Source organism: Pinus tabuliformis, chromosome 8, assembly GCF_031772625.1.
Source record: "Pinus tabuliformis cultivar Carrire ecotype Pingquan chromosome 8, CPIR1, whole genome shotgun sequence".
NCBI lineage: Eukaryota > Viridiplantae > Streptophyta > Pinopsida > Pinales > Pinaceae > Pinus > Pinus tabuliformis.
Genome location: NC_142294.1, coordinates 1,624,905,487 through 1,624,977,575, shown reverse-complemented (window position 1 = coordinate 1,624,977,575; position 72,089 = coordinate 1,624,905,487).

Genomic DNA, 72,089 nt, shown 5'->3' with positions numbered 1-72,089 from the left:
AACTGAGGATGGATATTGGTGGCGCACAATCAGGGATGTTTTCCAAGGATGGTCTACGTCAAATGAAGTACATGTTCCATTATAACTACTAGCTGAAAGGCTTGAATAAGAAAATGATTGTAATTAGTGGAATACGGCTAAGGCCGAAAGGATGTATAAAATATAGATTGTAGGTAAAACTAGCTAGTGATCCTTAGACTGTAATTTCATTTTCTATGTAATTTGCTATTGCCCTTGGCTCTTGGCTGGACTCACACTACTATGAAGATTTGTTGATCAAGTAATACAAGGAATCCACCATGTTATTCATGCACTATGTTTAATTTATCTTTGATGCGTACTTGAGTTTTGAATCTTTTCATTTCTTAAATGAGAAATGAGCTGGTTGGCTAGGGCCCAACCAACCCAACTTGTTTACCCTTATGCTTTCATTATTTGGAAAGATTGTGTGGATATTTCCCTTTGCAGTTGCATGGTGTGAACAATTTTATATTTGTTTCTGAAGTTTTTATTTAAATCTATTTTAGAGTTAAGTGTGAAACGGATCCATGGCTTGGGAGTTAATTGAGTTATTTATTTTCTGTAATTCCTTTCTCACATTTCTTTACTCACAGTTCTTGTCTCGATTTACTTCTGCTCGGATCATGCAGCAAGCCCTTTTCCTGTACCAATGCATGTGATTTCCTGCACTCCAGTCCAGTCATTTATTTTACAACGAACATTGCATTTCTTTCCCTAATTATCATTTCAGTTGTTCTTGCAAGAAAATGGTTTACTAATTTTAGTAATTGCCTTTAGCATTAAAAGTATATTTTTGAAGGATCTGAGCATAATTGCATGAATTTAACATAGACACGTTATACTTTCATTTTATGCTTTATGAGCAAGGAACATAAACACTTTAAGTGGATTGTCGAAGTTAGATGATACATGCAGATCACTTAGACTACTGCTTTGATTACTTCAAGTTGATTTCATATCATGAAGTTTACTTCCTTTGCAAGATTTAATTAATTAAAGAATTTCTTTTCCATAGATAATTTATCTCAGAATTTTGTTTGCAATTGCAATTGTTTCTCAACACTTCTTTCAATATTTTCGAAAGTAAATTAGAAATTTGGTGAAGGAAACTCTGCCTCGGTGAAAGAGTTGGTCTCTTGTCATAGAAACAGAGTGCTCTAAGCCCTGAGTCTTAGAGCACCTCCACAAAGACATAAATCTTCAGTAAGGGAGGTAAAATATACTTTTACACAGAGGCACTATACCTGCACTAGTGCAAGCATATTGCAATAGTACAACAAGTTGTTTGTGTAGAAGGAAGATCAAGAGGAAAACAGATCTTTGCAAGGGCCCACTTGTCAGAATGTTAGCCATCTATCTAAAGATAAACATAGCATTTCCTTCCAGCATTTAAGATTGTTTCAGTTGTGTGAAAGCTCCTTTACTTGATTTACCTGCAAACTTTTCTTTTATATTCCAACACTAGAGTTTCTTTGGTGTCAATTTCCTTTAAGATTGTTTTCTGTTTGATTCTACAAACGTTTCCTTCAATAAGTAGGATTAAGGATAGGAAAAGTTCGTACCACTTCTCGCATTGCCTGTGCTTCATCTCTAAGTTTACAAAATCCCCAGGTTGATAATTAAGTGTTGAGGAGTTTGCTTAAGTGTAATTCCTACACCCAACATTTTGGCGTTGTTGCCAGGGAGGCAATTTGAATTGGTAAGAATTTTCCATTTTTGCAATAGGGGTATGTCTGCTACTATTTTTTTCCTGCAGTGTGCTTTTATTATTTGTAGGAATTTATAAGTGCTGAGTTATTTTTTGAAGATTGCAACTTTTTGTGTGAATTTCATTTTGTCATTTTTGAAATGAATGCCTAAAATAGGTAGGGGTCCAAAGCCCACTAGGGGCCAACAAAATACTGACAAATATGAAACCAAATCTCGTATTGGACCTTCTTTTGTAGGAGAAAAATCCAAACAAACTCAGACTCATCATGGAAGAATAGTCCACTTGGGCTCTAGTAGCAGTGGTCCAAGTGTGACACAGCCCATAAAGGGGAAGAAGGGGACTATTGGAATCCATAGTCAACCTTCTCAGCCTATTGAGAGCAGTTCGTGTGGAAGAACAACAATGGGAGATGAGGAAGACCATGCAGAAGGATGTGGTGAAAATCAGGTAAATGAGGAACAATCCACTTTTGGATTCTTGATTATGAATCCTAATACACAAGTACAAATGAAAATATTCCACCATCAGATCTTCCTCATTTCTATTGTAAGGAACATGAAGATCCAAAATCTTTCTTATTTGAGTTTGATATTTCATGTAGAAGTTATGATTATTCATTTGATGCCTAGAAGTTAAAATTGTTTCTTGCAACTCTCAAGGATGCAGCACTCTGCTGTTTCATGGAACTAGGAGGAAACACTATAACTTCTTGGGAGCAAATGAAGAAAGTGTTCTTATCGAAATTTCAAGAATATTATCAAACTAGAACTCAATATGAAATCTTTACTATTGTGCAAAATGATGATGAGATGCTAGAGGACTACTTAGAGAGATTCCTTGCAAATCCTCCAAAGGTCAAAGTACAAATTTGGTCTAAGTACGATTAGAACCTTGTTCTTACGTGGACTTACTGATGATGCTAGGAATAATCTAAATCTATTAGGACAAGGGGATATTGTTCAAAAAATATTTTGATCAGATCTGTGACATGCGTAGGAAATTCTTGATGAACCAATATAGATCTAGTAATGGAATTCAGAAAAGAAACAGGAAAACCGAATCTACTTATGCTATGATTAGTGGATTAGAAAACAAAATAGACGATATTGAAAATTGAAATAATGAATACTGTTAGTAAACAAATCGACTCTCTGAAGTTTCAACAAAAACTTGTAGAAGAGAAAGAGTCATTGTCTATTTTATGTCCAAGATGTAGAAGAAAGCATCCTTTAAGAGAATGTCCTCTAGATATTAAAGAAACTAATAAATATGCAATTTGTGCAGAGAACCATGCTACAGAAAAATGTCCCTCCATACCTAGGATGAAAGTTGTACTTGAAGGAGGACAACCTAAAGTCGAATCACTGCATGCTATGGGAGCACAAAGAAATTGGCCTCAGGTAAGTGTAGGTATGGTTCCTAAACCTCCACCACGTTTTTTTGGTTATAATGCACACTCATATTCCTACCCTAACACTGGTCACTCTCAACATTGGCAGCATGGGAACAAATATCAGTATGGACAACCCTCCCAATCTTAACAACAATGATGGAGAGGGCCAAACCATTCACATCATTCACATCATTGTTTAGCACTAGAGAAGGTATGTTATTATCATTTATTTTTTCATCTTTTCTTTAAAATTCATAACCTCTTTACATTATGAACTAGGTATATGACGAGATATTATGATAAAATCTAGAAGATTTATGTGCAACGTAAGATGACTAATAATTACCCTTTTCTATGCAGAAAAAGGGGAAAATGGAAAATTACCAATCTGAAGGAAACGACAAGAAACCATTAACTATTGTCCCTTTGACAGGGAACCGCATCCAAACAAGAAGATCCAGACTAGAGCGTACAAATTAGGAAAAGGAAGAGGAGATACCAAATCAACGCAAGAGAATGAGAGCTAACAGTATGGCGAATCCCTTAGGATCCTCTGATCCTGAGGGATTGCTACCTTAACAGTTCTCTGTATCATTGATATCTCTGCTCGGTTGTTATAAGAAGGGGTAGCACTGCTAGCCCAAAAGAAGGAGGACTATTGTTGTTTTTATGAAATTCTCTTTTGTCCTTGAAACTTTGATCATCGATTCTCTCTAAAAGAGTGATTCGTTGTAACTCTATTTGGATGCTTAATGTATAAATCCTGTTGTCGTTCCATCTTTGATTCTAGAGTAATTATAAGCAGTGCGTCCCTAGAGGCTAAGGACCCAGCCCTAGTGGATCACTTCTTTGTGTACTATTAATTCTCGATTTCGAGCCATGTGTGGTTTGCTTTCTCTCATCTATTTTGTTCAGTAATCTGCTATTCCTTATTTCATGTATTAGCTCTGTTATATTTTGATTCACATTCAAATAGTAAGGTTATTCTCTGCATAAGAATGTTATGTTACTTGTTTTGAAGTTATATCGTATTGTTGTTCCTTTGACAAACTGATATTATTACATAACATTGTTGTTTCTTAACAGATTGTCATTGCTATTTGATTACAGAGTAATAGTGCTATATATACATCAATCGATATAACTGTCTAGTTATCTACATTTTACTTTCAAATGTGATTGCTATTCATTTGAACTGTTGTTCGACCGTGATCGTAGTTGTTGTTTCTTTATAACCAGGATTATTTATTATTATGTCGAAACTCAGATTACTCTTCCTTTAACAAACAAGTGTTGTGTATAGCATTTGGTTTAGTTTGCTGTGTATTTACATTTGGTTTAAGTTGTTGTTCAATATTTCATAGCTTCCTTTAATTTGTTGTCCCATTCATGTTTGCTATTTAAATCATTTCTGAGTGAAGGTTGCAAGTACTGTCCCATTTCGTAGGTTCAAAGCATTGTTGTTCAATTGAGTTAAATATATTAGTTGTTGTTCTATTTCCTGGCATTTGAATTATCATTGCTTTAGTGTGCACAAACGATCTAAAGTTGTAGTGAATACTAACAATTGCTGTCTAGTTCCCAGGTTGATGATCTTTTCCTTAATTTTCTTCTCAATTACATCTGTTTACAAAGGGATGATTTATCACTATTGCACCCTTGACCGATAAGTTGCTGTAGTGAATGATTTAGATCTTAGAGTGCTAAAAGTTTCTTTTTTGAAAATAGATTTCATTTCAAGCATCCATTTACTCTTGTATTCAAAATCACTATACTACTAACATTACTCTGACAAATGACCGCCTCAGACTGAGTACACTCTTTGAGATAACAAATTGTGTCTGGATTGACAATTAATGTAGAGTAAATAGAAGTGAAAAAGACCCCTTTTACTGCTCGACATTTTGGCACCGTTGCCGAGGAAGAGTGTAGCCATTTTTTCTTTTGAGAGTTGTGTAAGTACCTACTAGGAGAGAATCGGGTTTTAAAAACGGAAGTTAAGAACCTGCGTACGAAGCATGTAACAACCCTGCTCCCCTGCCCACTTTCCTACAGATTTATTGCTTTTTCTTGGTATAAATTAGCATTTGATTTGTGTGCATGACTAATTAGAAAAAGCCTAGAAAGAATCCTAAACCACTACCCAAACGTGAAAAGGCTAAGGGGCCGGTGACCCTTGGCCGATCAACCTTTATAGACGAAATCCTTAAGAAAGAAGAATCTTAGCGTAGGACCTAGAAAATTTGCTTCTAGACAACCTATTAGTTCCATTCAAGCCATAGGATCACCATCTGTAGCCTTGGCTAAGGCACATAGCTAAACTGAAGAGAAATATTTTCAAGAAATTGAGAATTCTAGCCCAAAATCATTACAAGAAGGGAACCTTAGCAACCTCTACAAAGGAAGAGGAGAAACAGGGGAAACTGAAGAACCAAGATCTCCTCTTGGGATAATTCAGACATTAAGCAGCCCAGATAAGGGAAGTGCTGTAAATATAATCCAAAATGAAGAATCCCCTAAAACATTAAATTAGCAAGGAACTCTCATTATCCCAGATCAAGGAAGTGTTGTTAAGGCCATTCCTGCTCCTTCTCGTCAGCATAGGAATACCCTCCTAGACATCCTAGAAGGTTATTGGCATATATTTGACCAAATGGCCCTGAACCAGCCAAACACCCAAACATCCACACTGCAATATCCCATTGTAGATACTGCAGCCAATGCACCCATGAAGTCCATTCCACTCCAGCACATCCCTACATTCCATGGCCTTACATTAGAAGATCTAGATGAGTTTTTATTTGAATTTGATGTGCTGTGCAGAGGATATGACTATACCACTGATCCCAAAAACTGGCATTATTTCCCTCTACATTAAAAGGGGCTACTTTAAGATGGTTTATTGGGTTGGGTGGAGGTGCTATAAATAATTAGGATCAAATGAAAAGTTCTTTTCTAAAAAAATATCAGGACTATTGTAGGTCTAGAGAGTTAAAATATGAAATATTTTAGATTATAGCTAGACCTAATAAAACATTAGAGGAGTATGTTGAATGTTTTCAATATAATCTTCAAAGATCTACTTATGCATCATTACCCTTACCTGATAATGTATTAAAAACAACATTAATTAAAGGAATGAAGGAACAATGGATTGAAACACTAAATATTATGGGAAAAGTAGATATTTATCAAGAGAATTTTGCTGACATTATTGATTTATGTATCAGGAGTTCGAGAGGTAACACAAGATTAAAACCAGTAGAACATGACAGGTTTACAGGGGACAACAAGATCTCTGTAGAAGGAGTAACTTGTGCAGAAATTGGAAATTTATTAGAGAATTTCAAAACTGATATATTGGGGACTCTAACAACACAACTCGATATTATGCAAGAAACGCAGAAACAAGCAAAGGCAGAGAAGAATCTAGCAATCTTCTGTCCCAAATGCAGAAAGAAACACAGCCACAAAGAGTGTCCATTAGATGCAGTTCAAGTTGGCGCCATTTGTACAAAAGACCACACTATAGAGAGTTGTCCCTCACTTCTTGGTTTGAAAGTAGTATACAAAGAAGCGGAAGAAGAACCAGAACTGGTCTACCTACTTAGTCAACACCGTCAATGGCAGACGCAACAATCAGGTATGTTCCCTGATCCAGCTTCTTCTTTTCAGTTGCCGCAATATCCTGCTCAGCAATATAATACAATGTGGCAAAATCAACCCCCCTTCCCAAATTGGACACAACAACCATTTCCTTCATCCTCTTCATGGCCAAATCAAACAAGCCAATATAATTGGCCAAATTTTCCCTATGCTCCACCATATTGGCAAAATAATGCGTATCCAACTCAATGGTCCCCTCCTACTTCATAGAGTTAAGCCTCGCAGACAAACTGGCAAAAACTGATGAATCAGCCAGTAGCAACCATTCCACTAGCTCAACCTACACTGCGAGAACTACAACAAGACCCCCAGTCCATTTTAAGACCGCAACACCCAGCCCAACCCAACCCAAGCCCATATAACAGACCAGTTCAATCTATTCAACTAATTGAAACACCAGAACTAGAAACCGATCTAAGGGAGTGCAATGACCTTCAATTAAGATCTGGGCACATTATAGAAAGAGAGGGAGATAAAACTGTTCAAGTTGAAAAGCCGTTACCTCTAAAACAACCATCACAAGAAGAAGATGTGATCAGACAACAGACTTATGATCAACCAACCACATCTTCTCCCCCATTCCTAGAACGACTAATTGTACCACATCTTATAGAACATCCTAATTTTGATATTTTGGGAGAACTTAAGAACTTGTACATAAAAATCCCACTCCTCCAAGCCATCCAGGACATTCCAATATATGCAAAGACCATTAAAGAGCTATGTATAAAAAAACCAAGGAGGAGAATAATAAATAACCCAACAATCTAAGTAGTTGGCACCTTATCTGACTTGTTATCAGGAAGAGAAACACCTGTCAAGTATGAAGACCCAGGAAACCCAATAGTAACAGTACAAATCAATGGAAAAACCTTTTCAAATGCCTTAGTTGATTTAGGGGCTGCAATTAATATTTTAACAACCACCACTTGTCAAAAACTGGGCATTACATCAGTAGAACCAACTTCCACTTTATTAGAACTGGCTAACTGATCGATGGTTAGGCCAAAAGGGAAACTACATGATGTCATGGTATCTATTGATTCTTGGGAATATCCTGCCAACTTTTTGATAATAAACCCCAAAAACCGACTTGATGGACATCCATTGATTTTAGGCAGACCTTAGCTTGCAACTGCTGACGCTTATATTGGCTGCCAACAAGGTAGCATGACTATAACTAGAGGGAGTAACATCAAGAATCTAGCCCTATACTCTCCTGCCCAGCCAAGTGTCACAATAATAAGAAGTATCAAACATCCTATATCATACCTCACCGAAAACATTAGATCCCCATTAACCATAGAAGATGCCCTTGATTTCAAAGATCAAACAGAGGATGATGTTATTAACAACTTTATTAACTAGGCTAAATCCAGATCCCATATACAATGTCACATGATAGAAGTAGCATTTGATAATGAATTAGAAGAAGATCCTCTCAAAGACACTCACGATCAAATAGTACCTACTACCTCTGTGTCAAATAGCAAAACTGTAGAGATTGAGCCAGGAAAAACTTTAAACATTAATAGCAACCTGACTCCCGAACAAGAAGAGAAGCTAATCCAACCACTGAGAAAATACAAGGAAGAATTTACATGGGATTATCCGGACATGAAAGGAATCGATCCCCATTTATGTACACACCACATTTACATAGAAAAGGATGCAAAACCTGTTCGCCAACCTCAGAGGAGACTTAACCCTCATCTAAAAGACATTGTGAAGGCTGCACTACAAAAAATTTTAAATGTAAATTTTATTTATCCTATCTCTGATAGCAAATGGGTCTCTTTGCTTGTAGTGGTGCCAAAGAAGAATGGAAAGTGGAGGATTTGTGTAGATTACAGAGAACTAAATAAAGCAACACAAAATGACCAATTTCCCCTTCCGTTCATTGACCAGGTATTAGATACTTTAGCAGGAAAGAAGTTCTTTTCTTTCTTGGATGGCTTTAGTGGATACAATCAGATTCAGATTGCCCCTGAAGACCAAGACAAAACTACTTTCACCTGTCCTTGGGGATTGTTTGCCTACAGAGTTTTACCCTTTGGCCTATGCAATGCCCCTGCCACATTTCAAAGCGCTATCCTCAACATCTTTTCAGATTTAATAAATGGAGGGCTCGAAGTATACATGGATGATTTCACACCATACGGAGATGATTTCGACCCATCATTAACACACTAGAAAGGGTGTTGTAGTGATGCATTGCCACCAGGCTCTACTTGAGCCATGAAAAATTCTATATGATGATGACTGAAGGACTCATCCTAGGTCATTATATCTCAGCAGCTGGAACACAGGTAGATCCAGCCAAAATTCAGATAATCTTGTTAATAGCTACTCCTACCACACAGACAAAGGTCTGCAGTTTTCTTGGATTTTCTGGTTATTATAGGAGATTTATAGAACATTTTTCTTATATTGCTGCACCTCTATATGCGCTGTCAGGAAATGTTGACTTTGTTTGGACAGATAAATGTGACCGTGCTTTTGAGGATCTGAAAAATCTGGTGTCAATGGCCCCAGTACTCAGAGGCCCAAATTGGGACCTACCATTTCAAATTTCATCAAATGCTTCAGACATAGCTATTGGAGTAGTCCTTGGGCAGGAAGAAGACAAATAACCATACGTAATTTATTATATTAGCAAGAATTTTTCCCTTGCTAAATTGAACTATACCATTACTGAAAATGAATTTTTAGCTGTGGTTCATGCTGTAAATAAATTTAGGCATTATATTACTGGATATCCTATTATTTTATATACAGATCACTCTGCCATAAAGTATTTAGCAAATAAAATAATCACAAGTGGTAGAGTAACCAGATGGCTGATTTTATTACAGGAATTCGATATCATAGTAAAAGACTGACCTGGGAAAGAAAATCTTGTTGCTGACTTTCTCTCACGAATGCCAAAACCAACGGACACAGCAATGGTCGAAGATCAATTTCCAGACGAACATTTGTTCGTTGTTACTGTCAAAACACCCTGGTATGTTGATGTTGTAAATTATTTAGCAGTAGGCAAGTTACCAAAACATCTGACTCCCAATGAACGAAAGCAGATTGTCCAACATAGCACCCGATTTTCTTGGATTGGGGGCTATCTATTCGATAGAGGGGTAGATATGCACATCAAAAGATGCGTCCGTGAAGATGAAATTTTTGACATTTTGAAAGCCTATCACGACGGACCATGTGGCAGACATTTCGGAGATCGAAGAACTGGCCACAAAGTGCTGCAAACAGGGTATTATTGGCCCACAATCTTCGAAGATGCAAAGTAGTTTGTTCAAGCTTATGACGGCTGCCAAAGGGTAGGACACCCTGGAAAATCTGATGAAATGCCCCTGAACCCACAGCTAGTCATTAAACCATTCGAATAATGGACACTTGATTTTTTTGGTCCAATCAACCCATCATCAAACTAGAAAACATATATTCTCGTAGCAACAGAATATGTCACCAAATGGGTTGAAGTAGAGGCATTGCCAAGAGCTATAGAGGATTCCGTTATTCAGTTCCTGTTCCACATATTTTTGCGATATGGCCTCCCAAGAGACATAATCACAGATGGAGGACCACAGTTTGCTGGTAATCAAATTGTTGCAACACTAAAAAACTATCACATTCAACATAAAATTACTACTCCATACCACTCACAGGCAAATGGTCATGTAGAAAGTATGAATAAGGTAATAGAAGCAATACTGACAAAAACCATTGCATCACATAGATACGATTGGGCCACAAGATTTCCAGAAGCCTTGTGGGTATATAGAAAAGCATGGAGAAGCACTACTGGATATTCACCATATCAGCTAGTATTTGGAAAGGAACCCATCTTTCCAATAGAATTCGAAATACAAACCTTGAGAACAGCACAAGGAGTCGGTCTAGATTTAAAGACCCAGATTAATAGACTACAACAAATCAACAAGTTGGATGAAATGCGACTCTCTGCTCTTCAACATATTGTAGTAATCCAACAACAGAGAGCCAGATGGCATGACTCCATCATCAAAAAGAAAGCCTTTCGCAAAGGAGACTGGGCACTCCTATACGATTCCAGGTTCCAGGATTTTCCGGGGAAACTTCAGACTCGCTGGCTGGGACCATACAAAATCCAGAAGGTACATGATAATGGCACCATTACTTTAACAACACTTCTGCATTTTTGTTGTTCCTTTCCAAAGGAACAACACTTTCATTTTCTGTTGTTCCTTTCCAAAGGAACAATGCTTTTTCACATTTTTTGTTTGTGCTTGTTTTCTTTGTTGTTCCAATTAAGGGACAGCTGTTGTTCCTTTCAATGCACAACAATTTCGAGCATATTTTTTTTCCTTTTGCTTTCATTTTTTGTACAGTAGTTGTTCTGTCTTGAGAACAACATTTTTAGAGTGCATTTTGTTCTTTGTGTATTTTATCATATCAATCATTTTTTTGAGTTATGCTCATTTAAAGCACAGCTATACATTCATGCAACAAATACAAAAACTAGAGGATATTGAAATCAACAAATTACACAAAAATCGTTATCTTTACAAGAAATTGTTTTGAATTGATAAGAGAAAAGAGGAAAGGACACAACTATTGATCACCTTGCTGTCATTATTCTACTAATACCGATTTGATTGGTTATCTTTATCATGATGATTCTTCCTAAATCCCCATAATTCTCTTTGATCATTATTAATGAATAAGAATAAAGGGCATATTTTTCTATTGAGATGTTAAGGTTTCTTCCACCATCCCTACTCTTAAGGAGTGTTGAACGACCTTTTGTATATAAATATGAAAAGTGCTATATAAAAGAAAAAAGAAGAGAATATTTACATGATTGTTAACATGGTTTGTCAAATGAAGGATAGGGGGTCTCATCAAGAGCCAACCTACCATGATCATAAGGAAGAAAGTGAAGTGGCATTCCCATTATGGGCACCACACCAGGGATATGATCCAAGAGGCACATCAGGAAAAAATAAAAAGTCCTTCGAATAGGAGGTCTCATCAAGAGCTGGCCTGCTCACCTTTCACTTCTTCATCGTCAATGGCATTATGATTTATTTGGTTACCAAGCCAGCATAATGGCCTCCATTCTGACATTACACAACACTTTCCTAAGCATACACAAAGGATTACAGTTCCATGGGTGAAATAAACAACCTTGTCAAGGTTATGGACACTTGTGGGCAATAGAGCTCTATTGATGGTATTGAATTCATATTCCTTATACACCAATAGCAATTATAAAACTCTTCTTCCTATATCTTTATAAATGGGTCAAATGAGATTATGTGTATAACCCCTCCGAACCTTTAATACATGAAAATCTATTACAATCGATTATGACGACAAAAGTCGATAATGATCGCATTGACCTTTTATGCACGTCAGCTGTCCTATCCTCCAATTCTCACATCGTATCATGACATTCACTTATTTATTAAATGATTCCATTATACACCTCAATTTCATCAATCTGCTCATTGTTGTAAGCATGGCATTCTTGTATAGGTTGTTCCTTTATGACTCTGTACTACGGCAGTTCAACACGTTGTTCCTTCATTTGACAGCCGAGGACGGCCTATCACATTGCAGGGGGGAGTAGGTGACCTCATAATTTGCTGGCATACGTGTCAGCTCATCATTCAGAGAATTATGACTCAGGAATAGAAAAGCTTAATGGTATATTGTTTTCCAATTTGCAGGGCTTGCTGTTCTGAAGCTATTTTTGTGTTATGATCTGCAACAATTAGTAGTAATCCAAAATTAGAACAAGCTTGTTGTTTCGTCATATTCTCTGTGTTTGCTAACAGTTTGAACAACTTGTTGTTCCATTGTCATCTCTATGTTTTTTTTACAGTGTGCCAAGCATGGGAGGAAGATCAATTCGTAGAGAACCATAGGTGTTAATGGTCTCTGATGCTGCACGAGAAATCCTAGTAAGGGCAGGATGGATAGTTTATCTCAATCATCTACAACAATCCAACGAGACAATGGCAATTGAATTTTTGTAGAACTTGCAAGAACATCACTCCATGGTGAGAGGGAGACAGATAGCAGTCACTGATGACATAATTGTAGAGGTCTCAGGACTGCCAGCCACTGGACCTGTGTGGACTCTAAAAAGGGTGAGACTGCGAGACACCATAAAAATATTCCAAGATGAAGGGCAAAACCTAACTGTAAGAGGAAAGGGAGTTTTACCAGCAGCCTTAGGAGAGCCGTGGGCAGAATTGGCGAGAATCATCTAGAGTTACATCACTTGTGAGGGCAGGAAAGATGTGGTAAGACCACACCACCTTAAACATTTAACTATGTTAAAGCAAAAATGCGTTGTGAATTTGCCTACATTTTTAAATTCTTTATTACATGATGTTGTCCGAAGCATGAAGAAATCTTGCCATGTAGAGTTAGGAGTAAGCCACCATGGGTTAATATGACTGATAGTTAGCTACAGTCTTTCTCAACAGTAGAGAAGTTGGGAAGAACTGATTTTCACAATAGATGGGGGATTGGCTTTGCCAACCCCAAAACCAAAACATGTTGCCAATACATCGAACATACCGCTGAAACGAAGAAAATCCATTAGATTGGCAAGGATCTGAGGAAGGCTTGGAAAACTCCTGGGAGAACACCAATCAACTGGTGGAAATAGACAATTCAGTGGACAAGAAACCCCAACAATTGGAAGGAGATGAGAACGAAAAAGAATTGGAGGAAAATGATGAAGGAGAACTAGAGGAAGAGACTGAGCAATCTGGTCAGGAGGAAGAGGAAACAAAGCAACGGGGTGGAAGTCCACTACAAAACCTGATGCAAGAAGATGAATTGAGCCAAATTCTGGCAAATATGGGTGAATATTCTCAACCTCTTAGCCCACTAAACCTCCACACCAAAGAAGGACTGGAGGAGCACTCTGCTCATGACAAAAGTGCATCTGAGGAACTATTCTATGAGGAAGAAGGATCGCAAGAGCACTCTGTTCATTATAAGAGTGCATCCGAAGAATTGTTTGACAAAGAAGAGGAAGAAGAGAATCACTCTGCCCATGATGAAAGTGTATCTGGAGAGAAGAGTGATGAAGATGAAGAAGAGGAACAATCTATTCCTATTCAGAATATACCAGAAGAATTCCATGAAGAAGCAGGGGTAGAAGAAGAAGCTATTCAGGAGACAACAGAGCAAGCTAAGGTTTCTACCCCTGAACAACTCGATCAGCAGAACAATGAAGAAGCACCCCAAGAAGAAAATCAGGAAATTGGTCAAGGCAAAGATACAACATTGGAGGTACAAAGCCCAGGCCCGAGTAAACGAATGCCTGTTCCTTCCAAGAAAATAGAGGAAATCAAAAGATTACCAAAGGAATAACAAAGACTGCTTAACGTGATAGCACGACTTCGACAACAAAAAAGGGTTTTGAAAATGGGGAAGAAAGAAAAAACAACCTCAGTGGTAAAACATGCAACCGCCGCAGTGAAACCCCTTAAGAAAAAGATTAAGAGGACTCAAGTCCACCCTGCCATTCAAAACTGAAAGGAACAACATCCAATTGTTTCCCATGTCGAAATACAAATAGAGGACGTAGCAGCCTATAATAATGCAATCCAAACAGAGGCACCTTCCTCTAAGGAAACTCAGACCATAAAACGCTGTGATAAGAAGACCCAAGTAGATCTTCCGCCTATAACTATTATGTTGGAAAAGGATCCAAGGACAACAACTCTGCGAAAAGATTTGGCATAGGCCCAACAAACAATAGAGAAACTCATAGAGCAGACTGTCCCTCGAGAAAAATATGAGAAATTACAACAGCAGTTGAAGGATATTAATGCATCGGAAACTCAGGCCTTTGAAGGATGGCGAAAAGCATAAGAGAGAGTCGCAAAGGTAACTCATAGACTAAACGTAGTCATCAAACAAATGGATACCTTATGCTCTATGTATACTGACGTGCTAGCATGTAGAGCACCTGCTAGGAACTATGCTTTGTTTTTAATGGAACAATATTTACAATTGAAAATTAAACCTGTTAAAGCAAGAGTGCCTATAGAAATAAAAACCATTGATGACTTCATAAACTGTTGTAAGCATTACGGGGTGAAGGTTCAGAGATTATTATGTGAATTTTATTTGCACAACCTTGTATTAGATGGTGAAACATAGCATAATCCCAGTGCTTTTGTGGGTGATGTCCAACTGTAGACATTCATTTCTTTTGGTGTTAATCAAATAAAGTAGCTTAAAGCCTACAATGCCTTTCAAAGACAAGAGAATGGATTAGACTTACGGGTGAGATCTGAACCTAGAGACCCACTGCAGTTATGGAATAAACATAGGAACCTAATGAGAACTCTGGGCATGATTGAGGCATTGGGACCTATTCACACAACAATCAATCGGCAAGGGATAGAATACTTCTTTACCATCAAAGATCTTGCCATTGCAGCTGCCAAATTTCGATATCAGACTTCTAATCTGAACATCCAAAATAGGGAACCATTTAATTATGAGAACTTTAAGCTAGCTGCTGATCGATTGGGTCTCTATGGTGACCTTATTTTGAGAGAAGGCCCATCTTGGTTAGGCTGTAGGTTCCGAAGCCAGGCATTTGGCATCCTACACCAGGATACCAAGCCTTATATGAAATGCTTGAAGTTCAGACAGGACATATTTTTGAGCACCTAGCTAGGCATCATGGCTATAGATCACCTCATGAGATCCCTTCTCCAGCCTATTCCCTCATCGCCTTGCATGTCAATTACAATGTTTTCATGAGGGCATGAAAAAGGGTAAGAAGGGAGGTGTGTTGAGCACTAGAGAAGGTATGTTATTATCATTTATTTTGTCATCTTTTCTTTAAAATTCATAACCTCTTTACATTATGAACTAGGTATATGACAAGAGATTATGATAAAATCTAGAAGATTTATGTGCAATGTAAGATGACTAATAATTACCCTTTTCTATGCAGAAAAGGGAAAGCGGAAAATTACCAATCTGAAGGAAACAACAAGACACCATCAACTATTGTCCCTTTGATAGGGAACTGCATCCAAACAAGAATATCCAGTTTGGAGCGTACAAACTAGGAAAAGGAAGAGGAGATACCAAATCGGCACAAGAGAATGAGAAGATGGCTGAGAGCTAATAGTATGGCGAATCCCTCAGGATCCTCTGATCTTGAGGGATCGCTACCTTAACGATTCTCTGTATCAATGATATCTCCACTTGTTTGTTATAAGAAGGGGCAGCATTGCTAGCCCAAAAGAAGGAGGATTATTGTTGTTTTTATGAAATTCTGTTTTGTACTTGAAACTTTGTTCATCGACTCTCTCTAAAAGAGCAATTCATTGTAACTCTGTTTTGATGCTTAATATATAAACCTTGTTGTCATTCCATCTTTGATTATAGAGTAATTATAAGTAGTGCGTCCCTGGAGGCTAAGGGCCTGGCCTTGGTGGATCACTTGCTTCCTGTACTATTAATTCTCGATTTCGGGTCATGTGTGGTTTGCTTTCTCTTATCTATTTTGTTCAGTAATCTGTTGTTCCTTATTTCATGTATTAGCTCTGTTATATTTTGATTCCTATTTGAATAGTAGGATTATTCTTTGCACAAGAATGTTGTGTTACTTGTTCTGAAGTTATATCGTATTGTTGTTCCTTTGACAAACTGATATTATTATATAACATTGCTGTTCTTGAACAGATTGTCGTTGTTGTTCGATTACAGAGTAACAGTGCTGTGTATACATAAATCGGTATCACTATCTAGTTACCTACAGTTTAGTTTCAAATGGGATTGTTGTTCATTTGAACTGTTGTTCCACCGTGATCGCAGTTGCTATTTCTTTATAACCGAGATTATTTATTATTATGTCGAAACTCAGATTACTCTTCCTTTAACAAACAAGTGTTGCATATAGCATTTGATTTAGTTTGTTGTGTATTTACATTTGGTTTAAGTTGTTGTTCAATATTCCATAGCTTCTTTTAATTTGTTGTCCCAATCATGTTTGTTGTTTAAATCATTTCTGAGTGAAGGTTGCAAGTACTATCCCATTTCGTAGGTTCAAAGCTTTGCTGTTCAATTGAATTAAATAGACTAGTCGATGTTCTATTTCCTGCCATTTGAATTATCATTGCTTTAGTGTGCACAAACGATCTGAAACTTTAGTGAATACTAAGAGTTGCTGTCTGGTTCCCAGGTTGATGATCTTTTCCTTAGTTTGCTTCTCAATTACATTAGTTTACAAAGGGATGAGTTATCACTACTACACCCTTGACTGATAAGTTGTTGTAGTGAATGATTTAGATCTTACAGTGCTAAAAGTTTCTTTTTTGAAAATAGATTTCATTTCAAGCATCTGTTTACTCTTGTATTCAAAATAACTATACTACTAGCATTACTCTAACAAATGACCGCCTCAGACTGAGTACACTCTTTGAGATAACAAATTGTGCCTGGATTGACAATTAATGTAGGGTAAATAGAGGTGAAAAAGACCCTTTTTACTACTTGACAATCATTCCTATCCTACACCTATGCAATAATACCCTCCTACATATGCACCTTACCCAATGCAAAAACCATCAGTACCTAAGCTGAGTCAAACTATTTCACCATTACCTTTACCTTCATCAGTTGAACCTTCTCAGTTGCCTGTGAAACCTTTACCCAACTCGAATAATAAAGTGGTACAAATGATCCATTCTATGAACCCATTTTCTTCATCCAGATATCAGACTATGCCAGTTGGAGTCAATGATCTCCAATTGAGATCAGGGAAGGTAGTAACCTCAGAAAATCGAAAGCAGCCTATGGTGATTATCAATGAGAAAGGAGAGGAGGAAACTCTTGACCATTTTGAAAAATATGACATCATTCAGCATATCACTGTACATTTTGAGCCCTTTTCATCTTCTTCCAACCAACCTCCCTAGCCAGAGAGGTTAGTTGTCGAGCAGAAATACCCCATTCCTGAGTCTAGCCTAGCTTCTGAGCATAGGAACCTTTTCATAAGGGTACCTTAGCTCCAAGCTATTAAAGAGATCCCCATATGTACAAAAATCATTAGGAAACTCTGTCTCAAGAAGCCAGGAAGGAGAAGAATGGAACCTTACACTATTCAATTTGTTGGTAGAGTAGCAGAGTTAATGATGAGGTGTATGCACATGGAAAAATATACCGACCCTGGAAACCCTATTATCTCTATTTAGATAGGTGATGTCCTTGTCTCCAATGTACTTATAGACCTAGGGGTAGCCATTAATGTTATGACCAAGAAAACCATGGATCAACTTGGATTGGTCTGTATTCATCCTACTCCCCCTATGCTTGAACTAGTGGATAGATCTAAAATCAAACCGGAAGGGGTGTTGGATGATGTGGTTGTTTCCCTAGTCTCTTGGGAATATCCCACAGATTTCATTGTGCTTCTGCCAAAGAATCCTATGGGAGGGAATCCCTTGATCTTGGGATGACCATGGTTTGCTACGGTCGATGCTTATATCAGATGTCATTATGGTGATATGTATATTTCCCATGGAGATTCTAGGAAGAAGGTCACCTTATATCCACCCGTTAAATCCATTCAGGAGCTCTGAGACACTTTATTGTTAGACCATAGTAGTGATGAGGAGACTCAACATGTTTCCTTGATACATCAGAATGTTGAGTCCTTGCAGGAGGGTGAGATTCAAGACTTCTTGATCAATCTAGACACCATGCCTAATTTTGAGTCATTGAGTTAGATTTTTAGTCTAGATTTTCAGGAAAGATATGACTCTCTACCGACATCACCACCATGTCTAGTAACACCTTTTTGTACTCTTGAGCTTGATTCTACTTTTGTTGAGATTATTCTAGGTAAATCCTTGTATATCAGTTCAGACTTGGATCCTTCTTAGCAAAAGCAGCTTGTGAATTTGTTGCGAAACCCTCTTGATGCCTTTGCATGGGGTTATGAAGATATGAAAGGCATCCCTCCTGAAACTTATACACACCATATCTATATTCAGGATGGAGCCTGACCTGTCCGACAACCCCAAAGGTGAATGAACCTATCTCTAAGAGACATTCTAAAGGAAGAATTGTAACAACTCTTAGATGATGATTTCATCTATCCCATTTCTGACAGCTAGTGGGTATCTCCATTAGTATTAGTCCCGAAGAAAGATGGGAGATGGCGCATTTGTATTGCCCACAGAGAATTGAATAAATCCACTCTCAAAGATTACTTCCCCCTTCCTTTCATCGATCAGGTACTCGATACCCTTGCTGGTAAGAAGTACTTTTCTTTTCTAGATGGCTTTAGCAGATATAACCAGATACAGATAGCACTCGAGGATCAAGAAGAAACCACTTTTAGATGTCCATGGCATACATTTTCTTACCGAGTACTTCCCTTTGCACTATGTAATGCCCTCGGCTACCTTTTAGAGGGTATTATTGGCTATTTTTGTTGACCTTGAGTGTGTAGAAATATATATGGATGACTTCTCTGTGTTTGGTGATTCGTTTTAGGAATCACTCAAGAATCTAGAAAAAGTGCTTCCTCGCTACCAAGAATCTCATATCACCTTGCGTGACAAGAAATGCAGATTAATGTGTAAGGGGGGAGTGGTTCTTGGCCATCTTATTTCCAGCAAAGGTATCCAGGTTGACCCTACAAAAATAGAAGTAATTCTGAGTCTCCCTACACGCGAAACTCAAAGGGAAGTGAGAGGTTTTCTAGGACATGCGGGCTACTATAGGAGATTCATTGAGAATTTCTCAAGGATAGCTACCCCCATTTTTTCAATTTTGGCTAAATATAGTGAGTTTTCTTGGTCCACAGCTTGCCAACAATCCTTTGAGACATTCAAGGAAAAATTAGTCCAGGCACCAGTTTTGAGAGAACCAAACTGGTCCCTGCCATTTCATATATCCTCTGATGCCTCAGATACGGCTATTGGCGTAGCTTTAGGACAAGAAGAAGACAAACAATCTTATGCTATTTATTTCATTAGTAAAAACTTGTCACCCATCAAACTCAATTATATGGTTATTAAGAAAGAGTTTTTAGCTGTAATTTTTTCTATTAATAATTTCAGACATTATATTACAAGATATGAAGTCTTTGTACATACTGACCATTCCACAATAATATATCTAATGAATAAACCATTAAGTAGTGGTAGAGTGACTAGGTGGTTACTATTGTTACAGGAATTTAATATTACTATTGTTGATAGACCAGGAAAATAAAATGTAGTAGCAGATTATCTTTCAAGGTTAAATAATCCTGGTGAAGCAATTCCTGTTGATGATGATTTTCCTGACAAACATCTTTTTGTTGTGTCAACAAAATCCCCATGGTTTGTTGACATAGCTAACTATTTAGTCACTGTAAAATTACCACCTCACTTATCTGCTTGTGAAAAGTGGAAAATCATTCAAAAAAGTGCTACATATTCCTGGATCCAAGGAGACCTCTTTTACACCGAAGCAGATCTCATTATCTATAAATGTTTAAGAGAGGAAGAAGTGTTCGATATTTTAAAATCTACTCATGATGAACCTTGCGGGGGTCACTTCCCTGATAAGCAGACTACATACAAAGTGTTATGAGGTCGCTATTTTTGGCCTTCCTTGTTTAATGATGCCAAACAATATGTTAATCAATGTGATAGCTATCAGCGAGTTGGCAAGCCTAATCAAACTAATGAAATTCCTTTATGTCCTTAGGTTATGATTGAGCCTTTTGAAAAATCGGCCATTGATTTCGTAGGAACAATGAATCCAGAATCATCAAATAAAAAGCATATTTTGGTTTGTACATATTTTGTTACGAAATGGGTAGAAGATAAAGTTGTTTCTTTTGCTATTGAAAGAGTTGTTGTTGACTTTCCTTTTACTTAATTATTTACTATATTTGGTGTGCCTAGAGAAATTGTTTTTGGCAATGGACTGCAGTTTATTTCTAATATGGTACAGGATGTGATGGAGCAGTATAAAATACAGCACAGGAAATCTACGCCATATCACCTGCAAGAAAATGGTTAGGTGGAGTCCACGAATAAGCTGATTGAGTCCATCCTCACAAAGACGGTAAATATGGATAGAAAGGATTGGGCTGACAAATTACTGAAAGCATTATGGGCCCATCAAACCACTTTGATAAACAATACAAGACACACACCATATGAACTGGTGTATGGAAAACAAGTCCTCTTGCTAATAGAATTCCAGATCAAGACTTTCATAACTGCAGTCTAATTGGGGCTAGATCTCTCTAAAGCACAACAACAATGTCTTCTATAGTTAAGCGAGTTAGATGAATTCTGAAGGGATGTTGTTCAACAGAACATCCTGGTTCAACAACAGCGTAAGAAGTGGCATGAAAATTCTATTCAGAAGAAGCAGTTCCAACCAGGTGATTGGTACTCCTTTACGATTCCAGATTCAAATATTTTAAACGAAAATTCCATACATGCTGGATGGGACCCTATGAGGTGGTCAAAGTGTTTGAGAATGGAGTGGTAGAAATCAAAACTATTGATGGACAGAGTTCTGTGTTCCTAGTAAACAGGCATAGATTGAAGGTATAATTTCAGCCCCTTACTAAAGGAGATTTTATGCAGCAAGTCCAACAGCCATTTGAAAAAGAGTTGGTAGGTGGTAACACCAACCTGTTGAAGATTTGATTCCTTCTTTTCCTTATTGAAAAAATAATAAAAGAAAAAAAATGACAAAAATAAAAAGTATAAAAGGAAAAGAAAAAATTCCTGTAATTATGGAAATCAGTTGACTAACATGATTGCAGAAGCTTTACCTTGAAAACCAGCACGCTGGTAGGAAGATCGAAAGTTTAATCAAAAGGGAATGTTACTTGATTTTTAGTTATGCTGGCTTTCACCAAGAATAAGCAGGTTCATGAAATCGAGCACTAACCCAAGTTTGGGGTAACTAGCATGGACATTTTTATGCAAGTAAATGCTTACTTCCTGCTGCAGTTATTTTTTCTACACCAGTGCAGGTAGATTTCAAGGTAAAAACTTTTCATTTCTTCTATTTCCCATTTCAAAAATTTCCACTAGTTTCTTTTCTAAAATCCCCAATGAATTACCTTCCTCTTTCTTCTAAGAAACTACCCTTGCCCGATTTCATAAAATCCCTCTTTTCCCTTGAATTTTTTCCCACATCCCATTTCATTTATCCCTCTTGGTGATATTGTTTTAGGAATCCCTACTGTAATGTTCCTTCCCATCTAAAAAAAAAATTCCCTCCTTCCCACTTCTTTATTCCCTCATAAATTGATTTCAATAATTTGATGCAGTCAATCCAGAAGGCATGCTCATGAAACACCAAAGGATGGTGAATGATTTTTTCTTGTATAATGAGGAATTTGTTTTTTAAGCCCAGCCAGAGAATCATGTTCTATCAGATTTTCTATTTTGGTAAAAGTCCCTGGTGCAAGATGCGCAATGCAAGCACAACACAGTGCAAGCAGGTTTAGTGCAGGAAGCAACTGGATATGAAAGCAAGTAAAATTCACACAGTCTAGGAGTGTTTTGTCAAGGATGTTGATGTATCTTTACTTTCTTAGACATGAGTACTGATATATCATAGCATTGCATGTTTCAGTTAATACTCTATTTCATCATTTACCAACTTAGGAAAAATCTTTAAAGTGCAAGGTGTATAGGGTTTTGAAATCTAATTTTTTTAATAAGTGCTGAAGTATGTCTTGATTAAATTACAAGTTAGACTATGGGATAATATTGTTCTCTGATAGTCTATATGCGCCTTCCTTGAAATAATTTTTCCTTGCTTGTCCATTATTACCTTACCCCATAACCCGATCATTGTAACTGTTGCACCACCGCCGCATAAACCTCCACTCCACCCAATCATTATGACTCACATGTAGTGAGTTGATATGAATATGCACCTAATACGAAGAGTTGTTTTCATCATGACTAGGTGAGTGGGACTAAAAAGACGGAAGGTGACAAACCTCTGGCATAAAGCTCTCGGCAAAGCATTGGTGTCACTAGCTGGAATTATTTTGAGGGTGTGATCGGAAAGGGTGAAGTGCAGTTCGAAATGACACCCGTAAGGAGTGAGTCGTTGTCTTTGTAGGAGATTGGGCAAACCGCAGATTACTAGAATAGTCTTGCACTATTGCAAGAATTAGAGTTCCTACCATTCTTACAGAAGTTTGATGGGTTCGACATGGTTGTGGTACTGGAGTTCACAAGGAAATTAAATGGAGGCCTAGTCAAGGTTAGATCATTGAAGTTCAAAGTTACAGAAGAGTCTATTGTGCAAGCTATAGTCTTGCCACTTACAGGAGAGCATTGGTTTAAAAAGGAGTGACTTGGGAAGAAACGATGGCACCGGATCATGGTTGACAAAAAGCTTAAGGTTGACTAGAGGAAGGGACTTCTGTAGAGCACCATGATTGGGAAGTGGTGAGACCTCCTGTTCATATTGCAAAAATTCGTGACTGGAGAGGGATGCTATACATTGGCATTCGTGTATCACCTTTGGTTGTTGCTGCACTTTCAGTCAGGAAAATTGATTAATTTCCCTTACTACCTACTCAAGAGTCTTGAGAAAATGGTGAAGGGCATGCAGCGTGGAAATGCAAGCCAAGTTCCAAACAAGTTCTACCATCATGGGATTATCACGATTCTAGTCAACAAGAAGCTAGAAGAAGAATAAGTAACTTGGGGAGCATTCTTGAAGGAGTTTCGAGCAAGGAGTGCAGAGAAGTTTGCTAGCATGAGTACAAGTAAGAAAAGGAAAGTAGAGACATTGTCTCCTACCAAGAAAAAAGATGAAAGCACACCAGTGCAAGCAGGGAAGAAGACTGTTGAAAATACTCCACCCTCAGCTAAGAAGAGAAAGACCAGAACCTCAGTGAGGAGGAAGACTATCTCCCAAGGGACGAACTAGTCGAGCTCTCTGATTATAATCGACGAATAACCCCAAGTTTCCCCTAAAGGTCATAATCTCTCAGTGGTTGTAGATGCAGCAACACACATTATGGAAGATGAAGAGAACACGGAAGATGACGTATTGTTGTCAACTTTTGTTAGAAGATTAAGGAAGAGGAAGACGACACCGAGTACCGGTGAAGTCCAAACAGAGGGTCATGAGGATGAAGAAGAGCAGAATATAGAGACCCTCGATAATTTCAGTGAACCGGACATTGAAACCCTTAGTGATTTCGACGAATGAGGTACTAAAACCCTTGCTATTTTAGAAGAACAGGGTACTAAAGCCCCTATTGTTCTAGAAAGACAGGGTACTGAGACCTCTGCTGATTTGAATGGATAGGGTACTGAGTTCCTAAGGAACTGGAAGAACAGGGAATTAAAAACCCTGAGGAGTTGAGTGCATAAGGTACCGAAACCCTTGGCATGAATATTGTGGAGGGCATCAAAACCCTCGGTGACAAGGAAACCTGGCTGTAGAAACCCTCGACGATGTCATAATACAGACATTTGATGACCTTGACCTTGACGATGATGGGAACTGTTTTGAGTTCATTCTAGAGAAGACATTTACACCTGAATATCTTAACACAACACCCTCTACTCTCTACCTCAACAACCAAATAGTAGAATTGGAGCAACAATATCATGACCTGGAGGATTTGAACTAGGTCATGAAGTAACAAAGTTGGCAGAAGTAGAGCGAGGTGGAGCTACTTGCAGAGGTAAAAAGGCAGAAGAAACAAGTAAAAGTGTGGAAGTATCGGGCTTCCAAATACTATAAACGCCTCAAGAAGGTGATGAATCATCTGAGAAGAGCCTGAGGGAAAAAGCCGAAGATAGTGAAAGTAGGAATAAGCATTAAAGTTCAGGATTGAGAGCTAGCCACTCATTTTTTGAGGATTTTTTTGTAGAATGTAAAATGTTGTGTGAGGACACACAATACCTTAGGGATGGGAGGATGTTGGTGTCGCAAATTGCCCTATTTTTACCCCATTTCTATAAACATTAACCTCTATTTTATCTCAACTTAAACCTCTCTTTCCTGCACTAGTCCAAGATAACTACTTATTCCTGCATATGCTTCGTATTTTACATTAAGATTTATTAAAGGTATTTATTAATCATTTTTACATAGATTTCATGCCTATTCAGTACCTCTTCTAACTTATGATAATTTCCTAGAAGTAATTGAGGAACTTAGTACTAATTATGAGTTAGTATGATCAGTGCAGGTAGATTCTTACAGCGCCATGATGATTGGTCCGAGATTTCTGTGAGTTGAATCTTTCCACGTGGACATTTTGATCAATGATTTCGAGTTCAGTTGCTAATTAACTAAGGATGGATATCGATGGCGCACAATCAGGGATGTTTTCCAAGGATGGTCTATGACCAATGAAGTACACATTCCATTATAACTGTTAGCCGATTTTGTAATGTTTGGTTGTTAGTCTGTTCGGTCGAAAGGCCTGAATAAGAAAATGACTATAATTAGTGGAATACAGCTAAGGTTGAAAGGATGTATAAAATATAGATTGTAGGTAGAACTAGCTAGTGATCCTTAGACTATAATTTCATTTTCTATGTAATCCGGTATCGCCATTGGCTTTAGGTTGGACTCGCACTACTATGTACATTTGCTTATCAAGTAATACAAGGAATCTACCATGTTATTCATGCATTGTGTTTAATTTATCTCTTATGCATACTTGAGTGCTGAATCTTTTCATTTCTTAAATGTGAAACGAGTTAGTTGGCTAGGACCCTACCAAACCAGCTCATTTACCCTTGTTCTTTCATTATTCAAAAAGACTATGTGGATATTTCCCTTTGTAGTTGCGTGGTGTGAAAAGTTTTATATTTATTTCTGAAGTTCTGATTTAACGCTATTTTGGAGTTAAGTGTGAAATTGATCCATGTCTTGGGAGTTAATTGACTTATTTCTTTTTTGTGATTCCTTTCTCGCATTTCTTTACTCGCAGCTATTGTCTCGATTTTCTTCCTCTTAGATCGTGCAGGAAGCCCTTTTCTTGTACCAATGCATGTCTATTTCCTACACTCTGGTTCAGTCATTTATTTTACGGTGAACATTGCATTTCTTTCGTTGATTATCATTTCAGTTATTCTTGCAAGCAAATGGACTGCTAATTTTAGTAATTTTCTTCATTATTAAAAGTATATTTCTTAAGGATCTAAGAATAATTACATGAATTTATCATAGACATGTTATACTTTCATTTTATTCTTTACAACAAGGGAACAAAAACAGTTTAAGTGGATTGCCAAAGTGAGATGATACATGAAGATCACTTAGACTACTTCTTTGATTACTTCGAGTTGCTTTCATTTCATGAAGTTTACTTCCTTTGCAAGCTTTAATTAATTAAATCATTTCTTTTCCATAGATAATTTATCTCATAATTTCGTTTGTAATTGCAATTCCTTTTCAGCACGTCTTTCAATCTTTTTGAAATTAAATTAGAAACTTGGTGAAGTAAACTATGCCTCGGTGCAAGAGTTGCTCTCTTTTCATAGAAACAGAGTGCACATAAATCTTCAGTAAGGGAGGTAAAATATACTTTTAAACATAGGCACTATACCAGCACTAGTGCAAGCACATTGCAATAATACAAGAACAGGTGGTTTGTGTAGAAGGAATATCAAGAGGAAAACAAATCTCTACAAGGGCCCACTTGTCAGACTGTTAGCCATCTATCTGAAGATAAACATAACATTTCCTTCTAGCATTTAAGATTGTTTCAGTTGTGTGAAAGCTCCTTTACTTGAATTACTTGCAAACTGTTCTTTTATATTCCAACAGTAGAGTTGCTTTGGTGTCAATTTCCATTAAGATTGTTTTCTGTCTGATTTTGCAAACATTTCCCTTATGAAGTAGGACTAAGAATAGGAAAAGTTCATACCACTTCTAGCATTTCCTGTGATTCGTCTCTAAGTTTATGAAACCCGTGGGTTGACAATTAAGTGTTGAGGAGTTTGCTTAAGTGCAATTCCTGCACCCAACAACGCTCTCTTTAATGCATAAGTTACGCTATCCTTAAATAAGGCATGCATACCTCTACTTAATGGAATGAGTTACACTCCTCTAAATGCAATACAAGGCATGCATATTATTCCTCCTTTATGACAAGAATTTGTTGCTCGTCCTATATACATGTATTCTCACTTAGAGGGAGAGGGAGGTGCATTGTGATACCAAGTGTTGGATAGATTTCAAAAATATTATGAGAGTGAGAGACTTGGAGAGTAGCCAATTTATTTCGAAATGATTTTGAAATTCCTAATCTAAATTACTATGTAGCTCTACCTGGTGGAGCTGACCATGAGTTGTGTTCGGAGGAAGTGAAACTTATCTTCCTTAGCTTGCCTTAGATATCTCTCTACTGCTATATTTTGGTCCTTTTGTGAGCTCTTACAGCTCGGTGGTTCCTGGGGGAGAATTTCTCCCTGGATATGGTTGGGTGGAAAACCAGATGGTTCAAATGAGTTGGTTAAGGGATCAAAGATGGATCATATTCTCAGCAATTGGACTTGAATATCTCTTTAGGTAAAAATTTTATTGTCCTAAAATTATAGTATAGCTTTAGCATAAAATAAAAAGTAGAAATTTAAATTATTGTAAGAATTTATTTTTTGTTTAAGCTTATGTTATTTGGAATCTTATTGGATAGTAAAAAATTACGACTAAGAGTGGTCTATATGAATGGATCTTTAGATCTCAAGATGTAATGGAATTATTATTGGTGTAGTCTATTGTACTAACATTGGTATTGTAGAACTTGAGAAATGAAAGACAAATATTGTTGGAGGTAATGGAGATAAAGAAATTCCAATGGACTTGAGTAAGAGTTCATGAGTTATGGTTTTGTTTTGTGTAACTAGAGACAAGTTTTAGAAAAGGTTTCAGGATATTTTTCAAAGTGTTTGACAAAATCTGTGAATGAGAAATGTTTTATTAATTTTATCATTATGCATGAATAAGTGTTAACTTGCAACCTACCAGAGCAGAGAATGGATGCATACCTAAAATATACCAGGAGGATTAATTAGATCAATCGTTGAAATAAAAAATGTTAAAAAAAAAAAATAAGATGGAAGACAAGATTTTTAAAGAGAATCATTGAGGTAATTTTCAATCATTATGTATCGCAATAGTTCAAAATGCTTGCCATGGGTTTGTAGGAATGATTGAATGAAAATAATGCTTGATGAGTCTCAAAGCCCATCAATTCACTTATAGTGGATGAAATGATTTTGAAAGGCATTTAGACAACACATAAGTAATTATAATTTAATTATAGGTTGTTATTTAATTTTCATAGCTGTAGATTCAAGCTTGCATGCCATCTATTTGAGAAAACTTCTAAATGAAATTCCTAGAGTCAACATATTTGCTAGTTTTTAAAAATACATCAATGCATGGTTTCGTACCGATTCAGGACAACATGAGGGTGTATCTGTGCCATATGGACCTGTAACCCCTAATTTGATTCCTAAACAACCCTTTTCAAAACCTAGATCATAAATATGGGTGATTTTGTAGATTGTTGTTGTCAACTTTGTGCGTCTGTTGTCAAGTTTTGGGTGAAAGCATAAGATGATTTAGTCATTGTTTTCATATTTTTTCATTTGAAGAATTAATATATAAATTTTATGAGCTAAATAGGTTGAGGGAGAGTCTTATATTCATGTCAAATTTCCTTAAGAGAGTGTGGCTTGCAAGTGTTTGACAAAATGCCTCAATGGCTGTAGATTGCATGTTTGCAAAGTGTGTGTTAAAAGGCCTCAATGGTTGTAGATTGCATGCTTGCAAAGTGTTTGTCAAAAGGCTTCAATGGTTGTAGTTTGTAGATTGCATGCTTGCAAGGTGTTTGTCAAAACTTTTAATGGATGTAGTTTTTGTGCATACAAATTGTTAGAGTATATGCCCTACTTACTATAGATTTTATGTACTAGAAAATTTATGAATAGATTATTTAATGGATGTAGCTTCCTATGTCTGCAAGCTTTTGTATTAATGTGAAACCGAATTTAATAAGTTGTTGAAGTGGGAATAGAGAATAAGGTAGGTGTTACTTTTATTATCTAAAGATTTCATTTAAAAAAATGGTTGTTGTTGGAAACAATTTTATAGTGACTAATTCTGTAGGAATTTGTGCAAATGAGCATAATAAGTTTCGTATGAGTTGCATGTCTTCATGGGTTCATTCTTGTGCTTCAATGAATGTAGAAAACAACTAATTTTCCCCAATTTATGTAGGTCCATTGTTTTACTCGACACATTTTGAAGAATAATATGCTTCTAAATTGGTAACATTAATTTCTCTTGCTGCAACATTCATTGTACGATTCTCACGATTGAAGCATTAGCTTAATAATTGGTATTGGGAATTTTAATTGATGAATTTGGAAATGTTGTTGGGTCAATATATTTTGTGATATTAAGGGAAAGTTATCCCTAACTTCTTATGTTATATTCTTACACTAAAATAGCTAAAGGAACATGGTTACATGATAGCTAAGTTAGTCATATTATGAGTAAAACAAAAATAAAATAAAAATAAAAACTGAGTAATAGTATTCAATGTGACCTTTACTTGTCTATAATATTGATGGTTGGTAAGGTGGGACCTTATAGTTTAAGCCAAGTTTGTTTTAGAAAACTCATTCTCAGCACTGATTACTTGATTGTTGATATCCCCATCATTGTAAATAATAAAGTGGATAATTTTGAGGTCTATCTTGAGTACTCACCATAAATTTCATTAAGTTTTCCCTATACAGTCTCCTTTGCTATCCAAAACCTGGTATGGTAGCAAAGGTCATGTCCATTTGTAGGGTTCCTTATAATTTTTCTCCCCATGAGTCTGACAACAACATGCCATACTTAGGGGGAATGTCTGCAACCACTATGTCCATCACTAGACTTTTAGCAAGGATTTGAGCTAAAGTAACACATAGGTCCTTGATAAGACCTAGGCATCTAACTTTGTTGGAATCAAAGGAGTACAAGTATCTGTAGGGTCTAGTAATGTAAATTCCTAATTTTTCCTTCACAGCTTTAGGCATTAAATTGTGAGATGTACCTGAATCTAACATAGCATTATGGAGAATCTTGTCATGAATATTTAGGCTAACATAGAATGGAGGAAATCCTCCTTCTTGTGGTTTGACTTCAACTTCCAGACCAAATAAGAGTTCAAGCTAGTCATCATTCATATTTACAGAGTCAATGTTTTCCCCAATGTTTAAATCTTTCATTACTTGGGGTTTGTACATGTTTTTGTTCATTAATTCTGTGAGAGCAATAGGGATTTTCGAATTTTCTAGTTCATTCTCAATGTCGAAAGATGTTTGATTCTTACTTAAGTTAGGAAGTTTAATTTGTTGTGTAATTTGTTTTGTAAAAGGATATTTTTATTGACTGGCGGTTGGGACATTTGTTTGAGTAGTTTTAAAAAAACTATTAGCAACCTTTTCGACGGGGGTTTCTACCTTTTTCTTACCAAAATTATCAACAGTTTTCTTAGGAAGACTATCTATGGTTTTCATAGGTTCATTTTCAGGTGACTTCTTAACAAGACGTTATGATATTTTGGCATTGGGAGCATCTATATTCTTTTGGCTTCTAAGGTTGTACTACCTATGGACTTCCATTATGGCATTTTCAAACCCTTGTTTATATTCATCTGACTCTTCAGAATCCAATTCAGTCTGGGCTAAGAGAAAAAGTTACTACTCCTCTTGAGTGAGGAAAATTGTTTCATCATCATTTATCCCCAACAAATTTATTTGATTATCATCCAAAACTTCCACAATATTCCCCTCATCATCTATGTAATTTTCTTGAAAAGGAGGCTAAAACTACTCATCTGGACCCTTTTTTTCTCTTTGTTTAATTTGGGGAACATTCCTCCTAAAGTTTTGGTTTCTAGTTTTAGGGGCATTTTGGTTTTCTCTTGCTTCGGCTTGGTCATTAATGTTCACTCTTTGTATGATTTGATTCATTGCTCTCACTAATTTATCAATCTTATGATCAACAACAGAAGTAGAAGGTTGTCTTTTATGGTAACTTTGCATTCAGACTTCAGTTTGGCTTTTTTGGGCATGATGTTAGCTTCAACTTTAATTGCATTTGCTTGCATTTCTTCCAAAGCTGCAGAGTCCTTTTCTCTAAGTTGATATTCCATGTCAACATCGAAATCATATAGAAAATCAACCAGATCTAGGCCAAGGAAAGGCTTGATGTTTTGTAGAATGGCATTGTAAACAGTATTAAACCGTTCACATTGTTCTTCCACACTTTCATTTGGTTTTATTTTCAATATTTTATATTCATTTAGGAGTTGAAGTGGATTCTTCTTGATATCCCATCTATCTAAGAAAGTTTGAAGGTTGGCTATACTTCCTGCGGGTAAACCCCTAAACCATTTCTTGACATCACCTCCTAAACTTTGGGCAAACAATCTCATTTTAACATTAGCTTCATCTACTTCTTGGAGGTCAAACACATCATTCATCCTATCCACATGTTGCTGAGTAGTATAAGAACTAGTTTCATCAAAGGTTGCAATTTTTGATTGATAATCTCTAGGAATAGCATTCAGCTGGCCTCGAAACACCAAACGTGCATACATTCCTACCATAACTACTCTGGAAGATTGACTTGAAGATGGACCTAATGTAGGTGTAGTTTTGATAACTGTAGGGATAGTAGGCACAACAGTTTGGGAATCCAAATGTGAGGGGGTTGATACTATGGAATGAGTAGGACTGGGAGGTTGTAGATGAACTGAATGGGAGGATTGACTAGACAAAGAGGTTGCTACAACTGTTAAAGCAGAAAATTCAACCACCTGTTGAATAAAGGCTTCTTTAATAGCTTGGTCCAACATTGAAACTAGACCTTGTAATTTGTCAAATTGTTGTAAAGATTCAAGATCGGGATCTGTTTCAATGAGTTGGGTTTGGGGTATATATGGTTGCAATATGGCTTTATCTAGGACAGTTTGGTCTACAAAAGCCTCAGACTTTGATCTAAACAAACTTTGCTGAAAAGGAAAATCAAATTCTATATCTTTTAAAGTTTCAAATTTCTCTGGGAGAGAATTAGACCTTGACAAAGGAATATTCTCAGGGATTGAATTGAATATAGATATATGACTATTACTATCTTGAATCTCAGTAAATATTTTCTTTCTCACTAATTTCTCAAGGTTATCTACAATTTCAGCAAGGTTGGAATTAGGGTGAGATCTAGTGTGAATTATTTTGGGAGCTAGGGCTATGAAAAATCATCACACAAAAATTAAAATCAGAATCAATGACACACTAAATATATACAAGATAACAACCTCAGATCATGTATTTCATAATGATACAACAATTACTTATTGAAATACTGATTTAAAACGAGGGAATAATAATGTTTTGGATTAAAATGTATTCTTCCCCAGTATGGTTGCCACTATGTTGTCGTTTTGTATTTTTGAGGTTGAGGGAGTAAACACATAGGACAAAATCAAAACCACTTTGGAAGCTGGGATTTATTCCTTCCAGCTTCAGATAGGGATCTGTCTATTTAATTTAGCTCTATTTTTATGTGAAATTTAGGCTAGTTATGACTGTACCTATTTGTTTTGTTTGAAAGGTTTGGTTGATTTGAGTGTTATAATTCCATTGGGATATGGAGTCTATAAACTAAAACTAGGTTTTGCATCAAATTTTAGAGGAGTTCTCATAGGGCAAGCTAGGTTGCAATAAATGGATCTTTTCAGAATTTAAATGAATGGTGGAAAAGTAGAAGTGTAAGGTTTAATAAAGAACAAAGAGCAAGTAAGAATTATTTATCCTAACTTCAAAGGAAAACATTAAAATTAAGAACAACCAAAATAGGGAACTCTTAATAATGAATCATATTTATCACAGTTTATGTTGATTAATTTAGATTTAGAAAAATAGAGGAAAAATGTAATAGCTTTTAAAGAGATAAAGACAAGAAACACATCACCATTTAAGACACCGCATGAATCATGTGAAAGGTGTTGGAATTTCTAAGTCTATCCATAAGAAATTCTTCTTGTACTATCTGATTTATTTCTTCCTACTTGTTCAATTACTTAACAAGTTATTTTCCATGTAAATATTGAAAATAAATACATGTATAGTATCAACACATACAGATCATCAACTAAAAGAAATAAGCACACAAGTGACATAGTTATTTTTGGACTAGTGTCCCTGGAAAAACCCAATGCAGGAAAACTGGTACAGCTATCAGAGGGTTTTATTATTAAGCAGTTTCAAAATACAATTTGGGTGCCAGAAATGGCTCACCTAATAGAGAATGACCTCGGCAGTAGTACCTATCGTTCGGAGACAGATATTCCAGCTAAATTGTCTGGGGAACAATCCCACATCAACACTCCAACACTTCTACTGCTCTCTGCCACTTTGATAGGGACTGTGTCACCCTATCCAGCTCTCAAGCTCTAATCTGCCCCGTGAAATCTCCCAGCATCAGCCTCTAGGGCCTCTATCAGCCTCTCTGCCTAGCATCAACCCAACATCAGCCTATTTGGCCTAGTGTCAGCCTCTTGGGGCTCTGCGTCAGCCTCCGGAGCCTCTGCGTCTCCCATGTTGGCCTTCCTCAGGCTCTGAACAGCTCGTGGCTACCTCTGTATGGCCTCTAGTGGCCTCTACATGGCCTCTAGTTGGCTCTACATCAACCCTCTCATGGCTTCTGTGTTGATGCTCCAAGTACTATCTCTACCTCTCTGCTACTGTATTCACTTCCCTTCAGCTGCAACTCTGATCACTCCTTCAATTTCTTCACCTAGCCCTACCCCAGAAAATCGAATTCTTGATCAACTCAATGTGTTCTCCAACTCACCATCAAGCCTTTTCTTATACTTTTCTTGTTGACAATTCAACGACCGAGATTAAGTCCCTAATCAATGACTAAGATTAGATCTAGCTTGATCCATGACATTTGGACCATTGTAACTCAATTTTATATTAATTCACATTAATATTTTATTTTCCCTAAGTTTAGGCTTGGGACTCCATTAAAAATATTAATTATTTTAATATCTTCCAAACTGGTTGGATTCTTCCGAAACCATTTCTGGGTCTTAGAGATCTCATGTACTTTAGCCTCTCCACCAATTTTCAAGGCTAGAACGCATCCGATGCTACCCAAAATCAACACTCCCTATTAGTGAGGACTTTGCTCTAGTACTACTCCTCACTGAGTATCTCCATGATCGTCCGGCATCGATCACTGTGCTGATGCTAGGCCTACTTCCCAACATCCTCTGCACTACTCCATCATGTACTTCTACCCATGTCCTTGCCACTTCCACTACTAACTGTTGCATTGCATCTCAATTAGTGAGAAGTAAGTAACTAATCTCCCAACTCTGACATCTCCGTCAGGCTAGAAACACTCCTGATGTTGAAGCTCACTCTGTCACTGACAAGTGATCCCTCTCTGACCTCTGCACTGTTGCAACAACTTCATGCATCTCGCATTGCTACCTCATGTTGTCCTGGGACTCCTACACTGTAGCACTCTTTGTCACTCCAATTGCATCCATCTATACTAACATCTGCTAGTCTTGCTACTCCTCTTCAGGGATCTTATAGCCATGTATAATCCAAGAGGTTGGGTGCCTCAAGGATCCTACCCCTCATCGCATATAGTCCATTTGACTACAGCTCGATGTCTCCCCACATCTTCTCTAGAGGTGCATGAGCACTCATGGCATAGTCATCATCACTCTCCACTTCCCTCTCCACCTTAGCCAATGTAGCCTTAGTCTCAGAAGCCTCCCCCTCTGTCTTCTTCCTAGGACACTGGTTTGCATAGTGACCTAGTTCCCCACAATGGAAGCACTTGACCTTGGAGAGATCCTTATTCTTTCTTTTCTCTTTCTTTCCCATAGATATGAGAGACGCATCTTCTTCTTCCTCCTTCTTGATTCTGACCCCTTTTCTGCTACTCCCCACCTTGGACACCCATCTGATCTCTTCTTGATGAAAAGACACCCATAGTTCCTCCCAATCTGGAAGGTTCGACCTGCCCAGTATGCTCTGGACAAATACCTCCCAATCCTTGGAGATTGCTTTCAATGTGGTCCTCACCAATAGTTCCTGATCCAGTGTGGTCCCTATGGAAGTTAGCTGATCATTAATCTCCTTTAATTCACCAAGGAAGACATCTACCTATTCTCCCTTCTGCGTCTGATATGACCATAGTTGATTTTCAGGTAACATCCTCCTCTACACAGAATTATGCTGGTACAATTTCTTTAGGGCCTCCCACATCTCATTTTCCGTCTCCTTCTTGGCAATGTGTGGCACCACATGATCCTTGACACCATCAAGGATGATGCACTTTTCCCTGGCCATTGCCTCCTCATACTTGTCATTTTCAGCTGGGTCAATTGGGATCGCTATCATTTTCAAGGCGAAGTGTTTGATGTGATACTTGTCTAGAATGGACAAGATCCTGGCCTTCCAAACTATGAATTTTGAAGCTCTGTCCAGTCTATCCTAATATCTTACCCCATTCACTACCATTTCACTGCTCCTTTTTCAACTCTTTCAAGCCTCTCTACTTCTTGTCTGGAAGTTATTGGTTTGACTCCCTCTGAGCCTCGATTTACCTTCTGGAAATCCCTCTGCCAATCCTTGGTATCAACTCCCTCCTCCTTGGTCTTTCCCTATTAAGTGTTGTTCTGACCACAATACCCCACCAGCTTCGCTCCGCAACTTACCCATAGCCTCCTATGCCCTAGCTATCTGAAGGTTAGATCCTTTAGGCTCTGTGCAATCCCAGCACCGACATAATCTGCACCTCCTCGCCATAGTGTCGATCCTTCCTGGCTAAGAAATATGATTTGGCATTGCATAGGTCAGGTTTTCTCCTCTCTGCCTCATTGTTGATCCTCCTCCTAGCTCGAACTGATGACGATGGCTCTCTGTGTCACCCCTTTCTTACTACTTTCTACTAGGAACAACTTCTGTCACTAGGGAAAACTCTTTCCATTGCTGCTACTCTGCTCGGCTGATGCCTTTAGTTATCTTGTGATCTGCAACCACCCTCTGATACCATGTTGGAATTTCTAAGTCTATCCATTATAAATTCTTCGTGTACTATCTGATTTATTTCTTCGTACCTATTTAGTTACTTAACATGTTATTTACCATGTAAATACTAAAAATAAATACAAGTACAGTATCAAAACATACATATCATCAACTAAAAGAAACAAGCACACAAGTGACACAGTTTTTTTTGGACTAATGTACCTGGAAATACACAATGTGGGAAAACTGGCACAACTCTTAGAGGGTTTTATTATTACGCAGTTTCAGAATACAATTTGGGTGCCAGAAATGGCTCACCCAACAGAGGATACCCTCAGCAGTAGTACATATCAGTTGGAGATAGATATTATGGCTAAATTGCTGGAGGAATGATCCCACATCAGCACTGCAACACTTATGCTACTCTATGCCACTTTGATAGGGATTGCATCACCCTATCCAACAGTCTAGCTCTAATCTGCCCCATGAAATCTCCCAGCATCAACTACTAGGGTCTGTGTTAGCCTCTGTGGCCTAGCATCAACCTATTTAGCCTAGTGTCAGCCTCTCAGGGCTGTGTTTCAGCCTCTGGAGCCTCTTCGTCTCCCATGCTAGCCCTCCTCAAGCTCTGCGCAGCTCCTGAATACCTCTATGTGGCCTCTGGCTGCCTCTGCGTGGCCTTTAGTTGGCTCCGTGTCAACCCTCTCCAAGCTTCTGCGCTGATGCTCTTGGTAATATCTCTGCCTCTTTGCTACCGTATTTACTTCCCCTCAGCTTCAACTTTGAGTACTCCTTTGATTTCTTCAGAGAGCACTGCCCTAGAAAGTCGAAGTCTTTATCAACTCAATGTGTTCTCCAACTCACCCTCAAGCCTCTTCTTATACTTTTCTCATTGACAATTCAACGGCCGAGATTAAGTCCCTAATCAATGGCTAATATTAGATATGGCTTGATCCATGACTTTTGGACCATTCTAACTCAGTTTTATATTAATTCACAATAATATTTTATTTTCCCTAAGTTTAGACTTGGGGACTCCATTAAAAATATTAATTATTTTAATATCTCCCAAACTAGTTAGATTCTACCCAAACCATTTCTAGGCCTTGGAGATCTCATGTGATTTAGCCTCTCCACCAATTTTCAAGGATAGATCACATCTTATGCTACCCGAAATCAACAAAATGTCCCTATATTATTGATGCTCCAATACTTCAAAATTACAATATGCCGCAGAAATTACATTCGGAAATGAACACTAATACCTCAAACAGTGAAGTATTTATAATAAAAATTACAATAATTCTTTACAAAATAGTTGTCAAACCAAAAGTGTATTATTAGCCTAGTTACAAACTAATATCATCTTATCCTCGCAAAACAATATGCCATGTAGGTTATTGAGGAAAACGGTGGCCCTGTTTGGGTGGTTCCTATTGCTGAGTCATTCAAAATAGAATGTGATGTTGAACTGAAACTTGCGCTGGCTAATGTGCTGGAAAAAAATTTCATTGTTGTTGAGTTATTCCTTAGTCCAGTAAATCAAGTAACTCTTCCAATCTCTTTTCATTTGGTACTGTTAACTTTATCACCCTGTGGTAGATTTCATCTACCTCTATATACTTAGCAAAAGTTGGTTTCATGGTAAAAATATGTTTTACCTCATTCTGCACATGGAAGTCGTTTGACGTGGTCTCCATAAATGTCTTTGTTGTCATGCTCCCTTTGATTCCACTGAACTTGATCCTAGTTTTGGCTACCTCTTTCATCTTCTGTATATAATCCTCCTAAGTGATCAGCTTGTCATTGATGACATAGATATTGGGAAATCCATTATGCATTAAGGCTTCAATCTTGTTTGCAAATCTGTTCACCTACAGCTCCAAGGTTTCACACCTTTCCTTCAACTGGTCAATGAGATATCTCTTAGTCAAGAATTTCTTGACCTCTAGAATGGTGAAAGCTTTGTCACTAAATCCCACTTCCTCCAGCTCATATATGGACTTTGAATTGAAGAACCTAATAATATTGGTAGCTTCAATTGGCATTTCTCCCAATTTTTCCCTTCCTTGCACAATGGTCTCATTGGCCTCCACTATTAACTCTTTATGCTCAAATATAATTTTAATAGAAGGCCAAATATCATTCATTGAGTCAAGTATGTTCATCCAAATTGTTTCCTTGGCTTGTGCCAAGGTTTGGCCAATAGATGTATCTCTTTCTACTTGGCGCAACTTTTCCAAAAGTCTCTAAGATTTGTCTAATTTAGCAGTCTGAGCAGCTTCAACTCTGGCTTTATGGACTTCCAAAGCTTTAAGTTTCTCCTGCAAGGTCTCAATTTCCTTTGACTTCAATGACATGTTTTAAAGTGTCTGTGCCACTTGTTTAGCATTGGGTGTTTGAGTTGAAGTGGTACGGGTAGTAGTTGTTACCGTTGATGGCTATTGAGAAAGAGGTACAACAACCAAGGGAATAATGACCATTTTCAAGTTGTCTTCCTTCTCCTTTATCAAATTTTCCAAATCTACTTCCATCTTCTTGATCTGTATGTTTTGATCAATAATTAGTTTCATCGTGTCCTCTTTCTAAGCTTCACCTTCTACAATGTCCTTGGTCATTGGATCTTTTGTAGCTGGAAACTTGAGTTGTTTCCTTGATGCTGCAATGTCCAAGCTTTTCTTCTTAATAATTTCTTCAGTAGCAATAACATCCTTAAGGTAATAACCTATCTTAATCACCAAATTTTCCAAAGAATTGATCCTGTTTTCTTTGGTCAAGGAGGAGACCTTCCCCATCTTCAACTGTGACTGTGAATTTGTAAAAAAAACCTAGAATTTGGATAAAAATATGGCAGTGTTAGTGAGAGTGGAGGATATATCTCACTAGTTTGTTTGTGCATCTCCATTTGCTCAATGGGATGTATGTCCTTTGTACTAAACTCAAAGGTGGTGCTCTTGTAGTTAGCTGCTGATTTGGGTTGTGGAGTCTGGGCCTCAAGAAAGTTCGTCTACATTCTACCGTCTTCACTATCATATACTAACAAAAGTCTAGTTTGTGAACTAGAATTCTGCTTCTAGAATTGGTTGTAGGTGTTTTTCTTCAAGATTTCATTCCTGAGCTTCATTTCTATGTACCTATTAAACACTATCTTCTCTTTTTCTGTCTGGACAATGTGTGATTCCAACTCAGTCTCCTTATGACCTTGTGAAGAGGAAGGTTCAGAAGGAGATGTGGTAAACTTGGTGGTTGCTCATGGTGAATCTGTGATGATGATAGCTATCTGTTCTTCAATTTCTTTGTCTAATTTTGGTTTGTGAGTCACCTTGGGCCTCTTTCTGTAACTAATTCTAAATTCTTTGGCTTCACTCCTGGTTGTAGATGATGACCCTTCCTCCCTTTTCCTTTTTCTGGATTTTTCCTGAGGAACATGAGTTTGCAAACTGGAAGTGGAAACAATCTGCTCTTCAACTTCCTGCAGGGTATTTTTTGCCCATTCCAACTGATTGGCATATTTTTCTATGTCTGGCCTAGAAGTATGGATGTAGGGAGTATTCTTATTATCCACTCTGAGTTTTGAAATGATGCCACAAGGGTCATAAGACCATGTGAAGCTCAAGCTGAACTTCATTTCCTTTAATATCTTATCTACCTCCTCACCTGATGTCCTTGTGTTGCACACAAATGGGCCCACCTATGTTTTAATCCTGAATTGTGCCTTCTTCTTTGCTACTACAAAGTGGATCTCATCTAAGTTCAACATTTTCCTGATATATTCTAGTGCAAATATCCTCATTGGGAGGTACTTGGGGAGCTTGTAGGGGGCCAATTCACATCCATAGACTCTAATCTCTGTGTAGTTTTGGTAGAGGTACCAATCTCCAGTCTTTGCTTGGTCTGATAGATGTAGTATTCATTTGATCTCCTCACTAATCCTGGGCTACATTGTGTTGTAGAGAATGTTCATAGTTGGATGAAAAAGTCTTCTATAAATTTCTTGTAGGTGAATTCCTGTTGTTCTTTCATGACCAATGAGGTCCAAAAGATCATTGGTTGTTGTTCCCCTGCATCATCCAATTTCTGCAATGCAAAACTGAAATTTTCTGCTTGATAGTAGATGAACATGTAAATTAAAACAGAGGTGTAACTGAACAACTGCTCTGTGGGAAACTTAATGAACTGCTCATAGATATTGTTAGAAAAGAATTGATTAAAATTGAAAATTATATAGGGCTTGTTGTCTATGGAAAATGTGGAGAGGAATGCTAAAATGGGCACATCTACCCACTGATAAGAATGATAGCCTAGAATGTGAGAAAGGATGGAAATAATCTATTTGCCTGATCAGGGAAAATGGAAGAAGTATAAGTGTTATAGACATTTTTGTGCCTTACAGCATTGAGCATGAAATGTCCATAATCTAAGGGATCCAAAGTCCCTAAACATGTTGTTCCTACCCCTAGAGGAACAAGCCTAACAAACCGCAGCAATTCACAGAAGTTCTCCACCAGAAACTGCTCAAAAAACAAGTCAATTCAGGATCATTTCAGTGGCTACACTAGCTGTTTGCGCTGAATGTCAAAGCCAACACTGGCTACCTGCGTTGAATGTCAAATGGAACACTGGCTACCTGCGCTGAACGAGAGTGGACATGTCGCAGGCTCATTTCTCAAGGTGTCAAAACCCAGGAAGCTTCCAAAATGACACTTGCCTCAGGGAATTCGACTGGTGATGAGTAAGAGGTTCCAAATCTCCAAGTGGAAGCAAGAACCTCCAAGTGGACTCAAGAACTGACAGAGGGAGAGGACACTAGTCAGATCTCAAGCTGACTCATCCTCTCTCCAAACATCTATATATGGATCTCTCCTCCATGAGATCTGGAGGCTGGAATTTTGTTATTGCAAAGAATTGCTGTTGGTTTGAGATTGGAATCATTGGGTGCTTAATGCTTTGAAGGGGGTGAAGATAGGAATTCCATTTGCTGGGAAGGAGATGCTGGATTGGATCCCTCTGGGTTGTATCTCTTCCTGAACCTTGTTATTCATCAATAAAGCTATCTTGGTTTCTCCTATATGCTGATGTATTTTTGATTTATGAATGCATTAGTGTATTCAGTTTATTTCTAATCCTAAACTAGTTATGAATATGAATCCATGTCTAGTGTAGTGTTCTCTTCTTGTGATTTTGCAGAAACCTCTTGAAGCTGGGCAAGCGAGAAGGCAAGTAGCTGGGAACACTCCAAGAGAAGAGAAGTCAGATCGAGGGACAAACGGAAGACATCAGTTAGTCTTTCTATCTATCTCTTCATTCTTAATTCGTAAAGGAAGAATACTAGAATAGCTGTCTCTGTTTGTTGCTAAGGCACTGTCACACCTTAGGTGGATAGGATCATCCTGCATAGGCATTTTGCCCCACAAAAAATTGGCGACTCCACTGGGGAGATCTATTTATTCATTTTATTTATGTTTCTATCATTGTTTGTTTCATAGACTTGACAGCAACAATCGAACTGCATCTGCTATTCCCGGATGCAAAGTAGATAGTTGTTGCCTTGATCCAATCACTGGACTTGTCTATGATATGAACAATGGAATCACAAATGATTTGATGATCCTTTGTGATAGATCTTAGTACCCCTCAAAGCATCCCTTTGATTACACGTTGCTTGTTGCTTTTATTTGGCCTGAAACAGTGAATTAAATAGCAATCTGTGACCCAGAACCTGTGGGAAATGAGAGTTTCTCCTTCAACGCAAACCCAGTGAAGGGATTCTGCATTTCAACACAGTTCTCGTGAAGGCTACCTGCGCTGAATGTCAAAACCCCTGTGTTGAGGTTGCGCTGAACCAGTTTGCCCTTGTGCAGCTGGGGTTTTCTGCTCTGTTTTGCCTTGTTTTGATCTCTGATTTTTGCAGCCTGTAACCAGCATAGGTACCAGTCTGATAACTCCTTTTCTCTGCTTACATTCCGCCTCCTTTTGTACAAAAATACTGTGAGTGTTTTTATGTGTTTGTGGCGTCATTTACAGTTTTCCTTTGCATGAGTGAAATAGTCATCCTGTAGCCCTTGATACAGATCTGTTGATTGTGATCTTAGAAGAGAGTTCATTGGCTGTTTGCAGATTGATTATACATTTACTTTTGCATTTGGTTTGAGTTTGTCTCTTTTAAGTGTCAAAACAAGTCTTCATTTCGAAAATCGTTAAGTGTTGTAATCTCTTCTACCCTCTCTAATTTCGAAAAAGTAAACTTGTTTGTATTGGTCATTTAAAAGCAAATTCAAAGTTGTACAAAAAGCTTTCTTTGTAGGCATCAATACTAAGAAAGCAGAAAACAAACACCTGCATTGTGCATTTGCATCTTGATAGTTTGCATGTTGGATTTAGGAAAAGTGCATTAGAGTGTGCTGATTGCTCTTTGAGAAAACATGGTGTCTTTCTTTTCCCTTAGTAGCTAGGATTTTCAAAGTTGAAAAGATATAAAGCTTGCTTATCATCTTTAGACTGCATTTAGGAATTGTATCATACATCTCGTGGTGAACCTTGAAAGGCAAACTTCTAAAAAGATCAACCTAAAATAAATTGAATGAACTTAACAATGCTTTGCAACATAACGCACAACATAGAGGTCTAGGCTAGAGACGTGTTTCGGCGTCGTTAAGCCTGGTGACTGTCGATCTCGTGGATGGTGGGTGATTCCTCCTGAGGGACGATAGCGCCAGTACGGATTGTGCTCCCACGTACCGTCGCGTATATATTGGGAGACCCCTATAGGCATAAAACCTTTATCCTTAGGAAGCCGTGTCGGCCTCCCTACTGATCGCAATGCACTGAACACAGCATTCAGGAAGATCGACCACCCGTACCCTAAAAAGTATTCTGCGGTTTTGCGAGAAGTTTGGCACACCCTCTACCTAGAACTCCAGAGCAGTTCCTTTTGGCCTTTTTCAGACTCTATAACGGAAAAAGTCCATCCGAGCATTTGTCACTTTGGGCTCGTTAAAACATCGAAGGAGACTAGAGTCATCTTTAGCTTTTTCTCGACTCTTTAAAACTGAAAAAGCAAGTTGTGTCTAAGCGTCGTTAAAAATTTATTTTAAACGAAACAATCACCCTTTATTCCTGCATTGATCTTTAGGTTGAAAAAATGGAGCACACCAACCAAGGAATTCCCCTTGGTGGAAATCCTAGTCCCTTCTCCTCTTGGGGAGATGTTGGTGCGCCCCATATGGCTACATTGTCGCTTCCAGGACTGACAATTGGCCTGCCGGTCTGGCTCTTTTCAACCAATGTTGTTCAAAACACCACCATTCTTGAACAGTCAAGTCAACAGTTAGACCAGACCAGAGTTGCCAACCAGCCTTCTACCTCATCTAACTCTTCCTCTCCTCCTTCCTCTTCGCTTGACGGAACTGGTAAAACAAAAAACCAAGTTCCTAAGGAGAAGAAGGAAAAGAAGAAGAAAGAGAAGAAGAAGAAAGAGCCAAAGGCGACTGGGGGCAAACAAGTGTCGTCTGACAAAAATCCACACACAGCACTGACCAGGCCTAAATCGCCATGTGTCATATGCAAGGGAGACCATTTCCACAGAGATTGTCCCTGCATCCCTCGGATACTAAGGGACTGGTCTCCCCGTTTGCACAATTCAGTAGCATCAACCTCTGATAGCCATGTTGACTGCTCACCGTCAACTAGTGAAAGTGAAGTCCCAGGACAGAGAGGGAAGTCTAGATTTCCCGGCAAACTGTGTGAAGGCGATCATGCCATCCACTGTTGTCCCTTCTTAGACGAGGCTAAAAGAGTTCTGGAAGATCGCCCGATTTTACGAGTGCAACTTCCTCCTGGATATCAAAAACTCCTGCCAAGTCCTTCACTAGTTGAGAACCCAGCTGGCCCGCCCAGGTGGTCAGCCGAAGCACCTATCATTGAAGATGAACCATCTGGATCCATGCCTGACGAAAGTCAAAAGGTTGAGACGGCAGTTGACCCGGTTTTGCCTTCAGAGGCTCTATCTTCGAATGATACCATCACAGAGGAGAATAAAAACGACACCGTCCAAATTCTCTTCATCAACACTGACTCTGATGAATAAGGGGGCAATGCCCCCATTCCTTTATTGCAGGAAGGAAGTTCATCAGAGCGATATCCGGCCGTTTATTCGGTCCCACCACCAAGCAACCTGGTTGTGTCCTTTGATTGGAACCAACTAGGCATACCATTCAGAATTATCATTCAAATATACAGAATGGTGATGGCTGGCACTATCATTGATGAGGGGGCATCTGTGAGTATCCTTTCCTCTATTGCTTGGAAAGCGCTTGGCTCGCCAGCGGTTTTACCTGAAATGAGAAATCTATCAGGTTTTGATAAAGGAACCAGTCAACCTTTAGGGATACTCCCCAATGTGCCCATAACATTGAAAGGGAAGACCGTTCAAATGAACGTGATGGTCATTCGAGGACCCTTGGATTATAACCTACTCCTTGGACGAGACTACATATATTGCATGGGAGCTATTGTCTCCTCACTCTTTAGAGTAATGTGTTTTCCGCATGAAGGAAGAATGGTCAAGCTCGTGGACCAACTTTCATTTCCCGGATCACGCATCGCAAATAGTCATATACCATCCCTAAATGGTCTCTTCACGCAAGAAGTGTCTCAACCCACGGTCCGTCCTCCTAATGAGCGCGAGTAATCTGGGAGGATATGACTGGAACCCAGGGGGCATGCGTCCTGGTCTGCTTCGGCAGGGAAACTTTGGGTATAAGGTAGTTTTCGCGGGAAAATATGACTAGTCCGTACCCCGTCCGTGGTTGGAAGAGGGGTTGTTCTGGAATAAGATTCTCTTGTCAAAGTTACGTGAGAGGGTGGGTCTCGTCACTCACCTTTGTCTATTTCGGTAGACATTGCCGAGGAAGTGTTTTGTTTGAAAGATTAACGAGACAATCTTTGGGTAACCTGAAAGAGGTAAGCCTCTCTCGTTAAAACAATTGTTTTGACGGAAAAGAAGTGGAGGTAACCTTGAAATCGTATTTTATACCTAGGGGCATGCAAACCTTTTGGAGTGCAAGCAAAGAGCGGTTATTTATCTATTTTTTGGGTTAGCCGTTTCCTAACTTGCATAAAGAAAGGATGCGGGGCATAGCTTTGTGAGATGAAGCTCCATAAAAAATAGAATCTCAATGAGACACTCTTATCATATGACTGGGTAATCGAGCAGTTTTAGCACACAGTTCATGCTCGTTAAAAAATAAACGCAAGATCTGAGCAGTTTTAGCACGAAATTCATGCTCGTTAAAAAATAAACGTAAGATCGAGCAAATGTTTCCGCCCGCGTTTAAGCTCGTTAAAAAATGAACTATCCTGGTAAATAACCACTGTGAATGTAATATCATCATCCATTAAAGCCTTGGTCGTGTTTGCACCGTCACCTCCACTTTTCATTGGCCGATTTTTCACCTCCATATGTTTGTTTACCCATTTTGAGGAACAGTTCCGAAGAGTGATTTCACCTAGCCATCCTTGTGACACTGCCGTGATTGGAAAATTCCAACCTGTACCTGGAATCAGCTGCTAACCCTGTTTATCACTCGTTCCTCAAAAGACGAGTCTTCTTTAAGCTCTTTTCAGCTGACTCGTAAAATATGAAAAGATTTCTGAGTCCTTGGCCTTCCAGCTCGTTAAAGGGACAGGAAGAGCTATCCCTCCTCTAGATTTTAATCTTTTTGGACCTGAGGGATTATTGCACAAAAAGATCGAGCGCTTGTTTTATTCGGCTCGTTAAAACTATCGAAACTCATCCCTTCTGTATTGTTTTATACTTTTTCGGACTTAAGGGATTAGATGACGAAAAAGTAATTTTGGAGTTAACTTTATGTACCTTTTTAGACTCTCTAAAAATGAAAAGGACCGAGTTATCCTTGTCGTTAGACTCATTAAAATCATTAAATAGCGACAAACTTGTCTTTAGACGAGAACGAGTTTCACTATCGCTAGGCTCGTTAAAATATAGCGATGGGCTTGCCCGAAGGGCAGGTTATAGAACAAGCATATGTTATCCTCCTCAAGCTTGACAAAAATAAAGAGGTACTGGTCAGCAATGACTGGGGAAAAATTGGGAGAAACTAAAGAAAACTTTGATGGTAGCAAGTCGCTCTTGAACATGACACTTTTCCTCCGTACCACAGTCAGGTTGGGTTGTTCCATTCACCGGTCACATCCATGGTCTCGCCATACCATCCATATTTGGGGTAATGCTACCGATCCATCGTACCAGTGTCGCCATATGTTCAAGAGAAGTCGTTCAGAAAATTCAACCGTGTCCCATCCACTGCCATACATTATCCTTCATCCTTTCATGACCGCCACCCTGAATCATATGTCACAGATCGTTTCCACCTCCATTAAAATCATTAACTCCGTTCCGTGTCACTGATGTGGGATTCATTAAGGCCCTCCTTTGACGGATCGCTTCTTGTCGACATCAGCTCATTATCCAAGAAGTTGATCTAGGAACAACCCCTTCAGTACTTTGAAGCTTGCATGCCTCAATGGCAAGTTTCTCACTTCCGGCGACAGGTATACATCAATGACCTTCGACCGAAAGATTTTGCGTGGTGTTCGACGCAAGTCCTTTATTCACACCACGTGAATTGTACTGCAGTACCTTGAGGGTCATTATCATTATCGGTGATTCCTCTCGTGCTTGTTAACGGTTTACATCATTGACCGGTAATCAAGCGATGTCTTTCCATGTTCGACTTCAGAACATTTCTCACATGGATCGACTTGTACTTAGAGTGAAGATTGAACGAGTTTGAAGACCCCGAATCTAGTTTCATCCATCCGGGCTGCGATATATATTTAGGAAAGATAAAGACATTGACATGTACATCATTACAGCAGATAATCATCCTACTCAAAGGATGATAATTTCATCAAAATTATCAGTCTACCATCGGACGATTGTCTGTTCTATGTACAGAAAAATGAATTTATAAAGCTGAGCATGGGAATGCCCGCCTCAGCTATATCATGAAAGCAGAATGAAAAATAATGTATTGTATTGTATCTTTTTACAGGTCTCCTCTCAGCATTGGATGAACTTCGGATCCCCATGATAAAGCATTTCACCCGATAAACAGCCTCATACTTTAGGGGGCAACTATTATAGACATTTTTGTGCCTTACAGCATTGAGCATGAAATGTCCATAATCTAAGGGATCCAAAGTCCCTAAACATGTTGTTCCTACCCCTAGAGGAACAAGGCTAACAAACCGCAGCAATTCACAGAAGTTCTCCACCAGAAACTGCTCAAAAACAAGTCAATTCAGGATCATTTCAGTGGCTACACTAGCTGTTTGCACTGAATGTCAAAGACAACACTAGCTACCTGCGTTGAATGTCAAATGGAACACTGGCTACCTGCGCTGAACGAGAGTGGACATGTGGCAGGCTCATTTCTCAAGGTGTCAAAACCCAGGAAGCTTCCAAAATGACACTTGCCTAAGGGAATTCGACTGGTGATGAATAAGAGGTTCCAAATCTCCAAGTGGAAGCAAGAACCTCCAAGTTGACTCAAGAACTGACAGAGGGAGAGGACACTAGTCAGATCTCAAGCTGACTCATCCTCTCTCCAAACATCTATATATGGATCTCTCCTCCATGAGATATGGAGGCTGGAATTTTGTTATTGCAAAGAATTGTTGTTGGTTTGAGGTTGGAATCATTGGGTGCTTAATGCTTTTAACGGGGTGAAGATAGGAATTCCATTTGCTGGGAAGGATATGCTGGATTAGAACCCTCTGGGTTGTATCTCTTCCTGAACCTTGTTATTCATCAATAAAGCTATCTTGGTTTCTCCTATATGCTGATGTATTTTTGATGTATGAATGCATTAGTGTATTCAGTTTATTTCTAATCCTAAACTAGTTATGAATATGAATCCATGTCTTGTGTAGTGTTCTCTTCTTGTGATTTTGCAGAAACCTCTTGAAGCTGGGCGAGCGAGAAGGCAAGTAGCTGGGAACACTCCAAGAGAAGAGAAGCCGGATCGAGGGACAAACGGAAGACATCGGTTAGTCTTTCTATCTATCCTTCATTCTTAATTCATAAAGGAAGAATACTATAATAGCTGTCTCTGTTTATTGCTAAAGCACTGTCACACCTTAGGTGGATAGGATCGTCTTGCATATGCATTTTTCCCCACAACAATAAGGAGGATCCTTCTTGGGAAATTGGGCATTTTTTGGCCTAAAAACCTCAAAAATCCTAGCTTTGGTGGCAAAATCCATCTTTTTATAAATTTGGGTTAGGGCTTCTAAGGAGAAAGATGCGTCATTTTCCACAGAAGGGGCCATCATCATTTGGTCAATAAATTTGGTTGTAATGGTGAACAAAATGTCACCTATTAGGGAAATTATGGTTCTTTGTGCAGGGACATAACAAGCTTGGCATATGTTGGTGAATTCTAGGGATTAAAATGTTACAGGAAAGATATAGTGGGGGAGTTTTGACTCCAAGAGTCTTATCTCATTAGCTTTGTCAATGTGTTTATCTTGTAGCCAACAATATAACTCAAGGAAATCACCATCACAGAGTGTTTCAGTTATCTGGTAATCCCTGTCTGCCAATGGTGTATGATCCAAGTCTATAGAAGGTGGAATTAAGGGGTTAATGGCCTGGTCTTGGGTCTTAATTTTAGGAGGCATGGCAGTAGCAGTTTTGAGAACAAAATCAATAGATAAATGAGGCTTACCGGCTCAAAAAAGATAACAATCTCTTAGGTAAAAAAGAACAGGGAGATTAATAACTGTCGGTATGTTGGTGGTGATGAAGCTCTGGTGGAGGTTGCTGCAAGAAATAATGAATAGCGAAAAGCTATGAGAAGTAAATATTGAGAATTTCAGGCTTGTGATTTAGTTAAATGTAGTGGTGAAGTCCCATTGGAAATGGGGTGGGGCCTTTACTAAACGGTTACTTGGGAAAATTAAATGAGAAAAAAGTATAAGCAGGAAGCCATTTAATTGGAGCAATGGTCCAGACAGTGTGGCAAGCGGAGAGTGGTGGAGGAGGAGTGGTGGGAGTGTGGTAGGAAACAAATACGTGATAGGCAGTTTCCGAAGGGGGTGATGGGAAGTAAATGGTATCGGCAGGGGGTCCGAAATCACCATGACGCGCCATGTAGGGAGTTGGACCCGGCAGAAGAAATTGCCTTGTGGGCCCCCCTGGCAGTAAAGGGAGAATGTGAAGGGGGGGGCGAAAAGGGATAATGGCCATGGATGGAGTGGGGGACCAGATGCCAAGTTGTCGAATGAGACTGAGGGTTAATCATAAACGGGAAAATATTTATCCGTTGGCACTTGTATGCTTTTCTTTTCAAACATAGGATAAAGGGGAAATGTAAGATAATCAAATATTTTATCCCCAAGCATATAATTATCCTTTAAACTTAGGATAAGGGATTAATAATACACATTTTGAAATACATAATGCATAGCTTTCACTTCTTCCCTTTTTCTCTATCCTCAAACTTAGGATAAAATTTATGCGTTCTGATATTTAAGAAAATCACCTAATCTACCTACCCTTAGCTAGACTAGCATTTTTCTTTTAATCTCTAGGGTGCATTTAGACTAGCAAACCCATTTTTATTTTCTTTTATGCAGAAAGAAAAAACTATCTAACCTATCCATTATTTCACCTATTGACCCAGATTGAACAGTTGGATCAATGTCATTTTCTACCTAACTAATGATTTACCGAGATTATATTGTTGGATAAAACTTTATTCTCTATCTAATTTACAGAAATTTAAAGAAGTATAATCATGATTAAGTATACTAAACTAAAGTAAGTGATTGTGGCATTTTGAACACGTTGCACACAATTTTATTTGACAGAAATGAAGCGAAAGATATGTATGAGTAGTGGCATTTAGACTTGCAACACTTTTAGTATTATTCTCTTTTGATTTATTTCTTTTTGGTGGGGTTTAATCTTTTCTCTTTTTTTCAATTATTTTTTTTCCTCTTTATTCTTCTTCTTTATACCCTCTTTTCATTTTTTATTCTATTTTATTTTTATTTATTTTATTTGGAAAGCATTGGAAAATGACAAGTATTTACAAAATAAGGTTCTTGAGATACATCACTCAATTACGTTGAGATCCTATAAATTATAGGACCCTAACATAGAGCGCAGTCCAGCTAGGTTGACTGTGGACTGGAAAAGCACAATGCGCAATTCATTCCAGCTTGACTGCTGGCTGGGATTGTGAATTGCACAATCCTAGTGGACAATGCTAGGCACTATCTCCCAAAACTAGGTAGAGCACAGATGGAGGCTTGTGACAGGTAGCGTTTGTGCAATTGCTAGAGGCAAGGCAGAGCCTTGAGATCCAGGAATGCATAGTGCATGCCGGGAAAAGCAAGATCAGGGCCAAGGCAACCCAGATCTACCCATGGGTGACTTGAAATGAGTATATTTGAAAGCATGGGAAAAAATGGTGCAAATCATAGTGAATGATCATGCATGCAACTAAAACTAATGCAAGAAATATTCAAATGGATGAACACCGAAGTTAGTGGGGAAGTTCTCCACAATGGTGATCGTTAGTGAAAAAACAATGTTATGCATGTGACACTTTAGGAAAAAATGCAAAACTCGAAAAAACACTTGTACAAGTTAAAACAAACTAAAATTCCAATGCACATTTAGTAAAACATGAAAAAAAACACTCACACAAGCCAAGGAAATAAAAGTGACAAAAAAAGAAACAAAAGACATGAAAATCAAAACCTACCTGGAAAATATCTATCAACTATGTCGAAGGTTCCTAGATGCCTTGGGAATGCCATAGCTCCAATATCAAATGTATAGAGTGAGCTCTGGGCGTCATTTAAATAGATTTGATAAATTTAGGGCTTATGATATGCATGCCACAATTTAGGGAAAAGCGACACTTGGCGGGAAGTTTTGAGAATAGACTTGCATGTAACTCCTAGTGCTAAAAATAGATCCATATTTTTTAGGGTTTCTTTCTTCTTTTTTTTCCTTTTCTTCTTTTTTGGGAAAGGGATCCAATGCATGCATGGAGATATTACACAGTTCTGTAGGGAACCAAGAAACTTTCTGATAAATGCATCAGACAATAGCTGATGTAATGCTTTTGCACAATTCATGGGCTGAGTGGCTCTAGCTACCTCTCATGCTTTGTGAAATTTCCCAGCTGAAGACAAGCTACCAGCTGGGCCTATGCAATTCCTAAGCTGAAGCCCAGTATCGGGAGGCTCTGTGCAATTTCTCTGAGCAAGGTTTTCTACCAGACTACTCTGCGCATTTCTGCAAAGCAAGGATGACTGCTGATGAGGCTCATCAATAGGTAAATTATATGGGTCTTAATTCCACTCTCCATCTTATTAAATTAAATTTTTCTCACATTTATTTACACATTTTATTATATTTTTCTTAGTGAGAAGAGTAAAGGTGAGATGTTATGTCATGTGGCCTAATGTGAATTAACTGTAGGATTTGGAGTCGTTTTTATGCCAATTTAAGTCTAGGAACTCGAAGTGGAAAAGAAAGAGGGATTTTAGAAGACTTTGTTTCCCTCCTTAACTCCTCAATCTTTCAAATATTCCTCCACCAGATCTCATCGGCTTAGAGTTACAAGAAACAAAGCCAACCATGTTCATTGGTAGCCAAGCTAGTCATAGTGAAGACAAGTCATTCTTGAGTCTATGATCCAAGTCTCCCTAATTTTTAGGAAGATATTGGTAGCTTCAGTTTCTATAAATAATAAGGCCAAGGGCATCATTAGGATTCAACTTTTATGGTAGCCAAGAGGAAATTTAAAGCTAAGATATTGTGATTGTTATTCTCATGTTATTTTTGAAATTTTGATGATAATGAAAAGGGTTTCTTTGATCTAGCACTGAGTTGAATCAAATGGCTAAAGCTCTTGGGTTAGGGCTCAACCCTAGTAGCAAAGGTCATCTTTTTCTATGTATGTATTCTTATATTAGAATCATAGATTAGTTGCTGAAGTTATCTATGCTTTGTTTAATTTACAAGTCTTTGAATGATTGGTTAGTTTTTCTTCCATTAGTGGGAGAAGTAGATCACTGTTAGAGTAGTGAAAGAAAATACTTTAGAAAATCTTGTGACAATGGCCTCTTCCACATCTCCCTCATGGGATCATGGTTTGAGGGCCCCACCCTCACAACCCCAAAAACAAATTTACCTTTTGCTCATTGAGTAGCTTAGGATTTCTTGTTGAGTAGACCATTCTTTATGATTTCTTAGAATCACCTGCAACTGTCATTTTGGTTTCTTGAGTTTTTTGTAGATTAAAAAGCATTCCATTCCATAGATTTAAGCCATTCTCCATGAATAAATCAATTTCTCTAATTGAACTCATCTTTTCCACATTTACATAAAGTTGTGCATGAATGAAGAAAATATTATGTTTTGTTGTAGGAGTTGTTGATCTGTAGGGAGGAACTCATTCCACCAGCGTCATCTAAGTCTTCTCCACCTCTTGCCTAGTCCTACCAACCACTAATTCATATTTCTATTTTGTAGCCACAATGGACAACCATCTTGAGAAAATCCAACCATCCTGAAGAGTTGGGTTGTTCCTTGGGTAGTGTGCACCTTCCCCATACCTTATTCTACCATCATACATCTCCCCACCACTTCCTTTCACCTTCCCTACCTTCCTACAACCTTTAGCTAAGTTTCTTGTAGTAAACTAGGAAATCATGTAGTAACTACAAGAAATCCTCTAGTAACTACAGGAAACCCTGTAGCAGCCTATTTTAGACTGTTTTGGGCAGAAGATTATTAGATCCTAGGGTAGGCCTTCAACTTGATTTCCATACCCCTCAATGCCATTTTGAACCTGATTTTCCATACCTTCCTCCCCTGCAAAAGATAGGATTATTAACTTACCATTTACATTTCTAAATTGAAAACCAAAAGGCTCTTTTCTACGATATTTATCTAGTCCATGCATACATCAATCATAGTAGTGTTAGGATAATTTCCATGCCTACTTAGTCTAGATAGTTAGATGATAGAATGCAAGGTTAAATTAGGTCTCTTCTGCAAGTAATGTGTGTTAATTCTTATCTAGGTAATTTCATGTCATTTCATAGGAATTTATATTGATCACTTTCATTTCCTTAAAATAGACAAGAATTTAATTTCTACATTAAAGATAGACTTACATTCACTGTCAGTAGTCAACCTCCTTCCAGCCAATAGAATGCTAGTTTGAAAAACCATAGTGGTCTATCGCTCTAGTTGAGAAGTGACAAGAGTATATTGTTACATCTATTGTGCATATAGCACTATCACCTCCAAGTTTCTACAAACCCTAGGTTGATAAAGTAAAGTTTGTAACCCTAGGAGTTGCAACATCCTTGCTACAATACTAGGGCTCATCACTTTTTGGCATCATTGTTGGGGAGGTGTCTAGGTAGATGTAATTTATGCTTTCCTTTTGTTTCGCATTCAATAGATAGTTGCAATTTCTACTTTCTTTCCATTCTACAAGTAGTTCCATTCAACAAATAGTTGTAATTTCTTCTTTATTTCCATTCGATAAGTAGTTCTGAAAAAACCTTAAAAGAAAAAAACAAATTTATTTCATGCCTCATAGGATTAGAGACAACTTAGGAAGGTTTTTTCCAAATACACCCACACCATCAACACCCAACCTTCCCTCTTCTTCAGTGGTTGTCAGTTAGATGACACATTAGGTGATCAACCAAATCTCTTTGAAGAGCCTATTAGGTAAGAAGAAGAAGAAACCATTCCAAAAACCTACACCATGGCTGAAAATAGAAATTGGATTGAAAATAGAAATGGAGTTGAAAACAAAACTTAGGGTGCCTTTCCCATTAGAGAAACTAATGGATATGCTAGGATGAAAAACATAAGCCCCTATTCCCTTCCGCACTTCCATGGGTTAAACTTAGAGGACCCTGATACATTTTTATTTGAGTTTGTTGTCATCTATAGAAATTATGATTATACCTTGGATGACCAGAAGTTGAAGTTGTTCCCATACACCCTTAAGGATGCATACTTCCATTGGTTCATGGGTTTACCTGGGGACAACATCCTTACTTGGGCTCAAATGCAACAATACTTCAACAACAAGGACATGGATTATTGTATGTCCAAAGACACCAAAGAGGAAATCTTTGATATGACCTTGGGACTTGATGAATCCTTGGAAGATTATGAGGAAAGGTTCCAACTCATCTACAAAAGGACCAAATGCACCCTCGACCCTGAATCACTCAAGTTAGTCCTTCTTAGAGGGATCAGGGAATATATCCTAGAAACCATAAACATGCTTTTAGGAGGGGACATCTACCAGCTATCTTATGCTAATATCAAGACAGTTTTCAGAAATCATTCTATCACAGTTAGAAAGAAGGGTAGGGTTAGTCAAACTTTGGCCAGTTCATCCTCCTCCAACACATCCATCAAAAGTGAAATTGGGAACATGTTGGAAGAATTTAAGAGTGCGATGTTGCATACCCTTTCTCTACAAATTGACACCATGCAAATCAAGAGGAAGTAGAAGGAAGCAGAAAGAGCCTTAACTTTATTTTTCCCTAGATGCACCATGAGGCACCATATAAATGAATGTCCATTGAATATTATAGAGATATGCTCAATCTCTGAGGAAAACGACTCTAGATAAAAGTGCCCTTCTCTACCAAGATTGAAGGTCGTGTATCAAGGAACTGAAGGTGTGACTGAACAACTCTGCTATATCAACCAAATGAGGCCTCAAGTACCTCCACCATACTAGAAGGGCATGAAAGGGGCATATTATTCATATTATAACCCCAACCATAATGCATCCATTCCCTCTTGGTGTCCTCCAACTTATCCTTCATGGTCCACACCTTCTTGTTACACAGTAATTTGTCACCGTCCCTGTTACCCCTTCCCCCGCACCTTGGAGGACTTATTCTGGGACCTGTGAGAAGTGACATAACGTGAAAACACTTGCATTATATCCCCTTGAGTATGTACTTCATATGCCTTGAAGACACCTTCCGCAAAATACCTATAAAAATAGCCCTTTTTCCATTGGCGCGGTTCCACTGTGTATCACTTGCGCCAATGAGGGAAATCCTCCAAAGACGGCACGCCAGCTGGCGCTCTGTCTCAAAGTCGCACTCGCGCCAGCCCAGTTGGGTAAAGGTTTTAACAAACCAACTTACGAAGGTTCTTCCTAACCTATTCATGAACTGATTCCATCTTGAGTTAGTTCAATTGGGCTTCGAATCTCCATAGAAGGGAAGTAGTTCTCCACCTCTCATGGAAGATTCTTAGTGATAAAGCCAATCCCATGAATCTTGTGGATGACCCTAACTCCTTCTCCTCTATCTATAAAAGCTTGTCCTTTTTCCTTTGACAAGTTAGAGTCTCCAAGTTCCAAATTCTAAGTCTCAAAGTCTGCGAATTGCCAAATTCATGCTACAAGGAGCCTTATTCATTCCCATGAGGCTAAATCTTAAGTGAGGAGATTCTTGTCCAAGTAACCAAGGAGAGAGAGGCTTGATCCCCATTCCCAACAAGCTTTGCAAGGCATGCGTTGCTGATCACCCAGCCAAAGGAGGATTTGACATCAGAACTATGCTTGTATTCTTCTTTGTTTATCGATAATAGACGACTATCATTATGGTTCCACTCTTATTGTCTTTTGTAATGATGATTGAGTTATATCCTTTCTGACTGATATATAGTTGCATCTATTGGATTTTATTCTTGCATTTGTGTCGTTCTTTCCATGTGCAAGTGTCCGTTCACGAGGATCGTGGGGATTGTGACCGGCCAGAGCAAGGGAATGGGAGCGACGACTCTTCTACAAATACTGGCGTTGGAATCCAGGTAGGCCCTCATCATCGGTCTTTGATTTGCAATTAGGAACCTATGTGTTAGCATTGTTTGATTGTTGCTAGACCCCATTTGGGCTAGTAGGGATCGCCTCTATCCGCAGAGGGGATTTACCTCCACAACAATTCTCCCTAGTCTTATGCACCTCAATACCATTCCCAACCCGCCAATCAATCATTTCAACCATATGCTCCCCCAGAACCTCGGTGGAATACATCATCACAAGGGTGGAGACCCCCATACAACCAATCTCCAACCTTGTTTCCTCCATCTCCATCTGATTCATAACTCCTTCACCCTGATCCACCTAGGAAACCTCAGATTCCTGCTCATCCAAATCCGAACCTGAACAACAAGTAGACAAAACAATTTTATAGTCGAGAGACATCCTATCCTACCTATGATGTGGAAATTCAAGAAATCAACCTCAGGCCTAGAAGAGTACTTCTAGATAACCAACCTCCATCACAACCTGAGGAGCTTGAAGAGGAAAAGAAAGAGAGTGTTCCCCAAGCCAATCCACCTCCTTTTCTTACCACTAAAAGAAAAAAGACATTGGTGAGGGGCGAAAAATGTCACCACAAGCTCATTGGTGATGGTCAAAAGAGCATTTGTCACCAAAATTGAATGTCACCAAAGGTGGTGTCACCAAAATTATGGGTGTTGTAGTGACATACAAAGTCCGTCACCAATAATGATTTATAATGATGGATAGTGACCATCACCATTTCATATGAGAAATGGTGATAGACCATAGCCTCCGTCACCAAAAACTGAACGTCACCAAAGGTGGCATTGCCAACAGTATAGGTGTTGAAATGACATTCAAAGTTTGTCACCAATAATGATTTATAATGACAGATAGCGACCATCACCATTGCATATGAGCAATGATGACAGACCATAGCCTTGGTCACCAAAAAATGAATGTCACCAATGGTGCCATCACCAAAAGTATAGGTGTTATGGTGACATTCAGGGTCCATCACAAATATTGATTATAATGACGGATAGTGACCATCACCATTTCGTATGAACAACACTAATTTATTCTCATGGATCTTTAATGGCTGTCATTATTGGTGAATATATATGGTCACGTTCGTTGACCATCACCAAAAGTCACATTTCCAAAAGTATAGGTGTTGTGGTGACATTCAAGGTCCATCAAAAATAATGACTATAATGACAGATAATGACCGCCACCATTTCATATCAATAACAATTATTTATCGTTACGAAACTTTGAGGGTCATCACTATTGATGCGTATATATGGTTGTGTTCATTGACCGTCACCATTTCATATTTTTGGTGAGGGTCGAAAAATGTCACCAAAGCTCATTGGTGATGGTCAAAAGAGCCTCAATCACCAAAAATTGATCGTCACCATTCCATATGGATGTCATGGCATGATGGAATTGAACTACCAACCTCCTGCTTGTAGAGCAGGTTCTCTTCCATTGAGCTAGCACCCTTTAAAGAATTATACTTTTAAAAATTAGACCTTGAAACTTCATAAGTTGTAAATTCTACAACTTTCAATAAATTAAAGTCTTGGCAATATTTTACTAAACAAGCAAAGCAACATCGAAGTTGCAGGTCCCTACCTAATGGTTATTGAAGTTATGAAAAGTGTGTAGAGGTAAGAATAATTATGTATAAGAGAATCAATATGTTCAGTTGAATACTCAATTAGAAGAGAAACTCTGAAGACATTTATAACCTATAAATGACCTACAACTAAAAAATACAGCAAATATTGCAAAGGAAATGTCATAAGTGGATAGCATATGGAGAAATAGTAGGCAGGGACTTGGAACCCTTGTACATCTTGGCATGCCCTAGCACTTGGCACATCTTAGCTTGTTTGACATGTCTTCATACTATCTGGCACATGTTAGCATGCCCTAGCATTCCCTAACACACCTTGGCACTCATGACCTCACAACTAGCATTACATTTTTCTATGACCTGGGAACCTTACATTCATTAGAACACCTTGGCACTCCCTAGTTGTCATGCCCTCTATTATCCTCCACAATGTCCTAGGCTGATGACGAGATCGATGGAGGTAACCACAAACAAAGGTTTTAGCTTGGTAGATAGCCCTACTAAACTAGAGAGGGCTCTCTCTGTGAAATCACAGCTAAGATATGAATCCAATGTAAAGGATTTTAGGCTAGATAGCTAGGCTGAGGTGGGCTTTTGGAAAATTGAGGGACTTGGAACTCTGTCCACTGTTGTCTTCTCTAGCAGGGACATTTTCAAGGAGGTAGGGACATGGAACTCTATCTAGGATAAAGCACCTAACATGCATGACAAAATCTCCCTAGAATGGAGTAACTCCTACCTAGAAGAGTGTCCCCTGCTCAAAATATATAACTCTTCTCTACTATTCATTTTTCTTAAACATAAATCTATGCATAAAAGAGTACTAAGAAAAACACCTAAATTAAGAAAAGTGAGCATCTAAATCAAGCTATAAAATTATACTAAATATGGCTCTATATAAGTTTTTGTAGCCCTAGACAAGCATGCGTGCATACAACAACCATAAGATGCCCAAAATTGATGTGCTTCTTTCATCATTGTTATACCCTCATAGAAAAACTGAAATCTGTAGCATGTACCCCAAGGTTATATGCATCTGTTGAAGGTGTAGATTGAAAGGATCTACTGAGATGAAGTACTATTGAAGGAGAAACACCTTCAAAACAACAGATAAAGTCTATTGTGAATTCAACCCATTTGGACATAGACCATGGCTGCTACTGGGTACACTTCTTCACTAAATGGAAACTGCAATGTATTGTAGTGCTACTGAAGAAAAAACATCTTTAGTGCAACACAGATAAATTTCTAATAGATATTGTCACTGTGGCCTCAGTTGTAGATTATCTCATCAATATAGGTAACAACTTCAATAATTGAAAAACCAAAAGGTGAGTAGCATAAATCATTTGAAATGACAGATTTGGGCATACTCTATTATTAGTTAGGAGTGTTAGTATAGAAAATGCAAGGTAGCATGTTTCATCTTTATTTCACAAGCCAAGGATGTGAAGAAATACATAAAATATTAAATATCATGGTATAAGTTGATTGCAGGTTCTTTTGAAATAGGAATGGAATTCTCCTTGTGTGGGTTCTAATCTAGTGGGCATAACTTTAAATAAGAAACTGATAGTTATGGGGTTGGAATTGTCTCACAATTCATGAAAAGTCTCAAATTTGTTTAGTAGAAAGAGGAACAATCATATTTGCAATAGATTCAGGCTCCATTTAGAGTTGTGGAGGAATTCATAAATTTTGGAAGGGTCAGTAATGCTATAGGTCAATTTTATATCCTTGGATAAAATTTCCAGTTTCAAAGATAAGAGAGTGGTTAAAATGCTGGCAAAAACTAATCTTCATGAAAATACTGATATTTCCTACAAATACTGAGATTTCCAAATGAAAATGGATTTTAAACTAGAAGTTGGACTTCTGAACAGTGAAAATTCCCATTTCACTAGGTTGGCTCTCATGAAATTCTGTGGGAAGATTGTAGAGAGAGAAAAAAGTATGAATGGTGGTGTCTACAAATTCTAATTTGGAGGCTAGTTTGAAGTCTGGACAAGGTAGAAGAAAAAGGGCAAGCAAATCTCAAGACTGTTGATTCAGATGTTGTTCCAACTTCCATCTTTGGAAGGTGATAAGTGCTAGTCTGAGGTATGTGGTCCTAAAGTGGTTGAAGGAACACATGATTTTCTTGTGACTTTTCAAGGTAGGTCCCCTTTTATCAATTCCTCATGCTATCAAACAGTACTAAAAGAATCCCCTTCCATTATTGGGTGTTCCAAAATTGTTTGTAACATTAAGGAAGGTTTAGGGGACTTTAAGCCCCCCCACTGGAATTTGGGTCCATCTTTTGCTTCAGGAAATTGTGGCATTCTCTTCATGCCAGTTATCCATTCTTTAGACCATGCAATCCAGTATTCAGAAGCTTCATCAGATGATGTAGGGATTCGTTCTTTGTCTTATTTGGGTGTTCAGCCAGTTAAAGAGGCCTCACAAAATAAAGGTGATGAGATGTTCAAGTCATCTTACCATCCAAGATCAAAGAAAGAATGTTGTGGGTGATTTTGGGGTCTGGAAGGGGTTTAGCACTTGATTAGGATCACCACCAAGTCTCCATTGGAATAAAATCTAATAACTCTAAAGCAAAGTCATGGTTTCAAAAAAAGAGGAGGGAAAGGGCGCATTTGATAATCAATGGGGTCCTTGCAGCAAGAAAAACCCCATTTCTAAATGCTTTTTCAGTCATTTCTTTGAAGTTCAGAATTTGATTGATGTAGAACCAATTAAATAAGTACCTACCTAGAGAAATAAGTAAACACACAGAAGTGTAATTTCAAAAAGGATAGATAAATCCTTTGTTGCTACTCAATTGATGTTAGATTCAGAGACTGAGATCATAAATTGTTTAGGGAAGATCGCCCTATATTGCTGCAAATTGAATCAGAGAGTAAGAAGCCTCCAACCCCCTTTAATTTTAATCACTTACTAGCTAAATAAAAAGGATTCCAAGGCTGTGGTCATCAAGAATTGAAGAAATTACGATAGTAACAATGAGGAAGAAGACATGACGCATTTCATAAACAATTTGAAAAGGGTAAAAGGTGAAGTTGTAGATTGAGCTCAAAGCCTCGTTCAACAATATTTAAAGGATGTTGAAAAATGAATTTAAAACCCCTGATAATAATAAAGTAGGGGTGTTTTTGAAAGATGAAATCAATCCTCTCAAAGAGCTGGAAGGGAAAACAAACCACCTTGCCAAAGAGGAAAAAGAAACTAAGCTAAAAGGAGAACCATCTTCTTCACTGAAAATGACAGGAATACTAAACCTCTTCAGAAGTACGCAAGTCATACAAGAAACATTAACATTATTTGGGAAACAATAAGCTAGATAGCTCTAGGATTAATAATTCTTTTCAGGAAATAGCTGAAGTGAGAAAGCAACATTTTAAAAGTGTAATGGAAACAAATATTTGTGAGAGAAACTGACAGGAATACTAAATTTTTTCACAAGTATGCAAGTCATACAAGAAACATTAACATTATTTGGGAAAACAATAAGCCAGATAGCTCTAGGGTTAATAAGTATTTTAAGGAGATAGTTGAAGTGAGAAAGAAACATTTGAAAAGTCTAATGGCAACAAATATTTTTGAAATCACGAAAATCATCAAGTTATTTCCCAACATTATCAGTGATGAAATGAACATAGACTTGGAGGCAGAAGTTTCCAAAGAGGAGATAAAAGTAGTTTTAAACTCCAAAAAACTAAAAATCGTATACCCAATGGATGGGAAATTGAATTTATGATGAAGAATTTATTCTCGTTTATAATAGGAAAATATATGTTGTTGCCTGAATAACCCTGTGTTTTTTTTAATTTTTTCATTTTCCATGACAGGAAGTTCATCAATAATGTTATGATGCTTGTTTGAAATCTCAATCAACAAAGTAGTTCTACAATAGTAGTTGCATCTTCAATTTGAAATGACCAGAAATATTGATATGGATCAGACATCATGCAGTTGGACAGACTACACATTTGATAAGGAATAAAAGATCTTTTTCCAAGTGCAGGTTTATATTAAGATGACAAGTAGTGTTTAATGAACCAATGTCTTTCAAATATCCTTCATAGGATAGAGACTTATCTCTAGGTGAAAAACATTAAGTGAATTTCACTATGAAGAGGATAACTCTTTTCATTTGGATGTACCTCATGAGAGTAATCATCCACAAAAGAAAATTTCTTTTACTTACTCCATTAGCTAGATTTGGAGGCAATTATTCAAACTCCAAGGATTATTCGGATTACTCTCATGCACACTAATACCGTTGACATTCTTTGGAACATATTATTTCCTCTTTTCCTTCCATAATTCTGGATGCTTTTACTGCCAAATGTGATCCTTCCACACTCTTATGATTGTACTAGATTTTTGTCTTTAGAATATGCATGATACAACTACATGTAGGCTCTCTTAGCATTGCAAATAAACATATTTTTCTTCAATTAGAAGTTCTTAGAAAAATTAGGTGAAAGAACTGCAAATCTAGTTCCAATTCCACTTGAAAATAACAAGTGAAAACCCCCTCAAAAGGGTTTCCTAAGACGTGAATAAATCCTCGAAATTATGCATCCTTATCACTAAACTACTAGAAACGATTCCACATTTTCAAAGGGATAACAAATACTCTTTGGATATTTCTTTCTAAGGTCTATATCAATTGTGAATGATACCTCATGCAAAATATGTTTGGAACTTTTATAATTGGAATGAAGATTAACAAACTTTATTGCTACACATTTTCATCCTTGGAGAAGAATATTCCAAGCACTTGTAAGTGTTGGATCTACATGCCATGGTGTACCATAGTGTGCAAGAGCATCTCTGCCATTCATAGAGACAAAGACCTTAGTGTACATCCCATTCCCATCAATGAAGATAACAAATTTGAGTCCTAGATGTGTTTTTTTTAATTTTCAAAATTTGGCAATATCCTCCTTTCATCATACACTTCTAGCATTCCCAACAACATAACGCCCATGCATCTTGGCAAACTAACCAACAAGTTGTCCAACTAGTCCAGAAGTTACAAAGATGAAAAGCTTTTTCTCTTGTTTCTCTTGAACCAGAAGCGACTTTTTTTATACAAGTGTGTCTAAGAGAAGTTTCGAAATTTATGGCTTAGAAGGTTCAGCTACAACACTAGTCATGGCACCCCTCTAGTTGTCCATGGCCTCGTCCCTACCATAATAATGGAAAAAAAAATTGAAGCCACACATAGGAACAAAATAGAAATAATAAGAATGATAACTCCTTTTAGATTCAAAACACTTTTATCTTCATGAGAATAACATGGTGATTTTGGGGTCTGGAAGGGGGTTTAGCACTTGACCAGGATAACCACCAAGTCTCCATTGGAAGAAACTCTAATAACTCTAAAGCAAAGTCATGGTTTCAATAAAAGAGGAGGGAAAGGGCACGGTTGACAATCAGTGTGGCCTTTGCAACAAGAAAAACCCCATTTCTAAATGATTTTTCAGTCATTTCTTTGAAGTTCAAAAGTGGATTGATGTAGAACCAATTAAATAAGCACCCACCTGGAGAAATAAATAAAACGGCAAAAGTGGAATTTCAGAAAGGCTAGATAAATCCTTTGTTTCTACCCAGTTGATGTTAGATCCAGAGAGTGAGATCATAAATTGTTTAGGGAAGATCGCCCTATATTGGTGCAAATTGAATCAGAGAGTAAGAAGCCTACAACCCCCTTTAAGTTTAATCACTTATTGGAAAAATAAAAAGGATTCCAAGGCTGTGGTCATCAAGAATTGAAGACATTATGATAGTAACAGTGAGGAAAGAGACATGAAGCATTTCATAGACAATCTAAAAAGGGTAAACGGTGAAGCTGCAGATTGAGCTCAAAGCTTTGTTCAAAAAGATTTAAAGGATGTCGAAAAATGAATTAAAAACCTTTGATAACAATAAAGCAGGGGTGTTTTGAAAGATGAAATCAATCCGCTCAATGAGCTGGAAGGGAAAACAAACCACCCTTCCAAAGAGGAAAAAGAAGCAAAGCTAAAAAGGGCGACCATCTTGTTCTCTGAAAGTGACAAGAATACTAAAATTTTTCACAAGTACACAAGTCATACAAGAAAAATTAACATTATTTGGGAAAACAATAAGCCAGATAGCTCTAGGGTTAATAAGTCTTTTAAGGAGATAGATAAAGTGAGAAAGAAACATTTTAAGTGTCTAATGGCAGCAAATATTTGTGAAATCATGGAAATTATCAGGCTATTTCCTAGCATTATCAGTGATGAAATGAAGATAGAATTGGAGGCAGAGGTGTCCAAAGAGGAGACAAAAGCAATTTTAAACTCCAAAAAACTAAAAATCGTATACCAAATGGATGGACAATTGAATTTCTGAAGAATAATTTATGCTCCTTTATAATAGGAAAATATTTGTTGTTTCCTGAATAACCCTGCGTTTTTTTAAATTGTTTCATTTTCCATGACAAGAAGTTCATAACTAATGTTACGATGTTTGATTGAGTCAACAAAGCAGTTCTACAACTGTAGCTGCATCTTCAATTTGAAATAACCATAAATATTGATATGGATCAGACATCCTGCAGTTGGACAGACTACACATTTGATAAGGAATAAAAGATCTTTTTCCAAGTGCAGGTTTATATTAAGCTGACAAGTAGTGTTTAATGAACCAATGTCTTTCAAATCTCCTTCACAGGAGAGAGACTTATCTTTGGATGAAAAACATTAAGTGAATTTCACTATGAAGAGGATAACTCTTTTCATTTGGACTTACCTCATGAGAGTAATCATCCAAGGCAGAAAAATTCTTTTACTTACTCCATTAGCTAGATTTGGAGGCAATTCTTCAAACTCTAAGGATTCTTATCATTACTGTCATGCACACTAATACCATTGGCATTCTTTGGAACATATTATCGACTCTTTTCCTTCAATAATTTAGGATGCTTTTACTGCCAAATGTGATTCTTCAATACTCTTACGATTGTACCAAATTTTTGTCTTTAGAATCTACATGATACAACTACCTATATGCTCTCTTAGCATTGTGAATCAACATTTTTTTCTTCAATTAGAAGCTCTTAGAAAAAGTAGGTGAAAGGACTACAAATCTGGTTCCAATTCCACTTCAAAATAACAAGTGAAAACCCCCTAAAAAGGGTTTCATAAGACACGAATAAATCCTCGAAATTATGCATCCTTATCACTAAACTACTAGAAATTATTCTTTATTTGCAAAGGGAGAACAACTCCTCTTTGGACATTTCTTTCTAAGATCTGGATCACTTGTGAATGATACCTCATGCAAAATATTTTTGGAACTTTTATAACTGAAATGAAGATTCACTGACTTTATTGCTACACATTTTCATCCTTGGAGAATAATGTTCCAAGCACTTGTAAGCATTGGATCTACATGCCATGGTGTACCAGAGTGTGCAAGAGTGTGCATGATCTCCGCCATTCATAGAAATAAAGACCTTAGTGTACATCCAATTCCCATCAATGAAGATAACAAATTTGAGTCCTAGATGTGTTTTTTTTTTTTTAATTTTCAAAATTTGGCAATATCCTCCTTTGATCATACACTTCTAGCACTCCCAACAACATAACACCCATGCATCTTTGCAAACTGACCAACAAGTTGTCCAACTACTCCAGAAGTTGCAGAGATGAAAACATTTTATCTTGTTGCTCTTGAACCATAATTGATTTTTTTTATACAATTGTGTCCAAGCAAAGTTTCAAAATTTAGGGTTTATAAGGTTCAACTACAACACAATTCATGGTGCCCCTTCGGTTTTCCGTGGCCTCATCCCTGCCATAATAATGGCGAAAAAAATTGAAACCACACGTAGGCAAAAAATAGCAAAAATAAGAATGATAACTCTTTTTAGATTCAAAAAACTTTTATGTTCATGAGAATAACATGGTGATTTTGGGGTCTAGAAGGGGGTTTAACACTTGATCAGGATCACCACCATGTATCCATTGGAAGAAAATCTAATAACTCTAAAGAAAAGTCATGGTTTCAAAAAAAGAGGAGGGAAAGGGCAAGGTTGACAATTAGTGGGGCCCTTGTAACAAGAAAAATAGCATTTCTAAATGCTTTTTCAGTCATTTCTTTGAAGTTAAGAAGTTGATTGATGTAGAACCAATTAAATAAGCACCTACCTGCAGAAATAAGAAAAAAGGCACAAGTGGAATTTCAAAAAGGTTAGATAAATCCTTTGTTTCTACTCAGTTGATGTTAGATTCAGAGAATGAGATCATAAATTGTTTACGGTAGCTCATCCTATATTGCTGCAAATTCAATAAGAGAGTAAGAAGCCTCCAACCCCCTTTAAGTTTAATCTCTTACTAGAAAAATAAAAAGGATTCCAAGGCTGTGGTCATCAAGACTTGAAGACATTACGATAGTAGCAGTTAGGACAGAGACATGAAGCATTTCAAAGACAACCTGAAAAGGGTAAAAGGTGAAGCTGCGGATTGAGCTCAAAGCTTTGTTCAAAAAGATTTAAAGAATGTCAAAAAATGAATTAAAAACCTATGATAATAATAAAGCAGGGGTGTTTTTAAAGATGAAATCAATCCTCTCAATGAGCTGCAAGGGAAAATAAACCACCTTGCCGAAGAGGAAAAAGAAACGAAGCTGAAAAGGAGAACCATCTTGTTCTTTGAACGTGACAGGAATACTAAAGTTTTTCACAAATATGCAAGTCATACAAGAAACATTAATATTATTTGGGAAAACAATAAGCTAGATATATCTAGGGTTAATAGCTCTTTTAAGGAGATAGCTGAAGTGAGAAAGAAACATTTTAAAAGTGTAATGGCAGCAAATATTTGTAAAATCATGAAAATTATCAGGCTATTTCCCTGCATTATCAGTGATGAAATGAACTTAGACTTGGAGGAAAAGGTGTCCAAAGAGGATATAAAAGAAGTTTTAAACTCCAAAAAACTAAAAATCGTATACCTAATGGATGGACAGTTGAATTTTTGAAGAAGAATTTATGCTCCTTTATAAGAGGAAAGTATATGATGTTGTCTAAAAAACTTTGCATTTTTTTTAATTGCTTCATTTTCCATGATAGGATGTTCATCAATAATGTTATGATGTTTGTTTGAAATCTCAATCAACAAAACAGTTCTACAACTGGAGCTGCATCTTCAATTTGAAATTACCAGAAATATTCATATGGATCAAACATCCTGGAGTTGGACAGACTACACATTTGATAAGGAATAAAAGATATTTTTCCAAGTGTAGGTTTATATTAAGCTGAAAAGTAGTGTTCAATGAACCAATGTCTTTCAAATATCCTTCGTAGGAGAGAGACTTATCTCTGGCTGAAAAAAATTAAGTGAATTTCACTATGAAGAGGATAGCTCTTTTCATTTGGACTTACCTCATGAGAGTAATCATGCAGGGCAACAAAATTCTTTTACTTACTCCATTAGCTAGATTTGGGGGAAAGTTTTCAAACTCCTAGAATTCTTCTCATTACTGTCATGCACAGTGATACCATTGACATTCTTTGGAACATATTATTGGCTATTTTGCTTCCATAGTTATGGATGCTTTTACTACCAAATGTGATGCTTCCACACTATTATGATTGTACCATATTTCTGTCTTCATAATTTGCATGATACAGCTACCTATAGGCTCTCTTAGAATTTCAAATCAACATATTTTTCTTTGATTAGAAGCTCTTAGAAAAGGAAGTTGAAAGGACTCCAAATATGGTTCCAACTCCACTTCAAAATAACAAGTGAAAACCCCCTAAAAATGGTTTCACAAGACGCGAATAAATCCTTGAAATTATGCATGCTTGTCACCAAACTGCTGGAAAGGATTCATCATTTGCAAAGGGATAACAACTCCTCTTTGGATATTACTTTATAAGTTCTGGATCATTTGTTAATGATACCTGATGCAAAATATTTTTGGAACTTTTATAATTGAAATGAAGATTCACAGACTTTATTGCTACACATTTTCATCCTTGGATAAAAATGTTCCAAGCACTTGTAAGTGTTGGATCTACATGCCATGGTGTACTAGAGTGTGTAGGAGCATCTCTGCCATTCATAGAAATAAAGACCTTAGTGTACATCCAATTCCCATTAATGAAGATAACAAATTTCAGTCCTAGATGTGTTTTTTTTTAATTTTCAAAATCTGGCAATATCCTCCTTTGATCATACACTTCAAGCACTCCCAAGAACATAACGCCCATGCATCTTTGCAAACTGACCAACAAGTTGTCCAATAATTCTAGAAGTTACAGAGATGATTTTTTTTTTCTCCTGTTTCTCTTGAACCAGAAGTGATTTTTTCTGATAAAATTGTGTCTAAGAGAAGTTTTGAAATTTAGGGCTTAGAAGGTTTAGCTACAACACCAGTCATGGTGCCCCTCTAGTTGTGCACGGACTTGTCCCTACGATAATAATGGCGAAAAGAATTGAAACCACGCATCGGCATAAAATAACAACAATAAGATTGATAACTCTTTTTAGATTCAAAACACTTTTATGTTTGTGAGAATAGCATGGTGATTTTGGGGTCTGGAAGGGGCTTTAGCACTTGATCAGGATCACCACTGAGTCTCTTACAATGGACTTTAACTATGAAAATTACCTTTTTTCTGTAGGAACTTGGTGGGCCTCATAGTGTGTGAGAAGAGTGAGTAGATCATAGAGTATTTGGTTTTTGTGAGTATAGATCCCAACTGTGATGTTATGGATTGAGATTTTTGTTTGTTTCTTTTCAAAATGTGCTCCATTTTCTAATGGCTATTAATCTCTCTTGAACAACCTTTTAAATAGGAATTTGAGAAACAATTTTCTTTCTAGTTTGTAATCGCTCTAGGTGCCTTAAAACTTTTGACTATCTATTTTATGTTGTTAGTTGAGCTAAGCAGCCTTTGTCAATTCAGCCACTGGATAAGAAATGTTCCAGCGAATATAGTTAGTTTTTCTGAAGATTCAAAGAAACCATGAGTACAACCTAAATTATTAAGTGTGTGACTATGGGGGATGGTGTTGTGGGAAAAAATTGCATGCTTATTTCTTACACAAGCAACACATTTCGAACAAACTATGTACCAACAGTGTTTGATAACTTTAGTGAAAATGTAGTGGTCGATGGGACTACATCGAATCTTGGCCTCTTGAACACGACGGGACAAGAGGATTACAACAGGATCAGGTCCCTGAGTTATAGACGTGCAGATGTCTTCCTCCTAGTTTTCTCCTTGATCAGCAAGGCTAGTTATAAAAACATTTCTAAAAAGTGGATTCCAAAATTGAGACACTACGCACCATCTGTGCCTATCCTTTTGGCGGGGACAAAACTAGATTTACAAAAAGACAAATAGTTTTTTGTTGATCATCATGGAGCAGCCCCGATCTTGACAGTGCAAGGTGAAGATTGGAAGACTCAAATCGGGGCCACAACATACATTGAATGTAGTTCTAAAACACAATAGAATCTTAAGGTTGTTTTTGATGTCATAATCAAAGTGTTTCTTTAGCCACCAAAGCAAAAGAAACACAGAAACACACAAATAACATGATTTATTCTTTAGGGGATTTATCTATCTTTGGCATATGTAGAACTTTATAGTGCATTATTTAATCATAGGTTGGCATAATATTTCCCAAGTACTTATGATTTTTTACTCTATGTTCAGTATGTTGAATTTATTCTAAAGCCAGATGCTCTGGAAAAAGGTCCTGGTTTTTTCATTTTATATCATTACCTGTGTGGTTATGGAGGACTGTTTTCATTTTATATCATTTCCTGTTGTGGTTATGGAGGACTATTTTGAAATGTAAATGAAAGTTGATTCTTCCAGAGCCTTCGGAGGAACTGAAGCAACAATCTGAGTCAGTTGCTTGTGTTATATAGCAAAATGACCCCCTCATCAGCTCAGACGAGAAAGACATGATGGATGAAGCAATGACCAAGTTCACAAGCCTTGTTTCCAAGCTAACGCTTCTTATACACTGAAAGCATGCTTTATAAATCTTCTCTGCAAGACTAAGGGACAGTTAGTGACCCTAGTAACTCTACTTGTTGGTTCAGGGACAATGTTAGTGAACCCTAATGAGGATCTAAAGGTCAAATGAGAGAATTGACTAAGAAATATCTATACATTCTCTCCTAAATCTACTTAGAAAAGCAAGGAAACATCAAATTTCAACCTATTTGAGGGATTTCAAATCCTAATGAAGAAGGAAAATGGGAAAGTGCTCAATAGAATGGCAACATCATTGCTTTTACCTAAGGAAAGTCATGGAGAAACTTGGAAACCCTAACCTTGAATGCTACATAAGCAGAGCTAGGGATATTGTGATAGAGGTCAGATCATTTGAAAGGATAGCTTACTTGATTGTTGAGCAGAGTCTCAGACCTAAACATAAGAAGTTGGTAAGAAGGGATACAGAGAGAGGAGCTGGAGGGGTAAGAGGAGGTTGATGCAACTGATGGTTGTAATCACTCTTTTGACATTAATATAGAACTGAAGTTGTATTGTCTACTCCATAGTGTTGGTACTATAATTCATTTATTTGTTTGCTCAATGCCTTTTAGCATGAGTAGCTTAGTTATGTGCAACTAGATGTCTTTTGTATATTCATGCATTAATTGTCAAGGTTTTATGCTGTGATTATGCTTGTCTCTTCTATGTGCAGGACTTGATATGGAGCTGGCTCAAGGGACTTCCACCTAGTTGCATTGTGCTCTCCAGCAAATCTACACGAAGACTCGAGGTAATGAATCTATTTTTCTTTAATAGTTAGCGATTGAGTATGGACATGCATGTATCTTTGTGACAATTGTAGATAATCTTACAATCTACCAAGGGTCTCGGGAAGACCCTTTAGGGTTTCTTCATTCTCCATACACTGTGCATTTAATCCTATAGCAGAATTGGGGACTTCGTTGGGGACTACACTTTAGTTCCCGGTTTACCCAGAAAGTTCATAGTTTCCTCCTCCTTCTATACCTTCCTTTACTTCTTCATTCATTTTTTTTGACCCATCAAGACCTTACAACACTCTTCTTTGCTCAGCCCTGGATCTAAACCCCTCAACCCTTTTTTAAGTGTTTTCCCTCACTAACGTAGGTTAGTAGTCTAAATAGAGCTTTATAAAGCTTTGTGTCTGCACAAACAGAGCATTAGTGCCTCTAGTAACTCTTTGTGGCCTCTAGCACAAAGAGTTAGTCACCCAATTTTTTATATACAGTTGTGTCTGTGACCTCAAAGGGTTGGGAAACTTGCTTCTAGACTGATAAGGGATCTGTAGCTATGTTTTGTTTGCAAGATCTGTGTCCTGAAAGAATTTTTTTTAAGAAAATAGCTTTTCTTCTTAAAAGTGTTTATTTTCATAAAAGAAAAAATAAAAAAATTTATTAGTTTTTTCTGCTTAGCTGGTTAAGTTTTGCATTATTTGGTTTCAATAGTTGTTAGAGAGAATTAAAAAATTTATGTCGGTTATGCTAGTCTTTTAATGACTAGGATGCATGGAATGAATATTGATGTATGAAAGACTCTCCCTTTGTAAAAAACAACTTATTCATCAAAATTGAAAATTTACAAGCATTGTCTTTTGCATGATTTGAGTCAGAGTCCCACCAAATATCATATGTCAACACCCCTACTAAAGACTCTAACAAAGTACACTTAAAATCTACCTAAAATCAATTAGTAACTCTTTCTAGAGCAAACAAACATTATTTTAGGCTAGGATCTTGGGATAGGTAGTGTAAGTAAATTATTGAAGATCATAAACCAAACTAGTGTCATTAAAAGAGAGAAATCCTTCTTCACTCATACTACCAGGACCATTACAGTAAAAGTAGAGCTAAATACGAGACAACATCAGACTGTAAGTGAAGGTAACCCACCTTCTCTTACATCTCCTTTGGGTATTTTGTGTATCGGGGATCCCTTTGGGGAAATCAGAGCTGAGTCAGGGACTTAGGTATCCTACCCACACAGCGTATTGTCTACGACTATGTCCCCCCCAGTAATGTCTATGATCTGAGGTATCCTTAGTAGCCATACTTCTAGGGACTAACACAAGGTGACTGGGGTGGGTTGCCTTGGTACCTAACACAGACGAACCTACTCTATCTTTAGTTTTTGGGAGGGTGCTCCTCTTCACGTGAGTACTTGGTCCTTTAATATGAGGTTCGGGCGAAGCTCTAGAGCAACCATAACTATACATTTGGCTAGCTATCTTTGTTATTCATTGTGATACTGGGTTTCATCTCCAATGATCGGTGCTTATTAGACATGATCATTTCCCTCTGCTTGTTGATTGATTCACTTAGAGTATTTTTTATTTTTTTTAGGTGCCAGAGTGTTATCATTGAGACTTTAATAAACATCACTGTGAAAATTTATTGATAAAAATTATCGGCCACTGTGGCTACATCTAGCCCTCGTCATCAATCTAGATGATTGTTAGGACTTCCCCCACTCATTGTGGAGGATCTATCGAGCTCTAGTGAACTAGATTCACCATCTTTGGGAAATCAGTCTCCGAGATCTCACATAGACTCAGCTTGGACATTCGACGATTCAAGCTTACTGCGGGATTTCTTTACTGCAGGAATTCTTCCT